This window comes from Diospyros lotus, chromosome 7 (assembly GCF_014633365.1).
Source record: "Diospyros lotus cultivar Yz01 chromosome 7, ASM1463336v1, whole genome shotgun sequence".
Lineage (NCBI taxonomy): Eukaryota > Viridiplantae > Streptophyta > Magnoliopsida > Ericales > Ebenaceae > Diospyros > Diospyros lotus.
Window position 1 is genome coordinate 13,452,117 of NC_068344.1, and position 72,089 is coordinate 13,524,205.

The window sequence follows — 72,089 nt, forward strand, 5'->3', positions numbered from 1 at the left end:
ATGAAATAATGAAACACTTGAAGAATAAACACTTGTAAGCTTGTAATGATCTCTCTTGGTTAATTTGAATCACCCATTTGTCTTGTATTTATAGTGCCTTGAGAGCCCATTCACAAATCTTGCTGTTGCTAGTGGAAAAGCTATTTTGGATGAGTGCAAAAACGAGCCGTTGGGTGTTTCTGCGACACAAACAGTCGACAGATTAGAATATATATATTAGAATTTTTTGAGGAGACAATTCATAGCATGTATACATTACAACATATTTTACCTTCCATTTGAATTCAATAAAAATATCTAAAAAATCAAAATCCATAACAATAAGAAAGTAGAATTTTGGTTTTAGTACAAACTCAGGATTTTTCGATTTTACCACCTCTAAAATACATACTTTCTATTTCTTGAAAAATTCATTAAAAATTATTTTAATACCAATGGATATTAGCTATCAAAATATTGGGAGATAATTTTTCAAAATGCAAACATTTTCAAAAATATGTTCTAGTTGGTCTTTGCCTAGAACAATTTTAGCTTTTTTTTTTACCAATTATTTCAAGGCTAATTTTGAAAAACACTTTAGAAGACTCTTTTAAATCTTAATACTTATTTTTGCAAATCTCCATATGTATAGGAATGAAATTAATTTGGTTTTCATTTGAACAAAATAATACTTGATATTGAAATTGATATATGTTGAAAACCATAAACTTAACTCATGACTTGGGGATCAAAACCAAATGTTATTTTTCATCATCAAAACTAATCACAAGTGTAAAACATCAACATCCCAATCGAGTAAGAGTCATGGATAGATTAAACTCACTAACTCGATAGCTATGCTAAAATCTAATGTGGTGTGATTGAGATAACACATCGAAACTTCTTCCGACATTGGAAACACTTTCCAATCAAGTGTACCTGGGACAGGGGTTTCTACAATTACAACCACCATTGGTCGCATAGAATATTCTGATGAGGAAAGCCATTATTAGGTGTACCAATGCAAGGGTTTAAGTGGATTTTCAAAACTTTTTTGAAAAACCAATAAAAGGGCAGCGAAAACATAAATCAAAACGACCTTGCAAGACTCATTATCAATGTCCATAGTGAAAGTAAAGCAAGATCACTACGGGGCAAGCAGCGTAGTTCAAAAATTTTGAACCATACCCCGATCCCGGCGATTGGATCAACGTCGAAATCAAATCATTCACAAACAAATAAATAAATCTAACCTTTAGATTATCGAGTCGTTCGCGGATTCGAGCCGTCCAAGCGTCCGGCCTCTAACTCGTGATACGCGGCACGCGTCCGTTGGCAAGGAGAGCGGAATAGGAGTGCTAGCTCCTTCTCCTTTGCGCGGCTTATGTATGGACGGTAAAAGAACACCCACGTTTCAAATCGATGCCAAAAGAAACGGGGAAGAGTGAACGGCAATGCGTTTTTCAACTCTTGAAAAACGACACCAAAAATCACCTCTATCGTGGGCAACCTATAAAAGGATATTTATAATGAAATATCCTAGGGTTTCTAAAACCCTAATGGATTGGGCTAGCCCATTAATTCTAATTTAATTAGAATCATAAGTGGGCTTATTCTAGTCCAACTAGAAATATAATTAAATGGCCCAATCCTTTTATAGGTTAAATAAAATATTATGGACCAAATCTAATTCAAGCCCAAATATATTTTATTTAATATTTGGCCCAAATCTAATTTGGTCCAAATATAATATTTAATATTTGGTCCAAATCTAATTTAGTTCAAATATAATATTTATTTTAATATTTGGCCCAAATCCAATTTAGTCCAAATATAATATTTAATTTAATATTTGGCCCAAATCTAATTTAGTCCAAATATTAACTTAAGCCCAAAAATATTTTATTTCCTATTTGCCACTCCAACAAATAGAAAATCATTAAATTAGAAACTCCTTCCTAATTTAATCAAATGCCATTTTTAGGAAACTCTTTCCATTATGACGACTCCTCGTCATATCGACGTCATTACGTCTATTGGTTCTTTTCCTGTGAGAACCTACGACGGCACAACTTCTTGCCGAAGTGTCCCACTTAACCATACGTCCACTCTCCTGGTTTAAGCCAGGGACCGTGCCTATTGCGTATGACTCATTAGGCTTCCGAATATGTTGGCAATGTGTAGGTACGAACACATAAGACAAGATTGGCCTCTAGCAAGGCGTCATGCCTACCCAATTATTCAGAAGGATTCATAATCCCTAAATAACCTTTCACGAGCATGGTTACCGTGTAATACGATCCTCTCGTCAATGCATCTTATGTGATCTCAAGTATGGCGATGTGTTGCTTGATAATGATCACATGAGTTTTCTTCGGTCTTTCGGATATCTTCACTTAATAGAAAGTGAATCAATAACTCCTTATTGATCTCTTTCACCATGGCCATGGATTTAAAGTGAATATCCACCGAAGGCGCCTTAGATACATCATCCTCTATCAAGGGATAGACGAGTCCCATCTTGGCTATGCACCCATCTCCATAAGCCTCATGATATACCCAACGATCGCCCACGTGCAGCCTTTGTCTAGGCCCATCGAAACGATGTCAAAGCATACCAGTCTTCTTATGAGATGACCGTGACAACCTCAGGTCCAAGGATTAGTTACACCCATCTCGTATGAGAATTTCATCAACATATAACCAAAATGGATTCTCATGGCGAGTCATGTCCAGTGACACGTTCTCCAACATTGGTCACCTATGTACTTGTCTAGGCATCCCCATGCCTACGGGTGTGAGACCCCCATTGCTATCACATAGCAAAAACATAGCACATACAAGTCTTACCGCAATTGTCAATGTCCATTATTGACATTGCTACGACTTGGGACGTTTAATGATGTCTATAAACTGTGATGCATCATCTCACATCTTTATAGATTATTCACAGTATACATCATATGGACTTCTATCTAGTTTCATTCGGTTATTACAATAATAACAAGAAACTAATAGAATGACTTCTTGTGAATTTGAATAACTCTTTATTCAAATAATAACATGATTACAATTGTCAGTGTACAACATGTCCAATCTGATTGGGTCTAGAGCACCTACACTAACACATAGGCATACTGAAACTAAACCATGCTATAAGGGGTTTAGATGTTATACCTTTCAACACTTGAAGGCCAATGTAGAGGTTGAACTCCACCCAATGGAAACAACTCTTACTCCAAAATAGCTCCCAAAACTTCTTCAATTAGACCAAACTAACCCCCAAAACTACGAAGGGCCTATCAAGTCAACACTCTGGTGAGATAGTGAATCCCTTTACTCTCTTTTTTGTGCTAGACATAGAGAGTAAGGGAGATTAAGGGTAGAAATGGATTTGGGTTACAAATCAAAATGGGTTTCTCAAAGTTGATAGTCTCACTATCAAAAACAATGAGTTTCAATAGCTATGAAAGAAACAAAAGGGGCAATGGGAGCTAGGGTTTCTCAATTGGGAGAAGAACAACAAGGATGGCCTAGAGAAAATCGCACATCCACACAACCTACCTCGTTCTTTATCCTTATATATCACATATATACATTCCCAAAATGGAAACCCTAACCGATTTACATAAACAGACAAATCGGCCATAAGAGAGAGAGAAATAAAGAAGAGACCAAGGGGAGAAAAGAAGGACATACGCCATCGACTCTTTTGTCCTCCCATCATCCTCCCATGCCACGTGCCCCCAAATTCGTTACAGATACGAGAACCCGATCTGTTAACTCTTAATGACGATTTCAGCCTTAATCACTTAGTCAACCATCACACCCGGATATGCATGTGATCTTCTAAGTTCACTACTAAGTAGCAAACAGGAAACGTCAACCACCTTGACGTTGACCAAACACTTTTGGTCTATAATGAGAATCTCTCCATGTCCTTAAAGTACCGTGAAAGACCCTGAGTGAAAACTAGCATTATGTTAGGGAAATCCTACCAGTAATGAAGTCTTACTTCAAAATAGAACTTATTTGGGCTTTCGATTCCCGTGTATTATAATCCTTCAATCTATTATCATCCCGATCGAGTAAGAGTCATGGATTGTTCAAATTCACTAACTCGATAACTATGCCAAAATCAATGTGGTGAGATTGAGATAACACTTTTGAACTCTTTCCGACAATGGAACACTTTCCAATCAAGTGTACCCTGGCCAGGGATTTTTACAATCAAGACCACCACTGATCGCATAGGATGTTCACCTCACGTCGAAAGCCGATGGATCCCAATAGCAATCACCTGCTTCAATATGCCACTACACAGGGACCACTCAGTGCATCTCCCACCTAGTAACCGAATGGTTTTTATCAAAGGTAAATCCCTGGTGCCTACACACAAGATAACTATATTACCTCCAGTCTAAGGACCAATAACACAATCGAAGCCTGTGATGGACCATAAATCCTCTCAGCCATGTGATTTATCACTTGCGTTACATTCAATAGATGTTCCACTAACACCCACCCACGTATATACTATATCCATCTCATGGATTATAGCATGTGACTCACCATCCTTTATCATTAGCATCTCATACTAATCAAAGGTAGTATCCCATGTGCCAGTCCGTAATTGACTAATCATAGTTTTTTCTAAGAAGTCTAAAGAGTGAGAATTATCATTAAGATATCCTTATTAAAAAGGTCAGTTGTCACATATTTTTAACATTTAAGAATAAGACCTTCAACAGGAAATCTATTCATATATAATGATTGGAGAGCTATGAATGAAGATATGACTTTAAAATATGAAAACACATTTTGTTATATATTGAGAATTACATCATTAGTCCCATAATAATAAATGTCAGATGCCATCTAAATCTAGCATTAGGGCACTAACACTAACATGTTCACCTCACAATGGAGGTTAATGGATCTCATTAGCAATCACTTACCTCCATATGCCACTACATAGAGATCACACAGTGCATCTCACACCCAGTAACTAAATGGTTCTTAGCAATGGAACATCCTTGGCACCAACATACGAGATAACTGTGTTGCCTCCAATCTAAGAACTAGTAACAGAATCAAAGCCAGTAATAGATCAAAGATCCTCTCAGCCATGTGATATATCACTTACGTCACATTCAGTAGATGTTCTACTAGCATCTACCCACATGTCTACTATTACAATATCATGAATTTTGGGATGCAACTCACCATTATTTATGTAATACCCCGAAACTTGATATAAAGCTTGGATGTTGTAATGGAAATTGTAGTAGCAAAATGAATAGTATTTTGATTCAGGGCATTAACGTAATAAGGGAATGATTGTAATGATGAGTCCTTACCCTAAAGTCTTATGAAGGAATGATTGTAATGATGAACTTTACCCCAAAAGTCTTAAGATGGCATGACTTGGAAGAATAAGGTTAGCTTGGAAAAGAAGAAATAATAGTCATAATGAGTTCTTATCCTAGAAGTCACGTGAAGGTGAGATTTGGAGACTTGGGATTGGAAGGAAATGGAAACTTGAATTGAAAGATAAACCAAAGGGATAATTCAAGGGTTGTAATGATGACTTGGGAAGAAAAATGGGGTAACTTAAAAGCTAAGGGATAATGTTGTAATGATGTCTTGAGGAGAAAAATGTGGTAACTTAAGAGGAGAAAAATGTGGTAACTTGAAAGCTAAGGGATAATGTAATGATGGCTTGACAAAAATGTGTAACTTAAGAAGGAAGTAATATCTAGAGATATGGATGCTTTGAAAGCTTATATAAAGGGGGGGAGACCTACGTGGGAGTGAAGTATAACAAGTGTGGTGCTTACACTAAGCAAAACAAGAGGAGAAAGAATCAAAGAAAGCAAGGAAAAGGAAGGGTGGAGACATCTCATCGGAAATTAGATGAAACAGTGAGAAAATCGAAGAGATAAGTTGATTCTAATTTTGTAGGGTCGTAGAACACAAAAAGGGGAGTTTGTAGGTTCAAACAAAGAGTGAATCAGAGCAAAAATGAGCAAGTTATAGCATTTTTAATTTTAGGTTGTAGAATCCGTAACAAGGAAGGAAGCGGCACGTGGCCAACCTTCCAGGGGCACGTGAGGGCGCGTTCGGCCTCCGTTTGACCTGAAATTTTCACCATTGTTCTTCTATTTAAATTATCTACAACCCCATGTAAAAATATTTAAGTTTTGGTTCACTGAAATGTGTGATTTCTGTAGAAACAGCCCCTAGTGTTAGAAATCGAGCTATGAACAGTGCTATCGGAGGGAAAACGATCAAGGTGAGTGATTCTTGCATGTTTTGTGACACTTTGAGTATTTTTTGCTTCACTTGTGTGTGGATGATGGATTGCATATCATGCCTTGGTGGTTTACATGTCATATATTCCCTTGGTTATGCATATTCCTTCTACTTTGTCATATATCATGTTCATGTTGGTGATTGTGGCTAGTTGTTGGGCCATCATGGAAGAACTCGTGCTCTTACGATGAGCCAAGGGGTGACTATGATGACCGCGAGGGTGATTGCAACACCCTGGCATTGCTACCACAGGGGTGGATTTCATAATGGCATTATTGCATTTGCACGCATGTACTTTCCTTTTCTAAGTCACTCACTTAGATGTAATTGTCTAACTTGGGTGTTTCATACCCCTGGGACATTCAACGTCCCAGCTTTATCAGAAATATCAAGTGTTTCAGGTTCCAGGTCAAAGCGTGGGCAAGGAGGTGGAGCTTCACTAGCTTTGGGATCTTGGATTCATTATGTACCCTTGTAACTTAAGTAATATATTGTGAATAGCAGCTAAGGTACTCAAGTTTGTAATAAAAGGGTGCCCTACAATTGTACTACAGTAATAAGTTGTGTCTTTCTAGAGTATTGAAAGTCTTTTACATTTCTTGTACTTGTAAAGAAAATCTAGTGGAAACCCCTTTATTTAGCTTTGATTAAGCTTGCAGGTTCGATCCAATGCTTCCGTTGGTAAGGGTTTCCATACCGCCCATAAGTGATGTCTTAATTATATTTCAAGTTATTGCATATTTGGAAAAGTGGGGTGTTACAATTTATCATTAGTATCTTATACTAATCAAAAGTAGTAAGCCATGTGCCAGTCCGTAATCAATTAATCATAGCCCACTTCTGAAAAATCTAAGAACTGGGAATCATATTAAGAGATCCTTAATCCAAAAGTGTTTGTCACATATTTTTAACACTTTAAGAATAATACTTTTGCTAGGAACTCTAAGGGATCATTCATATGCATTGATTGGAGAGGTATGAATGAAGATATGATCTTAAAATATGAAAAATATATTTTATAATATTTTCAAGAATTACATTATTCGTCCCATAATTACAATTGTTAGATGCCATCAAAATCTAGCATTATGACACTAACACTAATAGAAATATTAGCTTAGGAAGGAAGACTTGCCTACGAAGAATGTGACAACAAAAAGGTTGTCTCTTCAGGAAGGATGTCTCTTTAGGAAGGGTATGCACTGAAATACTGACTTCCGGGAAGAATGTTGACTCTTCTGGGAAGGAGGCACACTCTATGCTTGGCTTCCAAGAAGAATTACTTCTTCCAAGAAGGATACTTCGTGTTCCAGGTAAAAGGTTGGCGTTCTCCTAATAACTGTGATCACGAACAACGATTAAAAGGCTCACGAGATTCCTAGCTCACGATGACCGTCCGATGCTTAAGTCAATACTCAATGAAGATAATTGTAGATCCAAATATAGTAAATGCAGTAAGTGTGTATAGATGTTTCAGAATGTAAAAGTCCCTTTCTATGTCTTATAGTTAAGTATTTATAGAGCATAATTCCTATGGATCTCAGAGGGACACGTGTGCTTCATCCACAAGACCTCGAAAGTCCACGTGTCTTACATCCCTAGGAACTCAGAGGGCTAGGTGTCACCCATCCCTGGAAGAAGTACCATGCCCGAGAAGGAGCCTTTGCCCGGCAAGACTAATCGTTTCAGAGAAAGAGCTTTTTCCTGAGAAGAATAAACGTGCCTAGGAAGAAGCCTTCTACGAGTAGAAATATCGTGCCCATGAAGAAGCTCTCTCTAGAGAGAAGTAGCTTACCCAAGAAAAATCTCTATCTAGGAAGAAATGCCCATCGGCGAGAATCAGCTATTGACTCCTACGCTACCCTACACATTTATTTATCAAACCAACAACCAAATTTATCAAACATTAATCCTCTTGTTAAAGCAGGTATAGGGCGATTATACTTGCCAATGTGCAAGTGTGCGTGTAGTACAATTTTAAATTTATATTTCGGTGAGTTTGAGTCGATTCACAGGGAGATTATTTTGGATGAAAACAAAAATCACTGAATATTTGATTTTAAGAGGTGATTAAGATGATCTAAAAGCAAGAATTAAAACTAAACAAACACTGAATTTAAGAAACTTGGGTCAAGACAATTTTAGTGTCAAAACCAATTAATTCCCAATTTAATAGAAAAGATCAGTAATATTCATCTGAATTAAGTTTTGCAGATCTGTCAGTAATTTTGGTTCAATATAATGATAATTCTTGTTTAAGCAATTTCCATACATGGCATGGAAATTCTAAGTTAAGCAATTACCATAAATTAAATTATATCCCACAGATAGAATTTATAGATACAAATTAATTATTTGGGCTTAGGTATGAAAACATTTCCAAGTCTAGCAATCTCCATACGTGGCATGAAAATTCTAAGTTAAGCTTATGCTCTGATCCAAACTCAAAAATACACTATATGCACACTACTCAAATTAAATCAGATTAATATTATACATTTGAAGCGCAGCTTTCTTTGGGAATCATTGGCATTGGACACTATCCTTGCCTTAACGCAAGATTGGATTTTGCTACTCATCTTCATTTAAAAATAAATTGACAGGAATTTAAATGACGGGAATTAAAAGAAAATATTTAAATGACATTTTTTAACCGACCATATAGGCGGTGTATAATTAAAAGACAATAATTGAAAGATAATTTTTTAACAGACCATATAGGCGGTGTATAATTAAAAGACAATAATTGAAAGATAATTTTTTAATAGACCATATTGGCAATGTATAATTAAAAGACAATAATTGAAAGACAATATTTAACCTACCATATAGGCGATATATAATTAAAAGACAATAAGAAAAACATAACACAACTATATGGAAACTAAAGTTTTAAGAATTTAGAGAGAAATTATAAAAACAAAACTATATAGAAAAAAACTAAAGTTTGAAAATTTGAGAGAGAAATTCTAAAAACACAAATATGCTTTCATTATATGAGAAATTGGATAGTTACAAATGCACCCCAAGTGATCTATTTATAGCCCACAAGATGTAATGGAGACCACACAATATATATAATTTAATAATACAAAATATCTAATTTAATAATAAAAAGAAAAACAAAATACCTAATTTAAAAATACAAAGATAAATAAAATATCAAATTACTCAAAAAGTTCAGGTCAAAATGTAGTTCTTGAAACTTCATGACTTTATGTATGCGATGACATTATTCCAACCCATGATATAAGCGATGATGTAAGTGATGATGTAACCAACTTGTAGGACTTGGACTTTTCCTTATTTTCAGCTTGGGCCTTCCTTGTGTTGGGCTTCTAATCCATATATTATATTATTATATTTTTTTATTTTATATATATTTATATTAATATTTTTAAATCTGCACGCAATCACAAAATGCATAATAATATTCAATTTAAACCATTTTAAGATCAAAATAAGGGTAAAATTATAACAAAATTTTTACAAAATTGACCACTAATCAAACCCCCCAACTTAAATATTGCTAGTCCCATAGTAATTAGACTTTACACTGGCCAGTATTTATTCACAATAAATTGATGAATATAGAAACTTCAAATTGGAAACCAAAATACATAGAACAAAACAAGTTATCTGTCATACAGTCGAATATTCTAAATCAAATTTCGGTCAAAGGTCATACAATCTTAGGAACGACAATTAGGGTGACCATCATTCTACCTTACTCCCTCGAAGTTTCGACTTCAAACCTTACTATGGATTTTTCCTCCAATAAAAAAAAAAATGATTCCTCTAGTGTACACACAAAGGGGTGCACCGTTATAAGAGTAAATGCAAAACAAGTTCAAACTCAGTGTCATCCCAAATACAAAGAACATATTTTCATAAAAGAATAGGGAAATTAACATAGCTTCATGACTAGAATAATGCCCTAAATGAATAACTTCTGAATTTAAAAAGAATTCCCTACTCCAAATTTGAATCCTAAGATCACATGATTTATAGCATCAAGAGGGACCAGACCTGGTTGTAATGGGGCTATGAGGTTAATAAGGGTTGTCAAAGAAAAGGGTAAAGTGTGCAAAGGGTGTGTCATTTTTTTTTTCTTTTTGTTTTTGACACTAATCTCAAATTGGACATATTGTTTTATTCAGCATTTATTTTGAAACACTTGTGTTGAATAACTAAGAGAACTTCCTTTTTTTTTCTTTTTTCCTTTCTTTTTTTTTTTTTTTTTTTTTTGTTTCTTTTTTTTATATGAAACTACCGAGATAGACTGATTCCTAAAAACACACCAAGTTGGACAAACTTCATATGGTTATAAGTTAGATGAGGGTAAGGAAAGGAATTATGCTAAGAACAACTCAAATGGGCTAGCAATGGGGGTTAATGTAAAGAAAGAAAAATGTTAATAGTCCAAATTGAAAGAAATTGATCCCCCTATCATACTTCTATAAAACGATGTTACTCAATCAACTAATTCAGAGCTTGAAACCAACCAAATTCATCCATTATCATACTAGATATTCAAACCAAATTGATATTTTGAAGCTATTAAATAGATGAGATAAACAATAAAGCGCACTTAGAGTAAGTGTTATTTCACTCAGAATTAACGATTATTAGGCTCAAACACTCATTCGAGTAATAATCTCCACTTCTATTGAGGGATCATGCAGTGCGCTAATCAGCTAATTACCATTGCCTTTGACTTTATGACCGATAAACCAATTTCTAATTATTGAACATCTGATGCATGCAAATCAGTTATTCCAATCCCATGCAACTATGTTTTCAAATAAGAAATTAATACATTCATGATTCATATTGCAAACTTAACTGGCTATCAATGTATAACTCCAAAGCTTTAGGGATAGCATTATTTAAAGCACACACAATTTTTTTTTTAATAGGAGTAGATAAAAGTAAACAATTCACACAAAACTACAATTATACAATTGTAAATTCACAGTTAAACATAGACCAGATAATTCATAAATATACCTTACTCCCCCCAACTTGAATTGCAGTAATAAAATAGAGTTATTAGGAATACTTATAACTCCACAAGTCTATAAGTTTACTGTGAACTGCTAAATCTTCAACAAACAAGTGAGAATACCCTACATATATTTTTTATAATTTTTTTCACACCGAAATAAGAAAAATTCATGCAAGTCATATAATAAAGAGATGCGTCTCAAGAGTACAAAAGTACTGCTTACTCAGCCATCTTATCATAGACTTGCCCTACAAGGATAAATCTAAATTAATCAGACCCCCTTGATGCTTGCTTCCAATTGCCTTAGACCGGTCTATCCGAGCCTCATAAGGATCGTGCTGTGGAACATAAACTTGTAATTTCTCTAGCAGCTCCTCAATAGTGGATGCGGAAATGAGAATCTTTCCTACCGAAAGAGAAAGAACTTTTGTTCCACAACCTGATCAAGAAAAGAAAGCAACCCATCAAAAAATGGTTAACATTTAAAAGTCCAATGGGTTTGGTATCGAGATTGCTCTTGGCCCAGGAGATTATATAAAAGATTTCTTCTAGTGCACCAAAACCTCCTGGTAAAGCAATAAATGTGTCTGACTGATAAATCTTACAAGCCATACGCTCAGACATAGAAGTCCTTCTTATAAGTTGACCTCGTGTATACTTGAAAATCTGTGGATCAGCCAAAAGGATTGGTATAACACCTACCACATATGATTTCCCAAGATGTGCAGCTTGTGAAACACATCTATTCAATCCACGACTTCCCCCTCCATAGACCAAATTAATTTTTTTCTCTCCCAATTTTAGGCCAAGTTCGCTTGCTGCAAGTACTAACAAATATCACTCCCAAGTTAAGAGCCACATAGTACACATATGGTATTGATTCAATGAACTAGCTGACCTTCCATTTATGTTAGTTCTTTATGTATGCCTTGAAAGTAAAACTGGTTAAAGAGGTTTGGCGATCAAAAGTAACTACATAGAAATTCAACAATAAATAAACACAAACAAAAATCATGCGTATATACAAGTAGTTGTGATTGAGACTCACATCTTCCTTTGGTTTTACATCTAGAAACTGCTTAAACACCTTCTATGAAATGGGGATAGGCTTTCCATCCAATTTTCTTAGAAATTGGCAAACAGGGTCAATTATAGTCAGATTCCCAAGACTATAGCGTTGGTAGTCACTTCTGAACTGGGTCCATAAAGCAAGAAGACGTTGCACTATTCCACACAGATGCGTCTCAAGAGTCAATCGGATATCATCCAAAGACTCCTTACTCAGTCTATCTTTTATGAAACTAATTTTATCATCTCGATTTATGGAAGTAAACCCCACAGATTTGCATCGTGTGTTACAAGTCCATCGAGCACATTTGTGACAACCATTTAATCTTTTCGCTCTTCATTTTTTTGAAAAACTACTCTTTCCCAAGCCTGGAAAATGCTTAAAACTAGGTGAAGTTTCACCAAGAAATCAAATTTTTGCTTCAATCAACCAACGAATATCTTCAGGGATATTTTTACACATCAAAAGCCTAAGTCTTTCACACCTAGTGGCTTAAATCTTTTTCAAATCATTTTGTGGGAGAGATGGATAGTACTTGCAAATTTTCAAGAGCTGAATATCCTTTTTTTTTTTTAAACACAACTATAGTAAGAGAAAAGTAAACAAAACTATGAATCTTACAAAAGGGACGAGAGTACCTGATCGGAGAACAACACAAAGGAGAGAAGACTGAGCTCAAAGAAGTGTGGCTTACCTCATGCAGATACGTCTCTTATAGGGTTGTGGAAGTCACCATTCCAACAACCACACTTGGCTCGAGGCATGCCACAAGTGCAGGGTCACGTTTGGCGTCTCCTTTTTTCAACGTTCGGCACTTCTTTTTTCAACTCTTAGCGTTTCTTTTTCTTTATAGGGTAGTGTGTCATTTCCTTTATAGGGCAGTGTGATTGCTTTGCCCAAAAAAAAGTGGTTGTCATTAGCGTTAAGTCTGTCTCCCTCTTATATCTTTATATATATATATATATTTTATTTTTTTTAAAAAAAGTAAAATTTTTATTTTATTATATATTTTTTATTTTTTTTATTTTTTAGTTTTTTTTTATGGGGCCCAATAAAATCACATATACCACATAAAACAATTCCTTTAGTACACCTTACCCCCCAACTTGAATTGCGCATTGTTCTCAATCGACAATAATAGAAAAGATAGAGGATAGACATACCTGGCGGTCATCAATGCATGAATATGTGGTGTTTTCTTCACTCTCAATAGCTATAGGGGTTGTTATTAATGTCCTGGACCTAGAAATGTCCATTTAACCTAAATGGAAATGTGGTCTTTTAACGTCAGATTCCCAAACGATACGAAACCTCCTTTACTCATTTGATAGTGGATCCCTTAAATCCACACTTCATTTGTCTTCCTCATAATTATACTGATAAGGTTTCAACCTATGACCATTGACCTTAAGGCATTGCCCTGACTCTTGATTTTCAATTTTGAAAGCCCCATATTCTGAGATGGACTTGATTATGAAGGGACCAACCCATCTTGACTTTAATTTTCCCGAGAATAAATGCAATCGAGAATCATACAAGAGTACCTGTTGCCCGACATTAAAGCTTTTCCTAATGATGCGTCGGTCATGCAACTCTTTCATGCGAAGATTGGCCAGTTGTGTATTTTCAAATGCACCATTTCGCATTTCATCAAGCTCATTTAATTGGAGCTTCCTAGAAAAGCCTACTTTGGTCAAACTTTTATTGATTCTTTGAGTTGCCCAATATGCTCTATGTTCAATTTCCACGAGTAGATGACAAGGTTTACCATACACTAATCTATATGGAGACATTCCCAGGATCATTTTATATGCAGTCTTATACACCCAAAGAGCGTCCACTAATCTCAAAGACCAATCCTTGCGATTGGTGGCAACGATCTTTTCTAGGATATGTTTAATCTCCCTATTAGCTAACTCGGTTTGACCACTGGTTTGGGGATGGTACGGCATGGCAATCTTGTGTAGCACACCGTATTTTTTCATGCGTCCTGCCACGACCTTGTTACAAAAATAGGAACCCTCATCACTAATGATCACTCATGGCATCCCAAACCGACTGAAAATGTTCTCCCTTAAAAATTTCACCACAATCCTATGGTTATTGCTCTTTGTTGGGATTTCTTCAACCCATTTGAACACGTAGTCGATAGTAAGTAAGATATACTCACGCCCAAATGAGCTAACAAATGGACCCATAAAGTCTATACCCTAGTAGTCAAAGACTTCTAACACCTGAATTGGTTGTAACGGCATCATGTTTCTCTTGGATAGACTGCCTAGTTTTTAACATCGATCACAACTTGCACAAAATCTGTACACATCCTTAAATAGTGTTGGCCAATAAAATCCACTTTATAGAATTTTTGTAACTGTTTTCTTGATGGAAAATTGCTTCCACAAGAAAGAGTGTGATAGAAATTGATGACACTTTGTTGTTCATGATTGGGGATGCATCTACAGATGATTTGGTCAGGACAATACTTGAACAGATACGGGTCATCCCAGAAAAATGTTACCACCTTCCTAAAAAAAATTTGTTTATCTAGTTTGGACCAATAATTTGGGATCCGTCTAGTGACTGGATGATTCGCTATGTCAGCGTTCCATGGAAAGGTGGGTGGTTCAGTTTGAGTGTTTGTTTGAAACAATTATTCATCAGGAAAGGAATCTTGGATTGGGTTTTCAAATTGATTAAGATTCTGGCATAGTAGATGAGACAAGTGATCGACCATCGCATTTTCTACCCATTTTTTGTCTCTGATCTCTATATGGAATTCTTGTAACAATAAGATCCATCAAAAGGAGATGGGGTTTTGCATCCTTCTTTGTGAATAAATATTTGAGGGAAGCATGGTCAGTAAAAACAATCACCAGTGACCCCATGAGGTAAGACCGAAATTTATCTAGGGCATAGACAACTGCTAGCAACTCTTCCTCTGTCGTGGTATAGTTCTTTTGATCCTCATTAAGAGTTTTGCTAGCGTAATATCACATGAGGTTTCTTGTCTTTCCTTTGCCCTAACATGACTCTTATCGCGTAATCACCAGCGTCACACATTAGCTCAAATGGTAGGGACCAATCAGGGGACTGAATGATGGGTATGGAAACGAGTGATTTTTTTAATTTCTCAAAAGAAGTTTGACACTTACTGGTCCACTCAAAGGGCATGTCTAGGGCTAAAAGACGACATAAAGGTCTAGTTATGGCACTGGATGAAGCAATAAAGCGCCTATAAAAACCAACATGACCAAGAAAACACCTAACATCCCTCACATTCTTCGGGGCGGGTAATTTTTGAATTAATTCAACCTTAAACTGATCGACCTCAATACCCTTAAAAGAAACAATGTGTCCCAAGACACTTCCTTGAATGACCATGAAGTGACACTTCTCCCAATTTAGCACTAAATGCATTTCCTTGCACTGCTCTAGGACTCTCTCTAAATTTTTCAGACAACTGTTAAAGCTGTCTCCATAAACTGAGAAGTAATCCATGAAGACTCCCACCACAGTCTCTACCAATTCACTGAAAATTCTCATCACGCATCTTTGAAATGTTGCACGGGCATTGCATAGACCGAATGGCATTTGTCTATAAGCAAATGTCCTAAATGGACAAGTGAATGTGGTCTTCTTCTGATCCTCTAACGCGATTTCAATTTGATTATACCCAGAGTACCCATCCAAGAAGCAATAAAAGGCATGTCCCACTATTCTCTCTAAGACCTAATCCAGAAATGGAAGCAAAAAATGATCCTTCCTTGTCACAGAGTTGAGCTTCCTATAATCAATACACATACGCCATCCAGTCTGGATGCACATAGGGATGAGCTCATTGTTCCCATTTGCTATCACAGTGACTCCTGACTTCTTATGTACAACTTGAGTTGGACTGACCCATTTGGAATTCGAGATCGGGTAGATGATACCTGCATCTAACAGTTTAAGAACCTCTCCCCGGACAACTTCTTTCATGGTCGGGTTCAGACGCCTTTGCATTTGCCTTACAGGTTTCACATTTTCCTCTAAGAAGATCCTATAGGTGTAGGTAAGGGGGCTAATGCCATGTAGGTCAGAGATGGACCATCCTATAGCTTTTTTATGCATTCTGAGGAGATCTAGTAATGCTTCCTCTTGATGCAATTCTAAGCTTGATGAAATCACTACTGGAAAAGACTCTCTTTCACCTAAGAATGCATACTTAAGGTAATTCGGCAATGGTTTTCTCTCAAGTTGGGGTGGGCCAACAAAAGATGGTAGGGTTTCATTCCCAGGTAATTTCAATGGCTCTAGGTCAGGCATGAATTGTGTGATCACCCTGGCTGACTCAATGTCAGGCTCTATCTCTTCCAAAGTTTGCTTCTCTAAATTATAAATAACCTACTCATAAAGAGCGTTCTCAAAGTATTCTTCACTTAAGGTCTGGATTAAATCAACCTCCTCTAATTGCATTTCATCATTTGGTTACTTAGCTACCTTGAAAACATTCATCTCCACCGTCATATTCTCAAATGATAGTTTCATGATCCCATTCCTACAATTGATGATAGCATTCGAAGTAACAAGGAATGGTCTCCCTAGGATAACAAAAATAGACAACTAAGGACCTTGGTGGGCTGGGTATCTAAGATAATGAAGTCCACTGGGAAATAGAATTTGTCCACTTGGATTAGGACATCCTCCACAATCCCACAAGGAACTTTTAATGATCAGTCGGCCAATTGAAGAGTGACCCTAGTGGGCTTGAGTTCTCCCAACCTTAGCTATTGATAGACACTAAAAGGCAACAGGTTGACACTAGCCCCTAGGTTAAGAAGTGCTTGGTTGACTTTTTGACTTCCAATTATGCAAGTAATGGTAAGACATCCTGGGTCCTTGTACTTTGGAGGGGTCTTGAACTGAAGGACAGCACTCACTTGTTCAGTCAGGAATGTTTTTTTCTCGCACATTGATTTTTCTTTTGACTATACAGAGATCCTTCGAAAACTTAGCATACGAAGGTGTTTGCTTAATTGCATCCAATAAAGGAATGTTTATCCTTACCTATTTGAACACCTCGTATATGTCTGCATTTGTTTTATCTCTTTTTGATTGAGCTAATTTTTTAGGAAAGGGTGGTCGTGGTTCAAATTTGGATCTCTCTTCAACACTCTTCCTTTTTTCCTTTTGCTTTCTCTCTTGCTCTCTTTCTCTCTTTCTTCCTCCTCGACTTTCTTCTTACCCTCTTTACTTCCTTCATTCACTTTCTCATCATTTACTTCATCATGCCCTTGGTCTTTCTTACTAGTGGTAGGCCACACTATCCTAAGGTCCTCGGGTTTCTCAATTACTTTCCCACTCCTAAGGACAGTGACAGACTAGACTTGCTCATGATTCTCACTAGATGAGCCTTCAACCCTATGGGCTTGACCTACGGGGTTCGAACTTGGTTGTGAGGGAAACTTCCCTGGTTCTCTAACACTCAAGGTCTGAATCAACTTAATCAGCTAACTTCTCATGTCTTCTAGAGCCCTATTTGTTTGTTCTTGAAACTTGGCTACTTGGGTATTGGTTCCTATTTGACCTTGCATGAATTGTTGTAAGTTGTCCTCTAAAGATCTCCTATGAGGAGGGTCATATGCACCAGATGACCCTTGGTTTGGTTGGTAAGACTATGGCTGTGAGGGGAATGGTGCATGGGGTTGGACGGTAGAATCGTTTCTCCATGAAAAATTAGGGTGATTACAAGAGTTGGGGTGGTATGTATTGGAATTACGAATTGTACCCTTAGTAGTTCCCACCCTGATTCTGATTCTGATAAGGCCTACCCTCAGTGTGACGTGGTTATGATCCATACGCTTGGCCATATAGGACCTCTTTAAAAGTAGGAATGGTAGGACAATCTTCTTTCATATGTCCATTCGTCTCACAGACCACACAAAGGACTTCCATCTCATGGACGACCTTGTTTTTTTTTTAACTCTAATTCTTCCATCTTCTTTGTTAATGTTGTTAACCGAGCGTTGATGTTATCACTTTCACTTATTTGAAATTTTCCTCGAGGCTGCAGACTGACATGCTCTCTTGAGTCTTCCAAAGACAATGGACTTACCTCCCAATTCCTAGTATTCTCAGCTAAAGTGTCAAAAAAGTGAAAAGCTTCTTTGGGTGTCTTCTCGTAAAATTCACCATTGTACATGGTCGATACTAACATCTTAAGGTTGGGGGTTAAGGCTTCATGAAAAAAACTAACCACCCACCACTGCTCAAAAGCATGATGTGGGCAAGTAAGAAGTAGATCTTTGAAACGATCCCAGGCTTGAGCAAATGACTCGGTGGGTTTACAAGCAAAGTTCATCATTTGTCTTTGAAGGGATGTTATCCTATTGACCGAAAAGTATTTCTTTAAAAATTTAGTTTGCATTTCTCTCCATGTTCCTATTGATCTCGACTCTAATGTGTTCAACCACATTTTAGCTTTGTCTTTTAATGAAAATGGGAACAATTTTAACCTCATAGTATCCTCCTTGACATTCTGACCGACACAAGTGCAACAGACCTCTTCAAATTCTCTCATGTGTGTGTACGGATTTTCTGAATCCATACCATGAAAAATAGGTAACATCTGAATGGTACCTGGTTTAAAATTGAATCTATGATGGTTGACTGGAAGTACAATGCAAGAGAGAGTAGTTTGCCTCGGAGGGTGCAAATAGTCCTTGAGAGGTCAAAGCATTTCAGCTCCCAAGGGATCTTGATCAGCATGATCACCCCCTTGAGCAGACATGTTATCATTTTGTTGACATATTAGAGATTGTGAATGGACTTCTTGTTCTAGCACTCTACCTGATCTAAGTCTCATACACTGTTTAGTAACTAAAAGTTACCTAATAGTTTTTTTTTTTAAATATATAGATTTTTTCCTATCTTTAAAATATTTATTTTTTTATTTTTTTTATTTTTTTTTAAAAGTAGTAAAACAAAAAAAATAACACACTAAGTTACCAATTAATCTCCCCAGCAACGGCACCAAAAACTGATTGTTATGCTACCCTGCACATTTATTTATCAAAACAATAACCAAATTTATCAAACATTAATCCTCTTGTTAAAGCAGGTATAGGGCAATTATACTCGCCAGTGTGCGAGTGTGCATGTAGTACAATTTTAAATTTATATTTCGGTGAGTTCGAGTCTGTTCACAAGGAGATTATTTTGGATGAAAATAGAAATCACTGAATATTTGATTTTAAGAGGTGATTAAGATGATCTAAAAGCAAGAATTAAAACTAAACTAACACTGAATTTAAGTAGATTGGGTCGAGACAATTTCAGTATCAAAACCAATTAATTCTCAATTTAATAGAAAAGATCAATAATATTCATCTGAATTAAGTTTTGCAGATCTGTCAGTAATTTTGGTTCAATATAATGATAATTCTTGTTTAAGCAATCTCCATACATGGCATGGAAATTCTAAGTTAAGCAATTACCATAAATTGAATTATATCCCACAGGCAGAATTTATAGATACAAATTAATCATTTGGACTTGGGTATGAAAACATTTCCAGGTCTAGCAATCTCCATACGTGGCATGAAAATTCTAAGTTAGGCTTATGCTTCAATCCAAACTCAAAGATACACTATACGCACACTGCTCAAATTAAATCAGATTAATATTACACATTTGAAGCGCAGCTTTCTTTGGGAATCATTGGCGTTGGACACTATCATTACCTTAACCCAAGATTAGATTTAGCTACTCATCTTCATTTGAAAATAAATTGACAGGAATTTAAATGACGGGAATTAAAAGACAGTATTTAAAAGACAATTTTTAACCGACCATGTAATGCCCCACTTTTCCAAATACACAACAACATGGAATATAAGCCGACATCACCTATGGATGTTATGGAAACCCTTACCAACGGAAGCTTTGGATCGAACCTGAAAATTTAACCAAAGCTAAATAAAAGGGGTTTCCACTATATTTCCTTTATAAGTACAATAAATGCTCACGACCTCCAATTCTCCAAATGACAACACATCATTGTAAGTACAATTGGACACTCACACACACACTTCTTACAACCTTGAGTATCCTAGCTGCTATTCACAATACATCATTCGAAGACTTCCAAAATCCAACAAACAACCCTTACCATGTTCATAGTACATAGTAACCCCGACTTGCACCCTTAACAACATAAAAGGTAAATCCAAGCCTTACATAACCCCTGTTTATACAATTGTAGTACACAATGCTCAAACAAAACCAAAGGTTACATAAGATCCATAGCACATGAACAACATGGGGTTACACTAAACATCAGCCTCATCGTAGCCTTTTCTCTTGCTTGTCTTCGGGGTACCTGGCATGCTAATATACCTGGGACGTTGAATGTCCTAGGGGTATGAAACACCCAAGTTAGATAATAACATCTAAGTGAGTGACTCAGAAAATGAGAGTACATGCGTGCAAATGCAATAATGCCATTATGAAATCCACCCCTGTGGTAGCAATGCCAAGGTGTTGCAATCACCCTCGTGATCATCATAGTCACTCCTTGGCTCACCATAAGAGCACGAGTTCTTCCATGATGGCCCAACAACAAGCCACAGTCACCAACACAAACATGATATATGACAAAGTAGAAGGAATATGCATAGCCAAGGGAAAATATGACATGTAAGCCATGAAGGCATGATATGCAATCTATCATCCACATAAAAGTGAAGCAACAAATGCTCAAAGTGTCACAAAACATGTAGGAATCACTCACCTTGATCAGTTACCTTAGGAAGCACAGTTTACAACGAGCGGAATGTGTTTTCTCGCAGTTTTTCCTTACTGCTTGGCACAAACTTCGAGAAAGACCCAAAAATTCTGTCAAGGCTCATTCTCCCTCGACTTTCTCCCTTCTTTTCAATAATATTTCCTTTCTCAAACTCCCTTCCTTTTCCTCCTTACTTGGTGCCCAAAATGAATAACCCCAAAGCCCTTATTTATAGGAAACTTCGACGAACCAAATTGCGCCACGTGTCGCGTCATCATTCCATCCATGAGCATCCAATTAAAATATGCCACGTGTCCCTAGAGATTTGTGCCTTCACATGTTTAATTAGATTTTCAACATTCCCCATCATTACATCCCACGTGGTAAATTACATTTTCTACATTTCCCATCATTACAACTACATCCCACATGGTTAATTGCATTTTTCACATTTCTCATCATTACACTTCAAATCCTATCTCCAAGTGGTCAATGAATGCTTGCCACATGTCCTTAGGGATAAGGTTTGGAGACTTTTTGCAAACTTGGAAGCTAAGTAAGCTTTTCCTTAGCCAATCATGCAATGCCACCTCAAAGGGTCATTATGAGCCATCATGTGACCTTATCTTATCTTCCAAGTAGCCAATGGTTGATTGCCATGTGTCATTGAAGATAAGGCTTCATCATTTCTCCCATGTGTATCCAACCCAAATGCACCACTCATCTCTTAATTGAATTTAATAGAGTTTGGAATCCAAAGCTCCATTTGATTTGAATTTGAAATCTATGATACCTTGAAGAGATATTTTTAAGGTTTCAAGAACTACACCTTAACCCAAACTTTTCGGGTAATTTGCAGTTAGACCCTTGCAACTTGGTCCCCGGGTCATTTTTAATTGCACATGTTGGTCCCTGAAAAATGGATAAATTACACTTAGCACCCCAAGATTTTAGGTAAATTACGCTTTTACCCGAACTTCAGTATTTACGATTTTGCCACTGGTTCAGAAACTGAACCTTTGCCTCAAGGCTTCTATAATCCCTTGAAATGACCTATTTCCTCAAGTATTATAACCTAATAACCTCAAGTATTATATTATATTTGAGTTTGAAAATCTGAGGTATTATAGACCATATAGGCGGTGTATAATTAAAAGACAATAATTGAAAGACAATATTTAACCTACCATATAAGCGGTGTATAATTAAAAGACAATAAGAAAAACATAACACAACTATATGGAAACTAAAGTTTGAATAATTGAGAGAGAAATTATAAGAACAAAACTATATAGAAAAAAACTAGAGTTTGAAAATTTGAGAGAGAAATTCAAAGAACACAACTATGCTTTCATTATATGAGAAATTGGATGGTTACAAATGCACACCAAGTGATCCATTTATAGCCCACAAGATGCAATGGAGACCACACAATATATATAATTTAATAATACAAAATATCTAATTTAATAATAAAAAGAAAAACAAAATACCTAATTTAAAAATACAAAGATAAATAAAATATCTAATTACTCAAAAAGTTTGGGCCAATATGTAGCTCTTGAAACTTCGTGACTTGATGTAAGCGATGACATCATTCCAACCCATGATATAAGCGATGATACAAGTGATGTTGTAAGCAACTTGTGGGACTTGGGTTTTTTCTTGTTTTCGGCTTAGGCCTTCCTTATTTTTGGCTTGGCCCTTCCTTGTGTTGGGCTTCTAATTCATATATTATATATATTATATTTATTTTTTTATTTTATATATATATTTATATTAATATTTTTAAATCTGTACACAATCACAAAATGCATAATAATATTTAATTTAAACCATTTTAAGATCAAAATAAGGATAAAATTATAACAAATTTTTTACAAAATTGACTACTAATCAACTATCTGGAAAAAGTTTCTTGTTCCCCCCTAATCCAAGTGGTACAACAATTGTCCCCCACTCTTCTATTTTACCCTTAGGGTTGATTGGAAGAGTAGTTTTTATTTTCACTTTATTGTATCCCCAGGAAGAAGCCATTGCTTTTCCTTTTACCCGAGAAGAAAGCACTGCCCGAGAAGGATGATTATCCGAGAAGAATGTCTCTCTGGAAAGAAGGAACTATTTTTCACAACTGTCCACTGTCCAAGTAGAGCTTACCTATAAATACTGCATTTTACAACGATCATTTTCATGTTTTCACCCCTTGTTACCGAGCCTTATCTCTGAAATTTTCCCTTCGAACTTTCTTATTCCTAGAAAAAGCTTTTCGTTTTCAAAGCTCATTCGATTCAGGTTTTCACTCTTTACCTTTCAAGGCACAAGCATAATCTTTTATAAGTTTCACAATTCATGTGAAAGGATTTCTTAAGAGAAAAAATATTGGATGATACAATGATACCAAATATTCTCTTGAACAAAAAAATGTTACAAGAATAAATGAATTAAGCACTCGACTCTCTTATCTATAACTAGTATTTGGTTTAAGAATGTCTATATGAAGAACATTACTAGATATTTGCTTGAAGTGAAGAAAGAATGAAGATGGAAGAACATTCACTCAAGCAATGAATATTGGCCATAAAATGAATCTAGCTGAGTCTAGATGCAGATTGGCTCTACTTTGCTTGGACATCAGTAGCTTAGATATTTCTTGAACGACAGCCTCATCTCTTACTGCACTTGGCCTTTTATAGAAGCTCAAGACTTTGGGATTTTAAAATTAAAACATGCACACACACTCACAGCTTCTTTGATTTGACCAATAATGGTCAAATTTGTTAAAAACATATGTCAATTATAAAGATAAGTATTAAGTACACTATGCATAAACATTTTTATCATTTTTTTATAAGAGAACAAGGTTAGACTTCATAGAATAAAGAAATAGAGCTCTAATGGTCAAACTATCCTCTTTTTGCTTTTTGAGTAATGGCTATAAAATTTGAAATCAGATGTCAGTTACTCAACTAACTCCTAAAGATACTTGACTACTATACAAGCATACTAGATTGGATATCTCGCATAATCGATTATATAAATGTTTCACTCGAGAATAACCGAGTCATTACTCAACTGACTCAGAAGTCATAGAGACTTTGCATTAAGCACTCGACTACCAAGCTAAGCTTACTCGACTAACATATACTCAAGTACAGATAACTGATACTCGATTAACTTTAAGCACAAAAACTTAGCCAGATCCAATCCAAACTTTACTCCACTAAAATATATGGATATTCGATTAACAAAAATATATTAATCGATTGAGAGAGATATACTCGACTAAGGAGATGCTTGGAATTTTGATACCAAAAAGATACTCGATTAAAAATAATTCTTACTTGGTTGATTTTAGAAAAACAGAAAGTTTACATAAAATACTCGAATAGGAAACTTTGATAGTCAATTGAAAATAATTTTACTAAAATACATAATCAATCAAATTTGAAGAAGGGACAAGATATTACTCGAATTGAAAATATGCTCAGACTTCAATATTTATAAAGATACTCAATTATACAATGTACCATACTCAATTATAGATTTAAGAAACATAGTTTTATAAGAACATACTCGAGTAGATTTTTATAATACTTGATTGAAAAATACAAATACTCGATTAATAAGAAAATAAACTGGGTAATACTCAATTGACTTAAAAACTATTTTTAGATTGAAAACAAATTTAGAAGCTTTAAAGATTGTTTGAATACTTTGCCTTCGAAGGATTCAAAAATACATATAATTAATTAAACAAAGGGCTTTTATATTTAACCATTTTCTCAAGAGCTTTTCATTATGCTTGATTGAGACAAAATATGCTTTTGCTGTTTTGAAGAATATAAGGCTATATAAGCCTGAAGTTCTCCAATTTAAGAAAACATACTTTCATAAGCTTTATACTCCTTGATCAACAAAAATCATGCTTGGATATTTTAAAGACATAAAAATATGTGCATAAAGTTTTCCAATTTAGAAAGATTTATATAAAATGTTTTGAAAGTTATCAATAAATCAAATTTACTAAAAATATATTTTTAAAATTATTTTTTCCATAAATCAAAATACAAATTTCTCAACACTTTCGTATTTCATTTGATGTATTTATATTTGCATATAACTATTTATACCTAGTTTTGCAAGGGTTATTTTGTATCCTTTCTGTTATGTGTGTATGTTTTTTAAAAAGTTTTGAAAACCTGAGTAACTCCCTTGCATGATACACTAAGCATTGGCACATTCCTTTCAATAGGAGGGTTACCTCTTATTCAAGGTATGCTCACTTTTGCACTCAAACACTCTCTTTACGTTCAAGCATTCAATACTCTCTATAATTTCTACTATAAAGAAAATAAAAAGTGTTGGGTGATGTTGAGTCATAGTGAAAGAAAATAAAAGGTGGTGAAAATTTATAGTTTCTACTATTTATTTTAATTTTATTTTTTATCTAAACGAAATTATGTATTATTGAGATATTGTAATCTCTATGGGGTGTTTTAGTTATTTTTATAAGAGTTGTATTTTATTTAAATTAGAAGTTTTATGTATTATTATTGGTTCAACAACTACTTAGTTCTTCTTTCTTTCCATGGGTGAACTCTCACAAGAAGACTAGATTCAATGTTGGCCACCTAAGTAACCACTCCAATGATAGTACACCATCGTCGATGACACAAGGGCGGATAGCCTTCCAATCAACAATCACTAGTAGCAAGCCGACCATTGGTGATTTTTTTTTTTTTTTTGGTTTAGCTATGATAATATAGAGAGGAGATGAAGAAAGATTGAGAAGAAGAGGGTATGTTTTTAAATTAAATATTTATTTTATTTTAATTTTTAATAATAAAAAATTTACAAAATTATAAAGATGATTAGGGTATTATAGTTTTCATTTACAAATTAATCTACCTTTAAATTTCTTCCTTGGGAAAATCAAATAGTGAAGTGGAAACAATCTAGAACGCATCACGCATGATGGTGCCAATTATTCTAGTATTGCTAATTTTTCTTCTAAAATTGTCTCTAATTGCAATATCTATTTTACTTTCTATTATATTATAAATAATTCACACTCTATTCTTTTTTTCACCTCAAAAACTGTGTTTATTCCAATCACACTCCCTGTTTGATTCTCTATTGCAAAAATTGAAAAGCACCTCGTTGTGACCGATCAAAATAAATCAACTACTGTTGTCTAAAATTGGAATTTTTTTTTTGCAAAAACCAGGCAATACCTCGACGAGGACGTTGTTTCCAACAATTGTGCGTCTTTTTCGACTGTTCGTCTCCATGACGAGGATGTTGCCACCATCGCTAACTGTTCATTTCCTCATTTACCGCAACTGTGCATCTTTTGTGGTCGTGGGCCCTTTCTTCTTTGTCATGTCCGACCGCCTTCAATAGTCATCTCCAAAGCGAACGACAAGTCAACTGCAACATGTTTCGTCCTCTTCATCTGCTCCGATAGAGTTTCATGAATTGACAGTGATTGTTGTAATTGCAGTGATGACGACGACAACGATGTCTCTGAAGTTGTGGAAAGGGGTGGATGACGGGCTTATCAATAAAAGTGAGGGATTCGACCTGCTGTATTTAGATGACAAGCAATTTTGACAATGACAAATTGCGTTAGAGCAGAAACAATCGACCTCCTCACTAAAATTTTGAGTTAGCAAGGAGAATTCGACTGCATTCTCGACAGCCTAACCCAACGTCTGCCTGAACCCTGATCAAATTCAGGTTCAGCCACGGAATGGAATTGCCATAAAGTAAATCAATCACTCAAATCATTCATTCACTTCACCGCCAAGCAAGCAAACAGGAAAAAAGTGGATTCAATATATATGTATATGTATATATATATAGATAGATATATATGATAAATGTTATGCTATTTAAGCGATGTAGTAGTATTTTGTCGGATACAAAAATTATTTTATTTAATGTAGAAAATGTATATTATATTTTTTGTTGACATTACTTTTCACTGTTATGCATCACTTATTTATTATGTGACACCCTTCTTATTATATAATATATATTTTTTATGTTATATAAAATATTTTTTTTATATTACATCAAATATTGATGTGCTTGAATAGTATTATTATATTTTCCATTTACATGTGGGCACTTTACCATTCACCATTTACCAAATTTCCTTCTGTTTCATTCTTCCCTTGCGCTGGCAGGCAAAATAGCCAGCAAAGAGCAAAAAGGGCAAACGTAGATTACTGTGCTGTGCTGCATTTTGACTATAACTGTGTTTTATTGCGAAGTAGTATGAAAAAATAATATTAATAAAGTAATATTTAACAATTGAGTGTTCTGTTATGTTTATTAATTTTAAAAATAAGTAATAAAATTTTAGATAATATTCCATTATTGTGCTGTAAGTTTATAAAATAACTTAAAATTCACAACAATGCGAATAGCAGACATGCACGTATTAAGTATGCGTTTACACAGGTGAGAAGTCTGCTAATGCTACTACGGGTCAGTTGCAATGTTCAAGGTTTGAAAAACCTAGTCCAGCCAAAACAACAAACAGCAAGCAATCGCCAAAATAGATGTAAAATTGTGGAGCAAGCAAGCAATTTTTTGTACAATCAATTATTGTATTTTAGAGAGGCAGAACGAATATCAAAATGAGGGGATGAAAAGCAGCATCCCTAAGCACCTAAAACACTAAATGTGATCATGTATCCAATAAGCCCCATCCCATCCACCTTACCTTAGTACTCGTTAAAATGGATAGCACCAACTTTCCACACAATGTAAGTTGTTGCAAACATCACTGTGCTGATAAAAGTAAACGAAAATATGATGAGAAACACATCAAAACCTCCTGGAAACTCGAACGTCAGGCCCTGCTTCGGCATCCCTCTTTTTCTGTCATCGAACATGTTTGTAGGTGCTTCGGGAAGGCCAGATTTCTTTTTCCCTCTATCACTTTCTCTTAGAGCCTCTAGAACTTTGCTGCCTAGCTCTGATTTAGTTGGCTTTGATTCTGAGTAACGGCTGAGAACACGAGCTGCCCTTAGTTTCTCTCTTGCTGTTAGTGGTGATCTCCTCAGGCCAGATTCTGTGTTCACAGAAGCTGTCTCTGGCTTTGCGAGTGGGGAAACAACAGAACCGTTAAAATGCTCGACTGTCTGAGTTCCTGATTCTGTTTGGGCACTAGTTTGAGTCTGGTTCTTTTCTGCCAGCGAGTCCACAGATGGAAGAGCTACTTCTGAGGGATAATCATCAGATTCTAATCTTTCAGCATTTCCAGAATCCTTATTGCTGGTGCTTGTTGCAACATGATCCTTATCTGCAACAGAAAGGCATAATCCCCCTTTACTGTCCCTTCTAAATCTCCTTAACCCAACTAACCCTGAGCGAGATGTAAAATGACTGGCCTTTAGTAAGGGAATTCCAAGACCAGAGCTTGGCCCATGCTGATACCTGCCCTGCAAGTTTTATTAGAGAAAGACTACATGAAGAGTCAAAATGAATTGGAGTAATATATTTCATAGGTATGTATAAATCGTTGAAAAGAGGGGCATCAAGTGCCAGCAGAAGCAGAAGGGTATGGGGATTCTGCAATTTACAAATTTGTTTATTTGGATGGGAATTAGAAGGCTCTCTAAGCATGGCAACTAAACCGCTAAAGCTCACACTGCTTCGAGTTCACTTCAATTACACATGATTGGCTGAATGAACATGTTACTTTAATTTACAAATAGACTCTGCTAAAGGTTAATAGTGTCCCATTAATAACTAAAATGGCAGACTAAAAGTGTCCCTGCACATATCAGTGAGAAATTAAAAGCATGAAATCTAAACTAGTACAAAGCCATCAGCCTTTCACTCAAATCTGCAAGAATATCAAAAATAACTCCGAAGAAAAACCAACAAAAAGAAACCGTGAATATTTGTAGCCAGGCTCTCATGAAGAAATGGAGAGCACTTTGAAGATGAATGATAAGATTTGGAGATGAATTATATTGTTCCTGACAATCTGAAGCGAGGAAGTAATGATGTCTAGGTACCAGGTTTGTCTCATTCCCAAAAAATAAATTCTGTTGCAATATTCTACTTGAAAAAAAAAAATGTGGAAGGAATGTGGATAAATGACTACACTATATTGGAATTATATCTTTTTGGCTTGTGCAAAGCGGAGATAAGTTTATTCCATTTATCTGAGTCTCAGCTCTAAAACACAGCAACCACCTCTCCACATGTGGTGTGACAATGCTATGCAAAACTGACTTTCCTGAAATCCTGTAATGATGGGAGCCTCATGTACAAGACTTCTCATGAAGTCCCTCTAGAGGGTGATGGCAGGTGTTAGTCTAGTTGGGGCCACCAATGACAGAAAGGGAAGGAGCTAAGACAATAAATATAGAGAGGTAAGTGAAGAAATTATAAGGGGCTGTTTAGTTGTGGAAAATGATCTAATTTTCTGTCCCTAATTTTTAATAAAATATCCAGTTTTCATTTTCTGTAGAAAATTTGGAATGTGTTTGAATGTTGAAAATAACATCAATTTCTAATCTCAAAATTGGAAACTATGTTCAAAACACAGAGATTTTTCTATTGTGTAACTTGTGTTAGAGAAGGAGATGGAGAGGTTTTGTGGACAATCATGTTTTCCAAATCTTCAAATTACTAAAGAAAACTTAAAATAATCACTTAGGAGCTTTCCAAGTTCAGATCAATTTTGGAAAACAGTGTTTTCCGAATCTTCATTTTCTATTTGGGAAATTTTTGTATTTGAACAAAGTTTCTAACTTTCCGTTTTCTGTGGAGTAATTTTTCAAAACACTGGAGCTGTTTCCACAACTAAAAACCCTCTAAGCTTGCTTGAGGATGTCATGACCCTAGGAGCAATGGAACGGCATCATTATAATAGGGTTATAATAGTTTGCTAGGAGATATTTTGAAAGATGTTAGGAGCACATGGGTGCTGTTAGGAAATCAGTTAGCAGCTAGCTATGCCTATAAAAATGCTACTTGTAAGGAAATCAATTACCTTTCCTTCTAATTCTCTCTATCCCTCTCTCGGTTCTCACTAATTATCCCTCCCATTTCTACTATTTTCTCTCCCTCCTTCAATTCTATCATTTTGATTTCTTCCCTAATTCTTATCACAACCCTAGGAATATGACAAATGGTATTAGAGCCAATCATTCCTCAGCTATGATTCCGATGAACTCGTAGCAATTTGGTTCGAATGACAATTATAGCGGTGGTCTAAACTGACAGTTCTCAACTATAGATAGGTGAGTGCAGGTAGCATTTTCGATTAGATTCCAAAGAATCAAAGGACGAGTCATAACCGAGAGAGTAAAACAACTCTCGGTTCGAAATTGAGAAGCAAAGCGTAGGTTCGTTTCAGAAGTTGCGCATCGTTCCGATGAATTCAAGTAGCACACCAGAGGCGAAGCGAACAAAGGAGAGTTCGCGATTGGAGTGGGTCAATAAGTGAGCACACCTGAGGCAACATGAACATACAACGTTTGCGATTAGTGCGGGAGTCCGTCGAAGGTGGTGACGTAAACAGCTAGGAGGGTCACAACTAAAGCGGACAACTAGTGCGGGAGATCCGTCGAAGTTGGTGATGCAAACGAACAAGGGGTTCACGAGTGAGTCAGACAAGGGAGTAGGAATATGACAAATGGTATTAGAGCCAATCATTCCTCAGCTATGATTCCGATGAACTCGTAGCAATTTGGTTCGAATGACAATTATAGCGGTGGTCTAAACTGACAGTTCTCAACTATAGATAGGTGAGTGCAGGTAGCATTTTCGATTAGATTCCAAAGAATCAAAGGACGAGTCATAACCGAGAGAGTAAAACAACTCTCGGTTCGAAATTGAGAAGCAAAGCGTAGGTTCGTTTCAGAAGTTGCGCATCGTTCCGATGAATTCAAGTAGCACACCAGAGGCGAAGCGAACAAAGGAGAGTTCGCGATTGGAGTGGGTCAATAAGTGAGCACACCTGAGGCAACATGAACATACAACGTTTGCGATTAGTGCGGGAGTCCGTCGAAGGTGGTGACGTAAACAGCTAGGAGGGTCACAACTAAAGCGGACAACTAGTGCGGGAGATCCGTCGAAGTTGGTGATGCAAACGAACAAGGGGTTCACAAGTGAGTCAGACAAGGGAGTGGGAGACGCGACTGTTGTCCATTGTGATCGGTGATTAACTGCTCCAAGGAGATCGATTATCCAATAGATCTAGGCAACTTAATTCTTGAGGTGTATTAAGTTTTCGTAAGACCTAAGCAACGGCTGTAAGCCATTCATTCTAAGGTGATTCAGGAAGACGAACTCAATGGAAGTCAGGTGATTGCTGATTTTTGGTGGTTGTTGAACATAAGCGATACCTAGAGGTTGTTCTTGGTTGCTTCTATCCTTTAAGCTTAGGCGGTTTTAACAAGTTGTGAGAAAGGAGATCTCAGCTGCGGAGGAAGATTTTCAAAGGAATTTAAACTATGGAGATGGCCGCAAGACTTAGTGAAAGTGTATAGTCAAGGGAGAAAACACTCAAGAAGGAATGGGTCGCAACAAGAAATGAAATCGATAACTTCAAACGAAAGTTGGACGACTTGATGATTCTATTCTCATAGAAATTTTAGGTTAGTGTTCCTATTGAATGCTTCTCTATGGAGTACTCTGCTCTCCTAAATCAACCAGCAAATTGGAGGTATTCCTAAAATTGCTGAGGCCCTAAGATTTGGACTAGTTGTTACAAGAAGTGAGGAAAGACCTAAAATGGAGCAGGTCATTCAAGATGACAAAAGAGGAAGGGCAACTACGAGAGGAATTATTGAGGCTCCTATGGAGGAGAAAGATGATGAAATGAATCCTGTTACAATTGCCCAGAAATCCGAAGGATAGCCGATAAATCAAGATGATGTAGCATGGGAACAACACATCGATTCATTTGTGATGTCAGCTAAAGATCAGGTCGAAGATGAGTTGACCAGGATCCCGACCCTACCCAAATGGTTGGAGTTTCTTTAGATCGTAATAGCCAAGTTGGTACCTATTTTTACACTGCATTGGAAATTGAGGAGGGGTGGCCAAGGATCGATGAAAAGGTTGAAATGCACAGCTTGAAGGCTGTCTTCTTGGAGCTGTGGCAACCATTTGGAATAGCTATGGAGAGGCATATTGTTCTTTCTAATCTTAAACAGATGGGTGAACTTCCTCAAACATGGGTTGCTGAATTTTCAGATCTAGTATCCTTGTTACAGCCCTTGATGCCCTTAAGTCTTACAAATCTTCCACCACCTGTCACTGAAGGGGGACCTAGGACTGATACATCTTATAGTTACAATCTTGGTTTATTTTTTGCTTACTATTATTATTTTTATTTTGCTGTAATTCTGTTAATTTCTTGCTGTAATTTCCCTAGTAATATTAGCTAGAAGATTCCCACGTGGAGGGAATTAGAATAGGACAAAGAAGCGGTTATAACCGCATGGAGGAGGGATCTGCTGTAGCAGTCCCCCACCACTGAGTGTTATATATTTCCAGCTTATTGGAGAAAGAGGCATTGAATGATAATATCAGAATTGATTCTCCTCCCTTGTTCCCAACTCTCTCTTCTCTCTCATTCTACATTCTTGTTCTATCCCTCCCTTGCTTTGTTCTGTTTTATGTTGGTCGAAACCCACTCCTAATTCAATCCAAGCTAGGAGTAGTTATCCTCACGGGTGTGCCGTGACAATTTGGTATCAAAGCCACATTTCCTTGGCCGATCGAGAAGGAAGTCGGTAATGGAAGAAGGGACTCGAATGAAGAATCTGGAATCACAACTGCAGCAGACCAGCTCGGCCACGACCGATTGTCAAAATCGGATCGACTAGCTGGAGTTATGAGCTACCCGTAACCATGAGGCTATCATGAGGTTGGACAGGCGAGTGGAGAGCTCCATGGATGGAATGGAGCGGAGGCTAGAAGGGTCCATCGCATGAGTGCGAGATGAATTGAGTGCTCAAATGCAACAGTTCATGGTTATGTTCGCTCACCAAAACCAAGTAAGGTTGTCTCCTGATTCTCCACTTCGAGAGCACACAGAACCAATCCTATAGAGGAATGAAACTAATGGGGAAAGCGGAACCTCAGAGATTGGAGCGGACCCAGAAGAGGAGTTGGCTGGGTTGATGAACAAGGTTCGGGATAGGCCTGTTAATCATCACTCAGGATTTCCGATGCCTCGGATGGATATTCCCACCTTCAAGGGAATTAATCCTCGGTGGTGGCTGAGGAAGTGCGAAAGGATGTTTGAGTGGTATGACATCCCTGAAAGGCAGAGAGTACCCCTAGCTACAGTTCATTTCAATGAGATGGTGGATGCTTGGTATCAAGGAATCCTTAGACAGGGAAGGATCTACACTTAGGGGGAATTCTCTGAGAAGGTATGCAAGAGGTTCGGAGAAAGAAGTATGGAGGATGTGGTGGAGGAGTTTAACAAACTAAGGCAAACCGGAAGTGTGGAGAGCTACCAAAAGCGCTTTGAGGAATTGAGATCTTTCATGATCCAACACAATCCTCACCTCTCGGAGGCCTATTTTGTGTCAAGTTATTTAAGTGGCCTTAATGACGAGCTCAGACTAATGGTGAAGGTGTTGAGGCCTCAATCAGTTGAGCAAGCCTCCAAAAATGCTAGGCTGCAAGAGTTAGTGGTGGAAGCCTTAATGAGGAAACAGAGGCAGCAAACGAGGGGCGTTGTGGGAGGCCCATCTAATGCTGCTGGAAGACACTCCAACCGAGATCAGATGAGAGGAAGTAGTGGGGTGCCCAACCCAACTTCTTTTGGAGAACAACTAAGGGAATAGAGAAGGCTGGCGGGATTGTGCTTCCGGTGTGGAGAGAAATACCATGTGGGCCATCAGTATAAGAGACAGATACTGTTGCTGAAAGGTAATGAGGAGCCTGAACAAGCAATACCGAAGGAAGAAGAGGATGAGCAGTAAAATAATGAAGGTAGAAGGATGAGTTAGAGGGAAAGGCCTAATGGTCTTAATTGACAGTGGGAGTACCCACAGCTTTCTAGATGAAGGCACGGCCAAGAAGCTGGGGTGTCAGCTCACGGGAACGCCCCCTTTGAGTGTGACCGTGGCCAATGGCCAACAAGTGATGAGTACATCAGCTAGCAATGGGTTTTGCTAGGAGATGCAAGGCGAACAATTCGAAGCAGACCTCAGATTGTTACAACTGGGGGGATGTGACGTAGTGCTGGGGGTGGATTGGATGAAGGGAGTAAGCCCAATCAGTTTTGATTTTAATCGAATGGAGGTGTCATTTGAAAAGGAGGGAAGGAGAATGATACTAGCAGGAGGCAAGGAAATTGGAGCATGCAAAATGATAACAGGAAGGAGGTTGCAAAAGGTGCTCAAGGGGGAATGGACTCAGCTGGCCAATCTATTTTCCATCATAACTTCGGAGGAATTTCCAGGAGGGCATGGGAAGGCCTACCAGGCGATCAGCTCAACTAGGGAGCTCTCTGACCAGGTAAACCACCTAAATTGCATTAATGAATTGCTGGCAGATTATGAGGACCTGTGCATGGAACCTAATTCCCTACCTCCCGCCAGACCTTATGACCATATCATTCGCCTCAAGCCAAATACCGAACCCATTAATGTAAGATCCTATCAGTACCCACCTCTCCAAAAGACTGAAATAGAGAAAATGGTTAGGAAAATGCTTCAACAGTCCCTTCTTAAGCCCAGCCAAAGCCCATTTGCTTCACCCGTCCTATTAGTCAAAAAGAAGGATGGATCATGGCGATTTTGTGTGGACTATCGCCAACTTAATGCCAAAAACATTAAAGACAAATTCTTTATACCCTTGGTGGAAGACCTCCTAGATGAACTTCACCACGCCTAAATCTTTTCAAAACTTGATTTGCGTTCGAGGTATCATCAAATTAGGATGAGACTGGAAGATGTACCTAAGACAGCCTTTAGGACCCACCACGGACACTTTGAGTTCTTGGTAATGCCATTTGGGCTTACCAACGCCCCAGCCATCTTTCAGTCCCTAATGAACTAGATATTTGAACCTTATCTTCGAAAATTTATCCTTGTGTTCTTTGATGACATATTTGTCTACAGCCCTTCCCTTAGCCAGCACCTAATTCACCTCAAAATCACCTTGGAAGTCCTCAAGTCTAACCAGCTTTTCATTAAAAAATCTAAGTGTGCATTTGGTCAAGGGCAAGTGGAATATTTAGAGCACATTATATCCAAGGGAAGGGTTAGTACGGACCCAAAGAAGGTGGAGGCGATGGTGTCCTGGCCGAGGCCTCAGTCCGTGAAATCCTTGAGGGGATTCCTAGGTCTAACTAGGTATTACCGGCGGTTTGTTAAAAATTATGGGATCCTCAACAAACCACTAATGAAACTGTTAGGGAAATTTTGGCTGGGGACCAGAAGCGGAGAGGGCTTTTGAGGAGCTTAAGAAAGCCATTAGCAAAGTGCCGGTATTAGGGCTACCTGATTTTAGCAAACCCTTTATCTTGGAGACTGACACGTGTGGAACGGGTGTGGGGGCAGTCCTGGTGCAAGAAAGGAGGCCCTTGGCATTTTTGAGCCAAGCATTGGGCCCGAAACATGTGGGGCTGAGTATATATGAGAAGGAGTTCATTGCAGTACTAATGGCTATTGACAAATGGAGGCATTACTTGGAAGCGGGGAGGTTTATGATTAAAACGGACCGCAAGAGTTTGAAGTTTTTACTACAACAAAAACTACAAACACAGTTGCAAAGGAAAGGCATGGCCAAGTTGATGGGATTAGACTACTTGATACAATATCGGAAGGGAAAGGAAAATGTGGTTGCTGATGCATTGTCAAGGTGTCATGAGGAGGGAAGTGTGGCAGCCATAACTACTGTTATCCCGGAATGGTGTCAACAGGTGATCGAGAGCTACGAAGGGGATACAGTAGTTAGTGAAGGAGCTGCTGGAAAAGCTGGCCATAGGATCTGAGGGAGTTGAAGGATATACACTGGTGGATGGAATGTTGAGGCACCAGGGCAGGATTGTCATTGGAAATAAAGAAGACCTCAAGAAGAAAATCTTGCAATCACTACATGAATCTCCCTTGGGAGGGCACTCTGGCATCCAAAATACTTACTTACGGGTGAAACAACTCCTCCATTGGCCCAGGTTAAGAGCTGAGGTAAGAAGGTTTGTGTTGGGTTGTGACATTTGCAGGAGGTGCAAGGCTGAGAATGTGGCCTACCCAGGGCTTCTACAGCCACTGTCGGTGCCCGAGCAAGCTTCGTCTAGCATCTCTATGGATTTCGTCGAAGGGTTGCCCAGGTCTGAGGGAAAAGATAGCATCATGGTGGTGGTTGATCGATTCACGAAATTTGCTCATTTTATAGGGTTGGCCCACCCTTATACAGCCCAAGAGGTGGCTAGAATTTTCATGGATCAGGTGGCAGCCTTGCATGGGGTTCCTACTACTATTATCTCCGACCGAGACAAGGTTTTTACAAGCGCCCTATGGAAGGAACTTAAGAAGGCATTGGGTGTTAAGCTAAACATGTCTTCAGCCTATCATCCTCAGACAGATGGCAACACCGAGCGGGTAAACCAAGGTTTGGAGAATTATTTGAGGTGCATCTGCATCTTACAACCCAAGAGTTGGCACAAATGGCTGTCTTTAGCCCAATGGTGGTACAATTCTAGCCAACACTCTTTCCTAAGAGTGTCTCCCTTCGAGACTCTCTTCAGTTATAAGCCTCCCTTACTACCCGCTTTAGGAGAACATTCCATCGCAGCCTCAGTAGAAGAGTATTTGCAACAGAGAAGGGAGGTATTGCGGCAGCTCAAACAAGAATTGGCTACAACTTAGAATAGGATGAAGCAAGCTGCAGATAAGAAGAGAAGTGACAGGGAATTTGAGGTCGGGGAAAAAGTCTACTTGAGGTTGAGGAAGCACCACCTAAAGGCTACTACTAAAAAACAGGTCTCAAAGCTTACCCCTAGATATTTTGGGCCTTTTACCATATTGGAAATGATAGGAAATGTGGCCTACTGACTACAGCTTCCAAAGGGGACTCGAATCCGCCCAGTTTTCCATGTCTCCCTGTTAAAGGCAATAGTAGGGACTGAGCAAGTGAATCCCGCGATGCCCACTATCTCTGAGGGAGAGGATAGCCTGGATGAACCGGAAGCTATTTTGGATAGGCGGGTAATTCACAATCAAGGGGTTCCACTCATTCAAGTATTGGTGAAATTGCAGGGTGGTGCAGCAGAAAGCGATACTTGGGAGTACCTGCCTAGCTCGCTCACACGGTTCCCCAGAGCTACCAGTCTCCTCAACATTTCTTGAGGACAAGAAAGCTCTAAGGAGAGGGGAATTGTCACGGAAGGAGGACCTAGGACTGATACATCTTATAGTTGCAATCTTGGTTTATTTTTTGCTTAACTATTGTTATTTCCATTTTGCTGTAATTCTGTTAATTTCTTGTTGTAATTTCCCTAGTAATATTAGCTAGAAGATTCCCATGTGGAGGGAATTAGAATAGGACAAAGAAGCGATTATAACCGCATGGAGGAGGGATCTGCTGTAACAGTCCCCCACCGCTGAGTGTTATATATTTCCAGCTTGTTGGAGAAAGAGGCATTGAATGATAATATCATAATTGATTCTCCTCCCTTGTTCCCAACTCTCTCTTCTCTCTCATTCTACATTCTTGTTCTCTCCCTCCCTTGCTCTATTCTGTTTTATGTTGGTCGAAACCCACTCCTAATTCAATCCGAGCTAGGAGTAGTTGTCCTCACGGGTGTGCCGTGACACTACCGTTGAACTACTCAAACATGCTTGCCTCCGCGAATGGAATATGAATTGTTAGACAATATGTTGCAAGCAGTGCATCATTCAGAAGACCCCAGTGATTATGATAAAGTTGTGAATGCTATATTGAATGAAGAGATTCTAAGCACCAAAGACCATCGTGAGAATGTCAGAAGATTAGTTTTGGCTAGAAAGGATAGTGTCCCTATCCAATACATAGATTTTGACACTGAAGTATGGGCCTAGGTTGTTGCAGTAGTAGTGGAAGTAATCAAACAGCATTGCACTAAGCATTTGGAGATAATACCTGTGAGGTTGATGGGAGATTCTCCACAGCTCAATAAGAGTGTTGTCAAACTTTTGATTCATGGGGGAGACAAGATTGAGCTTGGCCACGAGCTACAATTACCCTTTGTATTGGGTTGTTATAGTTGGGAAGATGTTGAAAGAAAAGGTTGCTATTGGACTACTACTAATTGCTACCATGCACTAGCATAGTTCATGTATGAAGACCCAAGACATTGCCAAGACTTACAGATCAGTGGGAAAATAGAACCTTTGCATGGAGATCTGTAAAAACATTTTACAAGTGCAGGAAAAGCAAAAGAGAAGGAACACAAAAGCAAACAGGAATGAGCCTAGAAGAAGAAAGAGATAAAAAGAGATTAAATAGATAGTGAGAATGGGAATTGGATGAAAAAACAACGGCTCAGTGGTTAGTGTTCTAAAAATCGGCCTAGGCGGTCGCCGCACAAAATTAAGATACAATTGGCTCAAACCAAAATGAAAAGGAAAATGACATTTTGCATCTATGCACGAAATATGTTTATTGTTCCCTTACTTAGACGATTCATCATCTAACTTGGGTTTTGCCCCTAGAATATTCAAACGTTTCAAATGGAGATTGTAGCAAAAATGAGGATGAATGAGACATGAAATGGCACTTAGCAAAGTGCATGATGAATTGAATGTATGTTATGTAGTCCATGTATTTAAGTTCTGCTAATATGAATTCTAAACATTTTAAGAAATGATGATGTATAACCTTATTTATGGTTAATGTTAAAGTTAAGATTCGATTCTAGTTTCCGCATTTGATGTTTATGATGATTCTCTTTCGAGATAAATGTACGAAAATTTTGGGATGGATATGAGGAATGATATGGTTTAGCATTAGTTTTGAATGAAAAAATTTATTATCCCAGAATTATCCTAAGTTATAACACGCCCGAAAAAATGGGGTGTTACACTCGTTGTCTCACTTTTCACTCTTTCCCTCTCTTGCTTGGTAATTAGGGTTTCTTTTTCCCCTGTTGATTTTCTCTCCAATGCATGCACAATCAACCTCTAACTAAGTGAATGTGAATGCCATGTCAGCCAATCTCTTGTACACTTGACATTTTTGAGTCAGCATGTTAACAGTTGGGCAAATATTTAAAGTTTAAACAGAAGTTAGATGGCATAACACAATTGCAACAGGTGCAGTTCAGGAGGTCAATTGGTAAATTTAAAGTTTAGAATAAATCTAAAGAAAATGCTAAAGTTTGATATTTTTTTGGTCATTACCCTATTGTTATGAACCAGACCTTAAACATAAATTTCTGTACAGTACACAGAAATGACCATTACCATTGACCACTGCAGAAGTCATTGTAGAATGATAAGGACTGCTTAAAGATCTTTCAACTTTGAATTACCCTTTATTCAGAGGGACGAGATCTCACATGGCCAATTTAACACATTGCCTAAGGAATTTGTTTCCTTCACCAAAGTTAAGGATTTGACCACTAAACATGGATCAATGTCACTGAGTACAGGGCAAGGGTCACTAAACTAGTCTAGAAGATCTGATCAACCACGGTTACAAAGAAGGTGGATTAATTACACTTTGAACAGATATACCTTAAAGAATTCTAGTCCAATAGAGCTGACCAACCAAATATTCTCACGTTTCGTACATGACATTTCATCTACCTTAAAGAATTCTTGGGGTAGTTTCTGCGCTTCCTTCAAGATTTTAAAGAAGCAATGTTTTCTGATTGCAGAAGGTATTCATCAAATATTTTTCTGAAGGTAAGGCAGATTGAATCTCACAAACTGTTGTGTTATTCCACAAACATTGGATCCTTTTTTGATATTCTTTTCTTTCAGCAGGGAAAGGCAAGGATGTTCAACATGCTCTCGGGCTTATGAGTCAAAAATTGTGATTCACATAAATCAAGTTGCACTGGGTTGACGTCCTCAACATCACTTGAAAGAATTTTGGAAATCATTAAAGCTTAACAATACGGATTAGGCCAAAAATTAAACACATAGTGAACAAGAGTTTTGCCACTGAATCAACCGACAATAGTCTAAAACTAATTAAGAAAGGCCTACGCCTTGGTTTCGCAATTGCAAAGCTTCAAAGAAGTTGGGTTCACCCACTAATAAAGTTATTCCTCGCCTTAGAATTGAGTATTTACCCGACACCTAAGACAAAACGGAGATCTAAGCATAAAAATAAAGCATTGAACAAAAAGAAATTGGGCGTCTGGAACAACCCAACAAAAGATAACTCAAGTTCAAGCGGCCGACAATTTAATCCGGATAAAGTGGCGAAAGAGAAAGAAGAAGAGCACACCGTAGAATTGAAGACGAGGATTGAATTGAGAGAAACGGCCATGGTTCCTCTTCGGCTCGGTCTATGGCCCAACCATTTAAGGAAAGATAGGGAGGAGGGAGAGAGAGTTTTGGAGTTTGTTTGCTATGCTTTGAGTTTGTGGCTGCAATTATAAACCCCACGGACTCGTTTCGGGATGAGAGACAGCCACGCTTCCCTCCCGAGTGAGGATTTGTTCACCCCCTTTTAACGGGGGTGAACACAACCCCCGTTAGTGAGCTTTCACTAACGATGGGTTCTATTTCTCTCTCATGAGAGGGAAACAGAATGAGGGGAGAGAGACCCACCCCGTTAAAGGGGGTGAACACATCCTTGAGTGCAATTTTGTTTACTCTCAAAAACAGGGGTGATGGTCACCCTCACAAATTTTGTGAGGGTGAAAAAACAACGGAACGACATGAAAATATTAAATATCGTTCCGTTGCTTTTTTACCCTCACAGAAATTGTGAGGGTGACCATCACCCCCGTTAAAGGGGGTGAACAAAATCGTACTCCACATCCTCACTCTTCCCTCCCTCGTGCAGTGGTTATTGGATTTTATTATTATGTGGTATAAGATAATATATATTTTTAAATTTGTCACTGAATTAAAACGTTAATAAAATTATAAAAAGTATTAATATTAATTAGATAGTATTTTGGTAATTAAGTACAATGTTTTGATTATTAATATTAAAAATAAATAAAAATATTGGATTAGTATTTTTGTTGTCAAAATATAACAATAAATTGAAATAAATGATCGGGAAACATTGAGGTAAATGATCTTGGGACCAAACAATCTCAAGATTAGACTTGTGTGGTGACAATTAGGAGACCAAATGATCATGTGACCTGATGAATAGGTGGCTTGCTGATGAATGGGTAGTTGTTGATGAACAAATGCCTTCCAATGATTGAGTCCTTTCAAATGACCGAGAGGTCTTGAATGACAAAGAGGTCTTGAATGACTGGGAGGCTTGCCAAAATAAACAAAATGAACAAACAGTTAGGGATGCGGGAAATTGTTCCCATGCATACCCTCTGATGCTTAAGTTAGTTTTTGAGTGTTTGAGCTCAAAAATGGAGTCTAAGTATCAGAGTGAGCGTACCAAAGAAAGGAGACAAGCCTCTTATTTATAGAAAATGGAGAGGTGGACACACGATAGCCGTCCTAGGTTTTTCGAGTGGCATATTTTGAGTATATTCTTGGCATATTCAATGAAATTTTGGAATATTCTTGGCATATTAAGTTTGTAAAACGCCTCGAGATGGCCCACTGGCTACAAGGGAGGTTCCAGGGGGTAGAGGGCACTTATCACCCAGTGGTGCCCACTCGATCACCACTCAATGCTTCTTTGATTAGCTTTCCTTTGGCTTGTTGCTATTTCCTCGGTTTGATTTGATTTGTTTTTTGCTACTTGCTTTTCAATAGGGGACTTCATAGCTTGATCTTTCATAACTGGGTGGCCACTCGGTCATTGCCTTATTCTTTTTATCTTGTTCTTCCTTTGTTGGTTTTTCTTTTCAATGATGTATTTTAGCCTACTTAGGTATGTATTTAACCCAAATACCCATTTATAAATCTGACTCGGATTCACCACTTGGGTTTGCTCTATATCTAGATTGTCTGTTGTTTGCATGGCATATCAATTGTTCCTTACTCTTTTGATCAGGAATCACGGGCAAAAGAGTATCTTGCCCTACAAATCTCACACCCACCTTCCCTTTACTTCTCTCTTAAAGTTTTTTTTCATGTGATTTTCAAGCCTCAGAGTTATTTCAACTCTCCATATCACTTCAAGTCTTTGGATCATTTGTAGCTCTGGCATTTTCGTATTTCGAACCCTCATAAGCGCTAACGACTCTAAGATGATAAGGCATGTGTCTCGGCAAACACACACAATGCTGAAGCTTCTACCCTCGCAGTTGTAATGCCCCGCTTTCTCGGGCGAGTTATAACTTGGGACAATTTCGGGACAATAAATTTTTTTTTTTAAACTAATCCTAAATCATATCATTCCTCATATCTATCCTAAAATTTTCATACTTTTTCTCGAAAGAGAATCATTATACACATCAAATGCAGAAGCAAGGATCGAACCTAATATCTCAACATTGATCATAAATCAATTCTTACATCCTTATTAACCATAAATAAGTTCTTACATCATCGTTCCTCAACATAACTTAATACAAAGCATAAGTTCTCAACTAACATTAACCCTAAATAGGGTTATACATCTTCATTTCTCAAAACATTCAGAATTCAAAATAGTAGAACTTAAATACATGGGTTACATAACATACATTCAATTCATCATGCACTCTACTAAGTGCCATTTCATGCCTCATTTATCCTCGTATCTGCTACAATTTCCATCTGGAGTGTTTGAATATTTTAAGAACAAAGCCCAAATTAGATGATGAATCATCTAAGTAATGGAACAATAAACACATTTCGTGCATAAATGCAAGATGCAAAATGTCATTTCCATATCATTTCGGTTTGAGTAAACCGCACCCAATTACTGCTCCCCATTTTTACAGCCTCCTTACCAAGGTGAGGTGTATGGGTGCACCCTTGACAGAGTAGCGGCACCAGTCCATAATTCCAAACCCTTATGCGATGCATGATTAATAATAACATCGTGTACATATGCGCATTTCATCATAGCATGTAAATGTAATCTACATGACATATTCACATCAAGACATGACAACATGATAAAATCATTTACTTAAAATCAGGTTTTTGGGTGTAACCGCTTACAAACCAAGCATTTTCCATAAAACTAAATTTAGTTGGAAAGTACCACTTACCTTCTCAACCTTATCATGCTACCTCGATATCCGTGCCTTACCTAGAAATTCGTGCATTGCCTCAATTTGCGTGCTAATCTCAAAATTCGCATAAGTCACTTCAACTTTAAGCCTCAAAGCATCCTAATTACCATATTTAATTAAATAAACATTAAAACCTATTTTTCATAATTTCTTGCATTTTTTTATTTTTTTCTCTATTTCTTCCTATTTTTCCTCAATAAATCCAAATTAAATATTTCTCAAATATTTCGAAATTTTCTAGAAAATTTTACTTACCTTAACTTAGCCTCTCAAGCTTTCTCGATATGCATGCCATATCCTCGAAACGCATGCCTGAACCATCTCCAGAATAATCATAAATCTCCATTTCTTATTTTCCAGAATTTTTCTAAGATTTTTCTATATTTTCTTTTCTTTTCTTTCTTTTCCTTTTTTCTTTTCTTTTATTTTCTTTTTTTTTTCTATTTTCTTTTTCTTCTTTTACTATTCATCATCTCCCTCTCGCGTCTCCTGCACGCGCACCACCTGCAACCGACTCATCCACCACGCCCAACCGCCGCATGTTGCCACTGTCTTACTCCCGGTCGCCTCCGACTGTCATCATCGCGCCACCTCCACCACGCTGCTCACCGCTCCTTACGCGCCCAACCGCTGTTCGCAGCCATGCCTGTCGCGGCTATGCGGCTCGATTTGGCCACCCTCGGCCTCGCCTTACTAGCCTCCTCCGATGTAACACCTCATCTCCTTAAACTGCCCGAGAAGAGGTGCTACGGGAAATCAAATAAAACTGACTAATAAACTAAAATCTGATACCAATACTGAATATCTCAATCAACTGAAATAAAACTCCGAGTTAACAAAAAACTAAAAAACATAAACTATATCTGAGGAAAAATCCCTAAACTGGAATATAAAATAAATCTAAACTGATCAACACTAACTAATAAACTAACGACTCCCAGACATCTTTGGTCTTGAGCGGATCCACGTACACACACTACTGGACACTGCTGCTAGGCCCCACATCTGGTACTCTTCCACTAGGACCTGGAATGGTGAAGAGTACAAGGTGAGCTACAAAGTTCAGCAAGTAATCAATTGGAAAGAATAACTAAAGCTGAATCAAAGAATATCGATACTGATGAAATACTTACTGAACTTGTACTGAGAGATATAATAATCATTGGATAGCATTTACAAGATGTAATGCACATAAACTGTAACTAAATGCAGGTATGCAACTTTGGCACGTAGGCCCACATAACTGTAATACATACCTGACTGATTTGAATCCTGCAAACATAAAAACTGTAAGCACATACTGTGGGCAATATGCCCCTAGCTCCCTGGTCGACATCAGGTGAGTGACACACAATTTGAAACTGAAACTGGTGGGATCCCCGCAGACTAGCTGCCTGGCGCGCATAATGCAATGCTCACATACATGCTAGCACACCATATGTAGTGCTCCATAGAAAGTCATGCTCAATGCTCATACCAAGATGTATACACATAAACTCACAAAATAATGCTGATCATATCAAATTAAATGTTATACATGTAATCTGATTTAATATATTTGAATATAAGGATTTACTCTTAATTTCCCTTGAATTGCAATATTTTCTGACATTTATTTAATAATTTAATGATTTATTTATTGCAACTTGAAGACTTTCCAGGGGCGTCACCCATCATAAAATTACCCCAACCCGGGCACGCTTAACTTTGGGGTTTTGAAGATAATGGAATCAAATAGGAGAAAAGATGGAATTTCGATGTGAGTGTTATACACCCTAGGCCTATTGGGATATGATTTTCACCCATCCGGATACGAGACACATGAATTGAATGGAATTGTGAGAGACATCCGGATGAGTAAGGACCCATCTGGATACAAGACGCATGAACTTTGGGATATGTTGTGAGAGACATCCGGATGTGCAAAGATCCATCCGGATATGAGACACAAACATATTTGGACACATCCAGATACAACTCAAGGTATCTGGATATCACTCTCAAAAAGCCTTAGACTCATCCGGATACGATACAAAGCACCCGGATATCACTCACAGATAACTTAGACACATCCGGATACGGCTCAAAGCATCCAGATACTACTCACAATCACTGCTTGACTCATCCGGATACAAAAATAAAGTATCTGGATACGACTGGACCATCTGGATATGAACAAAATCTATCTGGATGTCACTCACATAAAACTTTCTGACCCATCCAGATAGCCTCTAACCTATCCGGATGCTACTCACATGCTCTGAAAAATCTATCCGGATATGAGGGAACCTATCCGGATGTCTGCAACTTTTAAACCCAGAAACGACGCTCACAAAGACTCTGTTCTTCATTCAATTTTAAATAAACCTACACCATTCCGAACAAAACTTGGGAAAACAAATCCCAATTGATTTGAAACAACTTTAGGAATGATTTAATGATCATATTTAATGGAATCGCTGTAAGGAAAACATGCATGAACTGATATACACATACTGTGAACGCATATATATATATATATGGCGTATCTGTAACTGGAACGATAGCGACTTGATAAACAATCTGGAATAACTGATATTGAACGCTAATATACTCCCGTAAGGAAAGGATCACAAGGAGAAGAAACTTGCCTTGGCGATCTTTGATCGAATTCGAATGCTACTAATCGAATTGCTATGCTACTCACTGTTACTGCAATTGCTCTTGACTTCTTTTCTTCTTCTATGCGATCTCCAATCTTCACGGTGTGAAGAGACTCAATGCTATGGGAAAATATATATAGGGAGAGAGAAGGAGAGCAACCCTAGGGCATCTCATTCTCCTAACACAACTAGGAGACTCCATAAATCCAAAACCCTCTCTCGGATGGACTTCCCATTCTCATAATAACTATTATTAATTAATTAAATTAATAACAACTTCTTAAATGACCCTCAAGTCCTTGCATTTAATTTCAACACTAAATAAATATAATTAAATGCTATTTACTCAATAAAAATCTAAATTGCCATATTAAATAATTAAATGGCAAACCCTCTTAATTAATTACTTCAATAATTGATTAACTAATTCTAAATAAATACTAGGCCCTCTAACGGGTCGTTACATCCGAGCTTCCTTGCTCGCTTGTGCTTGTTGGACCTCACCCTAGCTACTATCTGTCATGCCCTGCCCTCTCGAGCTTAAACCTCACATTTCATCCTAAATTGATTAGGACAATTCCTTAATTGCAATTACATCCTCAAACATTGAATTAGATTGCATTACAATATCGAAAATGCAAAATTAATAACTTCAAAGTTACTCGATAATGACGATTTTGCCCTAGTATCCTCACCGGGCTATCATTTCATCCCAAAACCATTGAATGGTTGCTCATTACGAAAAATCGGAGCCCCTTCAGTCTTCCATTGACTTCCTGAAAGTCCCCTACGACAATTCGATTTTGCAGCCTAAATAGTAGCTGTATTTTAGCAATATCGAAAATTATTCTTGATTCAATTTTTTTTGATACCATAAATCCTATCTCGGGATGCTTATCTTTTTCGTATCATTTTCCTTAGATAATTTCACTCTGAGGCATTCCCTACAGTCGATTCGGTACTAATAACTGCTATTAAACTAATTTTTCAGTATTCTAAACTTATCGAAATTTCGTGGCAATCTCATACAAACATGGGGTATTACAACAGTAGAGATCCTTGTGTTCAATACTCCCTCCCCTGAGAGCGTAGACATGACTCCTCCATGCACTCCTAACTCCCGAGGAGGTAGGGGCTCTTCTTCTCCTTCACCCTGGTGATGCTTTCTAAAGACTGAATGCTTTATAGGAAATGCAACGCCCCGTTCTTCCAAAGCGTGCGTTAACTCGAGATTTTGGGGATATTTTTTTTTCAACATACACTCAACATAAATTAAATCTTGACAATCCCCATCTACCATCTCAGCATATCAACTTAAAGGAATAAGCTAAGATTAGTAATATCATCACATTACCTAAAGTAGAATTGAAACCTCGATAATACATAACCGTAATATCTTTATTCAAAATATAGAATTCGTACCATCGATGTTCAACATGACATCATCAAAATAATACACCTACAATTGAATATCTCGTACATAATAAAAAAACCTACAAAAGATCTAATATGTAACTATCAGCTACATCTCAGGAACCTCATTTCCTTTGACACCACTACTTTCACCTGGAACGTTTGAATATTCCAATGACATAGTCCAAATTAGATGATGAATCATCTAAGCGAAAGTTTAGAAACATTTTCATGAATATATGAAAAACCATGAATAAAACCAACAATCTCAAGATGTTCCAGCCTAAGAGAATCTCACACAGCACTTAACTCTAATCGGGAAAAATCCAATCTCTTTAAAGACAACATAACCACCACTACACATTTACATAACACAATCCTACTTAAGAGGGGTAACATCAATGCATGAACCTGAGAATCACCCCACTATCATGTCAGGCATTACGTTCCCACACAAAAACATTCTGAATCTCAACACAAACCTGGCCACAAGAGGATTAATACTATCCCCGGAATCAATGTCCACCTAGGTAATAATGCTATTTCTCAAAAGAACTTGGGGTGGTGTCCATTCTCAGCCCCACCATTTTTTGCCAACATCTAGGGTGGTGTCCACTCTCAACCCCACCACTTGAGTACCATAGGATGAAATCCGTCTCAGCCCCGTCCCAAGTAGGTCACATAACATTAATCCTTGGCACACATCCTGAGTGCTATCACTCAAGTGCCACAATACAAGTTGACAACCCACATCCCACATGGACAACACAAAAACATGCCAATGTTGCAACACATAACATGCATCATATAAAATTAACATTTCAGTGCATGAATTTATAACGCCCGAAATTCAAGGCACAGGTAAAACAATTTGAGACGAACCTCCTACATGAAACTAACCTATCACAAGTCAAATTGTTTGTATAAACAAATCAAGTATAGGGTTGAACCATCCAAAATAAAACCAAGTTTTCGGTAGAACGACTCACCTTGAATGTTTCTCAGGCTACCTTGATTCTCGTGCCAACTTTAATTTTCGTGCTAAACCTTAAACAACGATACTATTACTCAATCTCGAGCCTTAACAATCCCTAGATATCATATTCATTCAAAAGAATATCAATATCTATTTTCCCCATAATTTTCTCGTAGTTACTCCTCATTTCTTTGCGAAAATTTCAAAATAAATACCTCCTCAAGTATTTTCCCAAATTTTTCTCCACCAAAATTCATAAAATATTTTTTCTAAAAATATTAAAAAAATTCAGAAAATACCTCACACACACACCCTTATGCGCCTGCATGTAAAGACCCATGCATGCATTACATGCACCGATCATCTTCTCAAGGGAGCCCCTCGCCGTCGGCGATCAGAATTCTTCCCCGACCACACCACTTGGTAGCCCTCTTCAAGTCGATCCTATTGGCACCTTCCTTGGCCTGAAAACACCACTGGAAGGCCTCATATCGATCGTTTACAGCCTCAGCTCCGGCGATGACTATAACTTCTGGCCAAGCTTTGAAACCCCTTAAAACCTACACGAATCCTCACGAAATCTTCTAGAAATGCTCCTTACTCACTTAAGAACAAAAGCCCTTATTCACGACCTCCGATTCACTCTCAAACATGCATGATTTGAAGTTTAATTTTCAATGCATTCGGCCATCTCCAACCCTCTATTTATACCTGATTTTGGAGCCAAAACGAGCCATGATTGGTCAAATCCAAGTCTTAAATGCTTGATACGACCTTAGATAGCCTAAAATCGAGCTAATTTGCCCTGAACACCCTTCCCCAAATTTTTGGTGAGCTTCGGCCATACTCCACCTTATCAATGTCAAATCACGGCCACACTTAGCCATTTCTCGGCCATACCCAATCCTAATCAACTCGCCATGTTGTGGGGCCCATGTTCGTGCCCTTAGACTACCCTAATTATAATACCCCATATTTTTGTGAAGATGCCACGTATTTTAAGTGAGTTTAAAATACCGAAAATATGTTTGAATTGGCAACGAGTGACCGAATCAGTCGTAGGGAGTACCCTAGAGCTTAGATACCTAAGGTTAAAGGTATATTTTTTATGAGCGTCTCGAGGCGAGATTTATGACGCTGAAAGAAATCAAATCAGAAATGGTTTTCGGTTAAGCTAAGTTGTAGCCTAAAAAGATCGAATGATGGTAAGGGGCTTCCGAAAAATTGTATATATTGAGTAATTTTGAGCTATTAATTTTGGGATTTTAAATATCTCTATAAATTTGATGTTTGAGGGTGTAATTGTAATTAAGAAAATTTTCCAAACGAAATAAGGATGAAATTAAGAGCTTATGTGGTAAAAGATTGAAGTTGAGGGCTTGAAATAAGGGCCAAAGTGTTATTTGAAAGAAGTTTGGGGTTTTAGCTTGGATTCCAAAAGTTCAATTCATTCTAGTTTTGGATTTCAAAAGCCACTCAATTATGGCTTTGAGTCTTTGGAGTCCATGGCTAAGATTTTGACAAGTGGCATAATGTGATTGGTTGGAGAAATCTATAAAAAGGCACCATGGGTTCTTCACAAATCATTCCAACCAAGTTTGAGGAGTGAAGCACTCTAAGAGGAGGAGCTTGCTCTAGAGAGAGAGAAGGGAGTTCGGCAAGAAGGCAGGAAGAAAGCGGCGAAGAAGCGGCGAAGAACGAGCCTCGTCGGAGTTGCGGGTCTTCGCCAAAATTCACCAAAATCAGTTAGAAAAAAAGCGAGGTAAGTCTGATTTTTTTTAATCCTATAGAGGGTGAAGAGAGGGTTGCGTAGGTTCAAACAAGGGTCAAATCGGAGTTAAAACGAGGGAGATATGGCCGAAATACCAAACTGAGGCGTTGCTGTCCAAAACTGCTAGGCAGCGCGTGAATTACACGCGCTGGATAATAGCTGCGCATGAGGGCGCGTGGCCAGCGGCTGTCGAACCACTCCAGAATTAGTATCTATATATCTCTTCTCTTCTCTAGTTTGCAGCAAAGTGCACCCTAGGTCGTCTCTCACAAGGAGCCTCACCTTCTTCTACCAACAAGGAGAACCAATATAAATAACAGTTTGTTTAGGGGGGGGGGGTTTGACAGAAAACTAAGTAACAAAATAGAAAACACAAGGATAGATGAAGATCAGTAAATAAAATGCAACCAGCTGTGTATTTGTCCCCTATGTGAAATCTTCCTCGTCCAACCTATAAATCTTGGTTTGTTAGATGTTTTAATCTTCGGACATCAAACTTAAAGCATCCCCAACAACCGTCCAAGGATTAGAATGATTGGAACAACAAAATGAATATAGAAATCTCTTATAAACAAAATGCAACCATTCACTCTCTATTCAACCCATCCGAAACTATGCAAGAACAACCATTCAAGCACATTATATTCATTTCCGAGATGTTATACCAACCGGCTACAACACACTCTGTTCTCTTAAGCATTTAACAGAAAATGAATCCATGCAAATTCACACAAACCTGCCATGAACTCCATGCACTCGAAAGTCTGCTCAAACCAAACCAAATGGAAATGAGTAAGATTAAAACAAACAAACCAGTTTTTGCAGCTCATCCGGGACTCCGATTCCACACGGGTTCAAGATACACCACCAGTTACAATAGCTCTAGCCTTCCATTACAGCAAGGAAGACAAAAATGAAGACAAAATGGAGAAAACAGAAAATACTAACAACCAGAAAATGGCCAGAATCTCCTCTCTTTTCTCCTCTCCCCCTCTGGAAATAAGTGCTAAAAGGCCTTAAATACATGGCTAAGAAAGGAAGAGCTAGGAAGGCTAGGGTTGGGCCTAGCCCAACAGAAAAGAAAAGAAACAAAAGAGAGCCCAAAACAGCAAAATCGAGCAGCCCAAATCTGCTCCTTGAAAGTGAGCCCAAGCTCCTTTAGATGAGTCCCACAATTGCCCAAGGCCGGCCTACCCTCATGAAGTCCGAAATGAGCCACTTCAAGACTTTTCCAACTGCTTCTCTAGCCCATCTAATATTCCCTAAAGCTAAGCAAGCTTGGATCGATAGAAGTAAGATAGAAAATAGTGTAAGGATGATTTGAAGTATAATAAAATAGAAACCATGAAAGATTAACAAAAATTACTTCAAATAGCGTAATAAGACTGAGGTGAAATGCCAAAATATAGCATAAATATGCATGATATCAGTGCGTGGCCAGCCTTCTTGGGGCGCGTAAGAGCGCGTGAGGTGTCCTTTTTCCATGAAATTTTCCAGTTATGCCCCTAATGTAATACCCTTCAACCCAATTTAAAAATATTTGAGTTTAGGTTTACCAAAACGTGTGTTTTCTGCAGAAACCTAGGCCGTTTGCAGTGAAACCATACCGTTTAAGAGATAAACCTACAAGGTGAGACTCCTATACTCCAAATCCTATTTTTTATTCTCTTATGAGAGACTTCTATTGCATGAGACGTGTTTCATGACGTTCTTACACATAAACGCTTGTTATTCTCTTACGTGAAATCATGTTGCATATATGAACTGTACTTTTCTGAAAAATATATGTTGTTGGCTTTTTAACTGTTGCATTTATAAAATTCGTGTGGCCATACTGTTGTACCTATTTGTTGTTGGCCGAGGGCAAAAGTCGGATATCCCCCGAGAGGCGCTATGCGTGCGCCATCGAGAAAGCTCTCGTGGGGAAGACCGTGAGCCCAAGAAACAATGGATGTGGTGCTTGCATGAGTGCTATGAAGTCGGGCCAAAGTGACATGGTTAGGGACCTCCCGAGAGGCGCTATGCGTGCGCCATTGAGAAAGCTCTCGTTGGAGGAGGCTACGTGTTCACGAGGCACTTCAGAGTAGTTCTCGTTGTCTTCTCATACATTTTATACCTGATCATGCATCGATATAAACTGTTTTTTTTTTTTTTTTGGAGTTTTTCACTAGAAGATTCATCTTCTAATTGGACTATGTCCCTAGAATATTCAAACGTTCCAGGTTCGACAAGCAGCTCTAAGGGAAAGGAGGTAGCTGAAGGATAAGTTTAATTTGCTATCTATAGCATGTTTATAATATTTTCATTTATGTGCGAACCTATGTATGTCTTGGATATGTTTAAGACGTTCAGTTATATCATGCGAGAGATGATGTCCATGTAATTCATTTTGTAAACGTCTTGAACAATTTTATGATAAATAAAGTATTATGGTTGTGAACCATATCAGGTTCGATCTAGCTTCCGCATTCAAGATTTTAACGCCTGTCTTAGCTATTCGATTGTTGGGTTTGTTAAGCTGAGAAGGTGTAAATTTGGATTTTTGGGATATTGTGTGATGTATGACAGCTATTGTGATATGAAAACTTTTTATATTCCCAAAATCCTAAGTTATAACACGCTCAAGAAATTTGGGGTGTTACACTAATGACGTTGGCAAGAGGCTGGCCGACGGTGGCAACAACTTGGTCGGTGGTTATGCTTGCTGTAGTAGTTTTGGGATTTTACACTTTGGCCCCCTTATAAATTTCTTTTTCATTTTGGCCTTTTCCTTAAAGCTTCTGAGTTATCCCATAATTCCTTTAAACCCCTTAAGTTCTAAACCCTTCATATCACCCCCGAAGATTTAGAAAAACCATTGTTTCGACCTCCCTTAGCTAAAATTTATAAATTACACTTAGGCTCGAATACACGTAAGATCGTGTTTTGACCGAAAATCCTTTTGTTTCTTCCCCAAACTACTTAAGGGTTGCTCATAACATGAACTTACTCAAGGTTATGTTAACTTTCAAGAGATCCCTTACGATCATTCGATTTCTTAGGCCGAATCACAGTTGTACCAAAAATTGTCCTCGATCCGATTTCTTTCGGCTCCATAAATTTTGTCTTAAGATGCTCGTCACTAAAATACCCTTTCTTTAGATATCAAAGCTTCAGGGCACTCCTTGTAGTAGATTCGATGACTTATTTTTACTATCACGCTAATTTTTGGTATTTTAAACTCACTTAAATTACGTGGCAATCTCATGCCAATATGGGGTATTACAGGAAAGTTCTTCAAATCTGATCAAGAGTGTTAGACATGAACTTGGTGATAGTGCCCAGTGTTAGCTCATATACGCGCCTATATTTCACCAGGAATAATAGTGGCATATTGGGAACTTTCGTCGAACCGTAGATGTTCGTGATGATTAACGTTCCATTTTCTTGTTATCGGGTTACTCATAAGACAATGGATGTGACATTTCTTTGTTGTCGAGACTCTTATTGGACAATAGATATTATCCCATTCAGTCACTAAGCGAAGCAGCGTAAGTCACTCGTGGGCCAACGGATATTATGCCATTCGGTCACCAGGCAAAGCGGTGCAAGTTGCTCGTGGGGTAACATATATTATACCTCATCATTGTCGAGCTACTTGTGTGACAACGATCTTATTTTTCCTCATTTATTGGGCTACATATGGGATAATGGGTTTGTTTTTCTCCTCATTGATGGGCTATAAGCAAGACAACGAGTTTATTTTTTCCTCGTTGTCGAGTTTTTAGGGGGACAACAGGCTTTGTTGTTACCTCATTGAAGGGCTATGCGCAAGACAATAGCCTTTTGTGTTTACCTCATTGTCAGGTTGTTAGAGGGACAACGGGCCTTTAGCATTTACCTCGTTGTCAGGCTATTAGCGAGACAACCAACTTTAGGTTTTTCACCTCGTTGCTGGGCTATAAGTAAGGAAATGAGCCTTTTGTTTTTTACCTTATTGTCGAGCTGTTAACAGGACAACAGGCCTTGGGTTTTTCAGCTTATTGTCGAGTTATAAGTAAGGCAATGGCCCTTTTGCTTTTACCTAGTTGTAGAACTATTAGTGGGACAACGAGCTTTGTTTCATCCTCATTGCCGGGCTATGTGGTCCGGCAATGGGCTTATTGCTCTCCTCATTATTGGGTAATGAGCGGGACAATGGGCCTTAGGTTTTTCACCTTATTGCTAGCTTATAACCTGGGCAATGAGCCTTTTGCTTTTCCTCGTTGTTGGGTTGTGTGCAGGGTAATGGGCCTGTTATTTTTCTCGTTATCAGGCTATTAGCAAGACAACGGGCCTCAGATTTTTCACCTTGTTATCGGGTTATAAGCAGGGCAAACGTGCCTTTTGCTTTACCTTATTGTCAGGTTGTTAGCGGAACAATGGGCCTTGGATTTTCACCTCATTGTCGGGCTATGCACAAGGCAATGAGCCTTTTGTTCGAAAATAAATTTTGATTGATCTTTCCTTTTATCCTAAGAAATGGAACAAACATATAATAATGGACATGTTGAGAAATTTGTATTTTGATTTATTGACAAAATATTTTTTGATGATCAAATATTTTTAGTAAATTTGATTTATTAATGATTTTCAAAACATTTTAATTTTCTCTTAAGTTTCTGTTGAGAAATTTTTATTTTGATTTATGGAGAAAATAATCTTGAAAAATATATTTTCAGTAAATTTGGTTTATTGATGATTTTTAATTTTTTTTTAAATAATTTGATATATATTCATATATTGGATGTAACGACCGATTAACGGGGTTAGGTTTTCATGTCATCTAAGTTTTATAATGGCATTGGTGTTGTGGTGCATGTAAAATGCTCAAGGGTTAGGTGGCAAGGAGGCAGCGACTGATCGGTTCTTTCGAGGCTGTCGACCATCTTGCTTAATTTCCAAATTGTCGACGGGTTTCCTCAAATTGTTAACTGTTCAGCTGTGAAGTGGGAAGTTGTCGACATGTCCCTTCAAGTTTGTCGCATGTTTCTAACCGGGTGCAACTTCCTAGGTCACCTAGTTAAGGCGATGTGAAGTGGGTAAGGTGATGGGAGTTCTTCTAGAAGGCTTTGACATTTGTGGAGGCTTCCACAAACTCCTTAAAAGAGCTGAGGATGCATTAGATTGAAGGTAAAGCAAGTTTTCTCGGGCGATGGAAAGAAGGAAGAAAAGAAAGAATAAGGAAAATAATGAAGAAAAGAAGACTAAGAATGAGGCTGCAACCGAGCACTTTTAACCCTTCTCTTTCACTCTCAGATTGTCTAAGGCAAGCTCCTCTTCCTTTTTACCTTTTCCACGGTTTGATTTTCCTACTTCCTAGTTATCTTTGGGCCTTTGAGTTGTAACTTCCTTTTAAGGGGCAAGTTTGTGGTGTTTCTTCCAAAAGCTGGAATAGGGTTTGGTTGTCCCTATGATTCTTCATGGAATGATGCCTAACCATGTTGGGATAGGTTCCTAGAGGGTGTTGGAAAGTTGTGTGTGCAATTCGGGTATGTGTGCATGCAAATTTCTAGGTATTGGTTGTAGTGGCTATTGATCGATTAGGCTAAGTTATCGACCATTTGGGCACTTGCGAGAGGGAACTGTCTACCAACTTGAGGAATCCGTTTACCATTTCCCCTATTGAAATAAGATGTCGAATGATGGCTGGAGACTGTCAACTGCCTCTATCAATATTTGTTGTTAAGCATTGCATTGCGACATTGGGCTTCAGGTTTGTACTATAGGTGGATCATATGATATGTGTGCTTGAGCATGAACATCGTAGGGTCACTAGGAGCACTGGTATTGTATCGGATGTGTATGTCTATGTGGGCGAAGCATGGCCTAATGCATAGCTTATGGGGGCTATCGTATAATGTTTATGCTTTTTCCACCATTACATTCTCTGTGTGTTGCGTTGCATGGTTATCGATGCATGTGGCACATTTATCTGCAGGGTATACCCACGAGCTTCGGCTCGAGAGGATGATATACGAGCTTCGGTTCTAGAAGACGATATACGAGCTTTGGCTTGAAAGGATGGGTTTTGGGAGCTCCAGTTCTTGGACATATGTTAGCCAATCCATGTCTATGACAGGTTTGTATGTAGAACCCTGTGTGCCAGTATATGGGCCCCACAGTTCGTTATATGTTCATTGGCACGTTGCTTGTGAGTGTGTGTTGTGGTGCTTCATGGCGTGGGTTATATGCGATGTGTGGGTGATGTCTACCCCTAACTTTGTATCCTTTTTATTCCATTTTGCTTGCTGGGTCTTGTAGCTCACTCTTACTTTATATCATTCCAGGTAAGGGAAAGGTGAAGGCTGAGGGCGAGTGTAATTGTGTTTGACCTAGCGAGTAAATAGGCATGTACAAGGCCATCCTAGGCGACAAGTCCTGTGGGAGTTTTGTTGATCTTGGGTGCTAGAGGGCATCTGCTCCACCCCTTGAGATGCGTCTATGTATGCTTTTGTGTTGATAGGGGTTATGCCTTACTTTTGTCACCTCTCCGCCTTTTTAGCCAATTTTTATGTGTATGTGCACCATGCTTCCTCTATACCAGATAGTTATCGTGTGGCCATGTTTTTGTGATCTTTTATTTTTTTTCTCTTTCTGAGACTCCAACTCGGCTTACCTGGCTTTCAGGGTACCTAGGGTGGGGCTCTCACAATTTTGGTATCAGAGCAAGGTTGGGATGAGTCAGTCCTTGTACAATTAAAAATGTCGAGTAATGTTGGTGTAACACCCCATTTTTCTCTTATCGAGCGTGTCACTATGCTGGGGCCCAAAAATATACATAAATTATTTTTTTCTTTCTTTCTTGGTACATAACTTAAACCTTAAGTACTGAATTCCAAACAAAACCCCCAGCAAATCATTCATAATGCGGAAGCGATAATCGAAACCTAATATGTTACATACTTGAATTTACCTCATACTATATCATAAAGAATCCGTACCATATATTACATCATATTCTCAAATATAAAATACATAGAGATTCCATAAACATTCTAACAAGACTAATCATCAATAAAGCATAAGCTAAAACATATCCGAATCAACTCGTTGAATCCATCAGTCACGCCATCACGTGCCATCTCATCTCAACCTGCTCCTTGCCTAAGCTGCAAGTCTAAACTGGAACGTTGAATGTTCCAGGGGCATAACCCATTAGAAGATGGAACTTCTAGTGAGGGTCCAAAAATATATATATACGAATGCATGATGCATAACATGATCAACATGTGTCCTTAATGTAACTTCCCAAGCCCACCAACCCAGCACGAAATCCTAGGCAAATCCTGAACCTCTAGAGGACAAGTCTAACGTTATTCCATCATTGCCCTAAGGGAATTACGGCTACACTCTAGGGGCGACATCCCATTTCCATGCACAAATATCAATATGACAATAATATCATGTCATGCAATTATCACGACTTTCCATGCAATATGACAAAATGAATATTGCATTCATAACAACATGCATATATAACAAACATATCATGAATATAAGTTCTCTTGAGAAAATCACTCACCTTTGTCCAAAGATCAAGACATCTCGAAAAGCGTGCATCGCCTCGATATGCGTGCCCGACCTCAAATCTAGTGCCAACTCTCAAAAGTTGTACCAATCAATTTTCCTCGATCACCTCAGTCATAAAAAGAATATTTAATCACTAAATATCTCAATATTCCATTTTCTTCCTATTTCCTTCATTTTTCTTCATTTTTCCTTCTAAAAATCTGAATAAATACCGTCGAGACTATTTTCTCAAATCTAATTCCACAACAATTCATAATAGACTATGAAATTCAAATAAAAAATACTGAACTTACCCGGATGTTGTGTTTTCATGAAAAATGAGGCTCTTTGGTGCAAAAACTGAGACACCGGGAATCCTAAATCCAAATATTTTTACACAGGCCTTTATAACCTGATTTTAGAGGAATTTATCAATTTTTTTCATAATTTTTGGAGCCTGGACGCGCCCTCACGCGCCCCTAGAAGTTGACTCACGTGCGCCCACTCGTAGGTGTTGGAAATGTATGCCCTAAAGACACGTTTTGTTTAATTTATGGTAATGATGTTTCTTTTATTCAGTTTATGGCACATATATTATTTGCATTTAATTGTTGGAAAAGTGTCCATGCTATTAAGTAAGTGATTCATGTGATGGGTCGTTCTTCACAGTTAGGCATGAATCATGGGTACTTAATAAGCAATAAAATATTACTCTTGATCTTTTGATAGAACTGGGCATTCTATCATGATAAGATCATTGTGCAATAGATCCTAATGGAGGATGGCTTGCCTTAGCCAGTAAACAGTCCGTTTACTCTAATTGTACAAGCGCATTCGGAATGCGTAGAGTGGACCTGTGATAGAAGCTAATGACAAAGTACTAATTATCATGGAGCTAGTCTATCACTGCTACTACGTGGACGATTACTCTAATACTTGAGTATTAGTTGGTGGTCTAGTGAACCTAGAGCTATATTCTTAGATTCACTATAGGTGAGGTCTATCAAAGATCAATAACCTTTTGAGTTGGGAGTATGGTTTCTAATTAGCTAAGACAGACTAATACAAGATAGTTTCTGTGATTCACCCCCTTGTGATTGTCCAAGAATAATCAAATAATCCAGGGCCCTGGGAACGTGACTTAAGAGTGTGTGCTTCTGGGTAGCTCCCAGTGATAAGCAAGTACATTCGAGTAGTCACAAATTATTGGACTAGTGATCTAAGGATGGTAGAAATCATTTAGAGAGGTGTTAGTACATTATTCCTTTCTAAATGATGGGTGTTACGCAGAGGGGTATTTTCATCATTACACTAGTAGGTCAAAGACATTGCATATGCAAAATTATTCGTGGGGTCAGTGTTACCATATGGTGATAGTTGGAACACTTAGAATGACAAAATATAGCTACTAGGTAGCAGGGATACTTTGGTCATTTTAGTAGCCGTGAATAATTTGTCTTTTGGTCCCCGGGATAGCTCGATATAACTCATGTATTATTTAATACATTTGGCTTGTTGGGTGAATTACATTAAGAGAGAATTATTTTATTCAGAATGGTCCATAATTAATTGGGCTAGAATAAAATAATAGTTCATTAGCTTTTTAATTAATTAATTGGGCTAACCCAATTAGAAAATTAATTAAATGGACTTGGCCCACTAGGGTTTGGCCCACTAGGGTTTTAACCCTAGTGTTCTCCCTATATATATTCTCTCTTTGCTTGTTTTTCACTTAGGGTTTTATTTTACTCTTCTTCACCGAAAGAGAGGCCACGAGTTCTTGAGTCATACCTTGGAAGATCGAAAGAGAGCCTTCAAGTTCTGATGCGAAGGAGCCGAAGGATTGCAGGACAGCCGTCGTCTCCACTACGAGAAGAAGTTCCCGCCCATCCTCCGCCTGTCGCATCATTCCGTCCGGTAATCCGTAGGAGAAGTAAGTTTCCTAGATTCTAATCAATACGAGGAAAGTTTTTTTTTAAAAAACCGCTTCCGTTGCATGCTATGTATCCTCGTAGTAACGATCCTTCAGTAGGGCCCAGCTGGCGCGTGCACTGCACGCACCGGTTGTCTTCTTCAACAAGATTCCGATCAGCTCCAGTTTTTGGCCATATCTCCTTTGTTTGAGCTCCGTTTTGCCTCTTATTTGAACCTATGGCTTCCTATTTTCTCCCTCTACCGGATAATAGCTTAAAATCGGTTGATTAGAGTCATTTTTTGACTGCTCAATTCGATTTTCCGGCGAAGCTCATTTTTTTATCGAAGATCTCCTTCATCTCTCAACGAAAATTGCTCAAATTTCATAGAAATGATCCTCTGGACATAGGGGAAAAAAGCCCTTTATCCGCTGCTCTCAATTTTTGCCCAAACTCTTGGATCTGAGAGTTTAATTTTTCTCCTCATTCGGCCATTCGAAAAATCTCTATTTATAGGCAACCCCGAGCCTCCAAATGCCCATGGTTGGTCGATCCAACCTCCTTGAGGACTTTACCTACCCCATATCGATCCAAAATCCTCGAAGATAGCCCTAAAAATCCAATTTTTGTGGCTTAATTTTCTGGCCACTTTCGGCTAAAAATTTGGCCATTTCTGCTAACAATCGGCAGAATAAGGCCGATTGTTGGCCTAGGCTCAACCTAAGAGCATCCTAGGGTACTTTCTTTGAGTGTTTCACCACCGAATTCGATGATGGGAGGTGGTGGAGGAAGCTTGGTCGGCCATGGCAGAATTGCTCTTTGTGCAATTTTGAAAAATTACACTTTGACCCCAACTTCTTCTCATTTTGAACTTTTGGTCCTTTCCTTGAAGCCCCTGAGCTTCCCAATAGTGCTATTGCGACCTAAAAGTTCTATACTTTCCATTGCATCCCTGAAGATTTTGAAACAAATGTCATTTCGACCTCCTTCCGGTAATTTTGAAAAACTATACTTAGGCCTGAATCTTCATTTTGTCCCTAAACCTCTTCGTTTCTTCCTGAAACCATTGAAGGGTTGTTCCATATGAAAAACTAAAGCCGCCTCAAGCTTTCGTTGACTTCCCGAAAGTCGTCTATAACAATTCGGTATTGCAGCCTAATTAGCAGCTGGATTTTAGCTGTAATGAAAAATGTTCCCGATATCATTTCTTTCGATGTCATAAATCATGCCTCAAAATACTCATCATGGCCATATCATTTTTATTAGGCATCTCGGCTCCAGGGCACTCCCTGTAGTCGATTTGGTCAATTTTTCGGGCTATTTAGATACCAATCTTCCCCAAAATTTCATTTTTCTAATAAAATGCTTACTTTCAAATAATCCTAATTTCTTGGGTATTACAGTTGGGGTGTCCCGGAGTTGGATCTAGGTATAAAAAGGAATTTGTGTTCTAAGTATTTTAATTGTGCAAGGCACATGAGTACACGACGGGGACGTGGATGACTGCTTATTAATGTATACCCTACACCTTAAGAGTTAATTTGTACTTAATACATTAAGATATGGTATATTTAATGAGTATTTATCTAGTTGTTTCATGTTCATGTTATTTATTGGCAAGGTCTATCTTTTGTATTTATTTATTCATGAATTACTTAAATACAAGATGCTTAAAGACAAAGTCCCTAGGTTTACTCTGATGACATGGTTATGTGTATTTGATGAAATACAAATCGGAATCCTTTGAAAAGTTCAAAGAATTCAAGAATGAAGTATAGAACCAACCTGGCAAGAAGATTAAAACACTTTGATCTAATCGTGGTGGAAAATATCTGAGTCCAGAATTTACTAACTATCTTAAAGAATGTGGAATTGTTTCACAGGTCACACCTCCTGAAACTCCCTAGCATGATAGAGTTTCTGAAATGAGAAATCGAACCCTATTGGATATGGTTTGATCCATGACGAGTCTTGCAGATCTTCCTCCTTCCTTTTGGGGTTATCCCTTAGTAACAATAGCCTAGCTCTTGAACAAAGTTTATACTAAGTCTATAGATATGACACCATATGAAATATGGTGTGGAAAAAAGCCAATTCTTTCCTATCTTAAAGTTTGGGGATTTGAAGCTTATGTCAAGAGGTTGACTTAAGATAAGCTATCATAAAAGGCTAACAAGTGTTTATTTGTAGGATACCCTAAAGAGATTAGAGGGTATTACTTCTACAATCCTCAAGAGAAAAAAGTGTTTTTTACTCGACATACTGTGTTTCTAGAGAAAGAGTTTCTTTCTAGAAAAGAGAGTGGGAGAAAGGTTGAGCTTGAAGAGGTTCAAGTACAACCTATAAACAATGTTTAGTCTAAGGAAATTCAAGATGCACCACAAGTTATTGTGGAGCATGTTGGAAATGTATGCCCTAAAGACATGTTTTGTTTAATTTATGGTAATGATGTTTCTTTTATTCAGTTTATGGCACATATATTATTTGCATTTAATTGTTGGAAAGGTGTCCATGCTATTAAGTAAGTGATTCATGTGATGGGTCGTTCTTCACAGTTAGGCATGAATCATGGGTACTTAATAAGCAAGAAAATATTACTCTTGATCTTTTGATAGAACTGGACATTCTATCATGATAAGATCATTGTGCAATAGATCCTAATGGAGGATGGCTTGCCTTAGCTAGTAAACAGTCCGTTTACTCTAATTGTACAAGTGCATTTGGAATGCGTAGAGTGGACCTGTGATAGAAGCTAATGACAAAGTACTAATTATCATGGAGCTAGTCTATCACTGCTACTACGTGGATGAGTACTCTAATACTTGAGTATTAGTTGGTGGTCTAGTGAACCTAGAGCTATATTCTTAGATTCATTGTAGGTGAGGTCTATCAAAGATCAATATCCTTTTGAGTTGGGAGTATGGTTTCTAATTAGCTAAGACAGACTAATACAAGATAGTTTCTGTGATTCACCCCCTTGTGATTGTCCAAGAATAATCGAATAATCCAGGGCCCTGGGAATGTGACTTAAGAGTGTGTGCTTCTGGGTAGCTCCCAGTGATAAGCAAGTACATTCGAGTAGTCACGGATTATTGGACTAGTGATCTAAGGATGGTAGAAATCATTTAGAAAGGTGTTAGTACATTATTCCTTTCTAAATGATGGGTGTTACGTAGAGGGGTATTTTCGTCATTACACTAGTAGGTCAAAGACATGGCATATGCAAAATTATTCGTGGGGTCAGTGTTACCATATGGTGATAGTTGGAACACTTAGAATGACAAAATATAGCTACTAGGTAGCAGGGATATTTTGGTCATTTTAGTAGCCGTGAATAATTTGTCTTTTGGTCCCCGGGGTAGCTCGATGTAACTCATGTATTTTTTAATACATTTGGCTTGTTGGATGAATTATATTGAGAGAGAATTATTTTATTCAGAATGGTCCATAATTAATTGGGCTAGAATAAAATAATAGTTCATTAGGGTTTTTAATTAATTAATTGGGCTAACCCAATTAGAAAATTAATTAAATGATCTTAGCCCATTAGGGTTTGGCCCACTAGGGTTTTAACCCTAGGGTTCTCCCTATATATTCTCTCATTATTTGTTTTTTCATCCAAGTCGTTTTTCATTCTTCTTCACAGAAGAGAGGCCACGAGTTCGAGTCATACTCCGGAAGATCGAAAGGGTGCGTTTGAGTTCTGATGCGACGGAGCCGAAGGCTAGCAGGACAGCCGTCGTCTCCACAATGCGAAGAAGCTCCCATCGCTCCATTCCGTCCGGTAATCCGCCGCAAAAGTAAGTCTCCTAGATTCTTATCAATACGAGGAACGTTTTTGATTTTAAAACGCTTCCGCTGCATGCTTTGTTTCCTCGTTCATGATCCTTCAAAGCATACTACTCCTTCGATTACACAGGAGCTTCGTAGATTCTTAAGTTCATCGGGAGCCAAAGAGATGTGGATATCTCATGACTTCTGAAGGAGAAGTGATGCTCATAGAAAATGATGAGCCCACTACCTATGAGGAAGCCATTGCAGATAGAGATTCTACTAAATGGAAAAAGGCTATGCATGTAATACCCGAGAAATTTGGGTTAATTAAAAATAAGCAATTTATTAGAGAAATGGGATTTTAGAGAAAATTGATATCTGAATAGCCCAAAAAATTGACCAAATCGACTGCCGGGAGTACCCTGGAGCCGAGATACCAAAGGAAAATGATGTGGCATTAACGATCACCCCGAGATAGGATTTATGGTGCCGAAAGAAATCAGACCGGGAACAATTTTTGGTACAGTAAAATAACAATTGCCAATTAGGCTGCAATATCGAATTGTTATAGACGACTTCTTGAAAGTCAACGGAAGCTAGATGAGGCTTTGGTTTTTCATAAGGAACAACCCTTTAGAGGTTTCAAGAAGAAACTAATGGGTTTAGGGCCAAAATAAAGATTCGGGCCTAATTGCAGTTTTTGGAAATTACTGGAGGGAGGCCTAAACAAGGTTGTTTTGAAATCTTCGGAGGTCAAAATGATGTTTTAGGACTTAAGGGTTCTAATTGCAATTAAGGAAAGTTGAGGGGTTTAGTGAAATGGGCCAAAAAGAGATAGCCCAAACTTTAAGGGCTAAAGTGCAAAAATGAGAAAAAGCTAGCATGGGCAAATCTGACCGGTCGGCCATGGCCGATTTTGGCCATGGGGTTGCACGAGGCTTGGTCAGGGGAGCATCTTTTGTAAAGAGCTTGCCCAACAAAAGCCATCGTGGTGGCCGAATTTTGAAGAAAAAGTGGCCGAATTCTTCGTGCGCCTGCAAATCGCTTTCTTGGTCGGATAAGGCTCGGTTAGGGTCGATTCAGGGGAGGTCTATACTCCTAAGGTGATGGGTAAGGCAGCCAAGAGCATTTCATCGCTCGAATTGGCCTATAAATAGAGCTAGGGTTTGTCCGAAAATAGGGGAGAAAGGAGCTTCAAATTGAGGGCCTTTTCGAACAAATTGGGGCTCCAAATTAAGGGGCTTTTGTTGCCCATGAGGAGAGGAAGATATCTGGAGAATTTCAGGTATTTTGATAGAGGTTTGATGGCTATTCGAGGCCTCGTCGGAAAAGAAGGCAGACGGCCAAGCCGAGACTTTGGCAGCCAGGTTGAGGCACCTTCGGTGTTCCTTTCGGCCTAAAAACCATCCCATCCTGATCGATTGGTCGAGGCGAGCAAGGAGGTGGAGTCATCTCAGATCGCTGGTGTAGTCGTGGCCGGGGAAGATGATCGGCGCGTGGCTGGCAAGCGCTGTTCCTCACGCGCCACCACTCACCCTAGCTCATACGGGCGCGTGGAGCTTCCTAAAATTCTGTAAAAATCTTGGAAAAATCCAAAAAATTATTTTACGGAGGTCCGTGCAAAAAGATTTGAATTTGGGATTCTCGATGTCTCGATTTTCAAGCCAAAGAGCCTCATTTTTTGTAAAAACGCAACATCCAGGTAAGTTCAGTATTTTTTCCTTGAAGTTCATATCCTATAATGAATTGTTGTGAAATTAGAATTGAGAAAATAGTCCCGAAGTATTTATTGGAATTTTTGGAGAGGAAAAATGAGAGAAAATGAACAAAAATGAAATAAATGGAATATTGAGGATATTTAGTGATGAAATATCATTTTGATGAATGAGGTGATTGAGATGATGTGATTTGTGCAACCTTTGAGAGTTGGCACGAGAATTGAGGTCGGGCACACATATCGAGGCAATGCGTGCTCTTCGAGGTATCTTGGTCTTTAGGGCAAAGGTGAGTAATTTTATCCTAAACATGGTTTTGTGAGTTTTCCTATCTTATATGATATGATTGTTTATTATGCATGATATTTATGAAAGATATGATTGCTTATATATGCATAATATTTACGAAAGATATGATTCATGTTGTCATATTACATGGAAAGTCGTGATAATTGCATGGCATGATATTATTGTCACTTTGATATTTGTGCATGGGAATGGGATGTCGCCCCCAGAGTGTAGCCATAATTCCCCAAGGGTATTGAGGGAACAACGTTAGGCTTATCCTGCAGAGGTTCGGGATTTGCCTAGGATTCTTAGCCGGGTTTGCGAGCCAGGGAAGTTACACTAAGGGAAAATGTTGTTCATGTTATTACATCATCCATTCGTATATATGTTTTGGACCCTCACTAGAAGTTTCATCTTCTAATGGGTTATGCCCCTGGAACATTCCACGTTCCAGTTTAGACTTGCAGCTCAGGCAAGGAACAAGTTGAGATATGACGGCACGTGATGGCATGGCCGATGGATTCAGCGAGTTGACTCGGATATGTTTTAGCTTATGCTTTATTGATGTTTAGCCTTGTTAGAATATTATGGAATTTCCATGTATTTATGTATTTCAATATTGAGGATATGATGTTAATTATGGTACGAATTCTTATGTTATAAATAAAGTAATTTGATTATGTATCATATCAGGTTTCGATTATCGCGTCCACATTTTTAATGATTTGCTGGGGGTTTTGTTTGGAATCTGGTACTTAAGGTTAAGTTATGTATCGAGAAAGAAAGAAAAAATAATTTATGTATGATTTGGGCCCCAGCATAGTGACACACTCGGTAAGAGAAAAGCGGGGTGTTACAATGCAGGCAGAGATGGATTCCATGTACACTAACTAGGTGTGGACCTTGGTTGATCTACCTAATGGGGTAAATACCATAGGGTGTAAGTTGGTCTTTAAGAGAAAGACTAACATGGATGGAAACATAAGTATCCACAAAGCTCGCTTGGTAGCAAAAGGTTTCAAACAATGATATGGTATCGATTATGATGAAACCTTTTCACCTATAGTGATGCTGAAATCCATTATGATTTTTCTTGCCATTGCTGCATACCATGATTATAAAATTTGGAAAATGGATGTCAAGATTGCTTTCTTGAATGAAAACTTAACGGAAGATGTGTATATAATACAACCAAATGGTTTTGTTTCCAAGGGAAACAGTCATAAGGTATGCAAACTGAAAAGGCCCATCTATGGGCTTAAATAGGCCTTTAGAACCTGGAACATCAGGTTTGATGAGGCAATCAAGGAGTTTGATTTCTCACAAAGTGAGGATGATCCATGTGTATACAAGAGGATTAGTGGGAGCACTGCTGTTTTCCTAGTATTGTATGTGGATGACATACTCTTGATAGGAAATGACATTCCTACCTCTTAAAAGGTGAAGGAATAGCTCTTCAAGAATTTCTTAATGAAAGAATTAGGTGAAGCAACCTACATACTTGGCATAAAAGTCTATAGGGATAGATCTTAAATGTTGCTTAGACTAAGTCAAACTACGTGCATAGATTGTTGTTTTACTTTTGTATACTTAGTTTTGATGATGAAAAATAATATTTTATTTAATCCCTAAGTCATGAATCAAGGTTGTGGTTTTCAACATAAATCAATTTCAATATCAAGTATTACTTTGTGAGAATGAAAACCAAATGAATTTCAAGCATCGAGATTTCAAAGTCATATTTTTCTAAGTCTGGAAGGTCAGGACCTTATAAGGAGACATATATGAAAATGTTTTCTTTTTAGAAAACTATTTCTCAGTATTTTGATAGTTAGTATTCATTAGTGTTAAAATGATTTTTAATGAATTTTTCAAGAAATAGAAAGTATGTATTTTGGAGGTGGTAAATTTGCAAAATCTCGAGTTTATACTAAAACCCAAATTCTATTTTTATGGATTTTAATTTTTTTGGTTATTTTTATTGAATCCAAATATGGGATACTTTTTTAGTTACATTTATGTATTAAAGTAAATGGAAGGTAAAATATAAATTAAACCGTTGTTACACGATTACAACAATAAATTTATAAAATGCGAAACCACCGATGGATGACCCTCATATGGCGTATCTGAGCGATGAGTGAGTCTCTCGAGGTAATGTGGCAGCGATGGGTGAGTCTCGTGAGGCATTTCCGAGCGATGGATGAGTCTCGTGAGGCGTTTCCGAGCAATGGATGACCTACTAGAGAAAGAATCGGTTAGGAGCGCGGGTAAAAGTCCCCGCGCGGACCCTCCGATGCTTAAGTTAGATCACCGTAGAAATTGAGTATTCGAAAGTAAGAGAGTAAATGCGAGAGCCAGAGATTACATACCGAATGAGAGAAAGTGACCTCCTATTTATAACAACAAGAGGGGCATCCATGTGTCGCGTGTTCCGAGTTTTGTGGCAAGAATCTCGGAGAGGCTTTGACTGAGTCTCGCGGGAATAGCCTTAGGCCGACTTTCTTGGAGGCGATGGCGCAAGAGTAGGAGGCCCGCGGAGGCGAGTGTGGATCCCTGGGTGACCCTCACTCGGGGGTATCTGTGAGCATGGGAAAAAGAGCATGAGGGGCCGTGCGCGTGGGGGCACGGGGCTGGGTGCGAAGTGATTGCGTGTGCAGGGGGTCGCGCATAAGGGTGTGCACGGGCGGCCGCATGTTGGCAGCCGGGCTCGCGGTCGCAGCCTTACGCGGGCAGCCATGTGCTGCCAGCCGCGCGCGTGGCCGGCCATGAGCTGCCAGCAGCGCGCGAGGCCTTGCCCGCACGGCCGTGGGCGAGCAGCTACGCCCGCGGCTGCCTTCCCCCGAGTGGGGTCACTCGGGGGTACTATTCCCCCGAGTGACGCCCACTCGGGGGAGGGGGCGCTCCCCCCAGCACAGGGGCGCGGCCCCCACCAGGCAGCCGCGTGCTGCCTGGCAGCGCACGCGGCTGCCCATGGGGGCCGCGCCTGCCACCCCCGAGTGACCTCACTCGGGGGTGGTACCCCCTGGGTGGCCTTCTTTGGCCACCCAGGGGCTGTCACGTGGCACTCCCTTGGGGTGCCATGTGGCGCTCTCTTGACCCGATTTCTTCAGCGTTTACTCTGCTTTTATTATTTTTTACATAACAATTGCTCCCTACTCTTTCTGTCGGGAGTACCGGGAGGAAGAGTATTTTGTTTATGCTGTAACTCCATTTTCTTGAGGCCGTTTTCATTCTGAAAGGATTTTTTCTGTATCTATCTCCTTCATCTTCAGGTCTCCCATGCTTTATCCTTTCCACAATGTCTCCCATGACCACTATAAAAAGGGAGACTTGGCCTTTCATTTCTTCATTACTCAACCACTCTTCCGTGAGAATTCTCTCAGCATTCCAGACTTCGACACGGTATACCCCCTCACCCATGGTTTTGTATCTCCCCTAAGAGAGCCTCACCCATGGGGACCTTTAGGCATGTTCTCCCTCGAGTGACCCTCATCCATGGGTCCAATTATTATCGGTGGCTGCCTCCTTTGACCCTCACCCATGGGACTGGTCATTAGCCTCATCCTTGCGTGAGACCATTGGTGGGTCTCATTCCGTTCTTGTCGTAACCCTCATCCATGGGTCTCATCTTGGCGTTTGAGTGACCCTCATCCATCAGTCTCGTTTTGGCATTTGTGTGACCCTCATCCATGGGTCTCGTCTTGGCGTTTGTGTGACCCTCATCCATGGGTCTCGTCTTGGCATTTTCGTGACCCTCATCCATAGGAATCCTAGTCTGCCTGAAGGGTACGCGCTTGGTCTTTTTTTTAGGGTTTTAGTGCTCAGCATGGGCCGCTTTAAGAATGCTTTACCACCTCCTTCTCCGGCTCCCAATGTATATATATCTTTGGGACGACGATCTTCAGTGAAGGGGAGAGAATTAGCCGAGATCCAATCTCGTTTCCAAATTCCCATCGACCACCATATTAGGCTTCCTACACCCGAGGAGACAAGTACTGCCATGGTAGGACGTGGCTTTGGAGTATACTTGGCCTATTTAAGATTAGGTCTTTGTTTTCCCTTGTCCAACTTTGGGATGGAGTGGCTTGATTACCATTGTATTGTCCCAGGCCAGCTTCATCCTAACGGTTGGGCTCAGTTAGTTGGTTTCACTATTCTCTGTCATATGATCCAAGTGCCTCCTTCTGTAGAGTTGTTTGGTTGCTTCTATAGGTTGAGAAGGGTCGAACGGAGGGGCGTCTTTTTCACGCTTCAAAGAATTGTAGGTTTGTCCCCCCTTTTTCAAAAGCTCCAAAATAAGGTGGACTTCGAGTCCCGATGGATTGTGATCGAGCCTCCTTCTAGCTGGAAAGCGCCGGTTCGTTGGTGTTGGGATAACGAGTGGGACTTTTGGTTGGAAAAGCTCGATGATATCCGGATTTCCCGGGTTGTCTGTCGCCGAGTAATTGAGAGATTATGTGCCCTTGGCACTTGTAATCTGCCCGACCTGCTTACCTCAGAAAATATTGCCGCTGCGGGGTGGGGCATTCGGCTAGAAGACATGCCCGGGCCCTCCACCCTTGCTTTTGTGCCTTCATCGGCCATGCCCAAGGACACCTTGCAAGTTGAGGAGGAAGAGGGCAGCGAGGAAGAGGACGAGGGCCCCGAGGAAGAAGAAGAAGAAGGGGGGAATTCCCTAGGGAGTATGGTCTTTCCTGGTTGTTCTTCCCCTGAGGGTAGACTCCCAGAATCGTAGAGATTGTCTTTTAAATATTAATTTATGCGGTTGACTCTTGCTTTTCATCCCTTGTTTTGCAGACGATATGAATATATTCAAGCAACAGACGCTCAGACGTCGTGGTAGGAATTCACGACAGTCCAGCGAGCAAGACCCACAGCCTCCTCCTCAAGCGCCTCCAGGCTTGCTACAGGGGCTTTCATCTGACGTACCTGATCCCAGCCATCTTCCTCCTCCAGTTCCTAACTCGTCTCGACGGCGCTTGAAAATGAAAAGATCTGAAGCAGGTACCTCATCTAGTCTTCCTTGCCCTGAGACCTTGGCCCCCACGTTGGATGTATCTATGTTAGACCCATCGTCCCTCGAAGGCGCTCTTGTGGAACCAAATCCCACTGACGTGTCTGGCTCGCGAAGAAAGGGGTTTGGCAGCTCTCGTTCTTCTTTTAGCGGTGAGCTTGACCGAATCAGGGAGGAGAGTCGTCAACCTTTTGTTCCCTTTCACAGGGACCGGCGAAAGTTGAAAGCCGAGCTCCCAGATTTTCGACCAATTCTTCCTCCCATTGCTGAGCCTAGGCGAAATCCCGTGCCAATTCTCAACAGCACCCGGGTGAGGGGCGACCACTTCACTGTGCAGCCTGGGCTAATCGATACAGACTCTATAAGAGACCCAGGGGTCGGTGCCAGGATGATATACGCTACTATGCTCCCTCAGGATGAGCAAAATTTTTTCGGCATTTAGCCTAGTGTTGCCAACTCTCCTGAGCAGAAGATTATTGAGGTAAGTTATCTTTGTTTTGCTTGCATGTCGTGCTTGTTGTGTGACTTGGTTGTTAGTCTTCTAATGCATTGTTTGCGCCTAGGGGGTCCAAGGGTTGGTGTTATCCAACGCCATCGGGAGAGCCTATCATCACCAGGCAGAACAAGAGAAGGCGGAGGCGAGAGAGAATATGGTAAAGTGGCGGGATCATGAACGCTCACTACACGCTGATATCAGAAAGTTGACTCGAGAGGGAGAAGACATGCGGTCCAAGCTAGCAGAGGCTCGCGGTGAGTCTTCAAGCATGAAGGGGGAGTTAGAGGAGCTCCGGAAGAATAAAGAATCGCTGACGAAGGAACTCGTAGAAGCCCAGAATGCTCATGAGAATTTGCTGCAAGAGCATTCCTTGAGGGTAGATGACCTTGCTCGTCAAAGGAAACAAAATAGGTCGCTCAAGGATCGAAGAAATGAAGAGATTTCAGCGGCACGGAAGGAGGTTGTGAAAGAATATCGTCTATCGTCGGATTGCCAAGAAAGGAAGATCCGTTATGGGGGTTGCTTTACCAAGTATGGATTCTATCTTGCACGCTCACACCTGGAATCCAAACGCCTAGGAGAACAGTTTCCTGAGCTGGTTTATACGGATGAGGTAGAGGAGTCTGACGTCCCCGACTGGCGAAGATATAATGATCCTGACCCCACGAGCCCTAAGACTTATTTGAATGCCAACTTAGTTGATGATCTGGAGAACTTGTCGGGCCCATGGGAGCCGTACGCCTTTGCCTCAGCGGAAGTGGAGATGACTGACGCCCTCCCTTCGACTGATGATACAGTTGTCCCGGCTGATACCGTTATCCCAGCTTTGGGCTTGGAGGAAGGTGAGCCCCCATCCGCCCCGAGTAGCAGTGCTCCGAGCTCTGGCAGTAGGAAGCGGACTTGAAGGAGATTTTTCCCCCTTTTAGTGCAGTAGATTTTTTTTTTTTTAGTGTAGTTGCTTTTATTTGCTTAAATAAGATTTGTCTTTTTTCTTAAACAGTAGCTACAGCTTGCTGATTTTTTACTATTATCTCCCATCGAAAGTCTGGTTCCAACCTTAGGATTTTAGACTCTTCATGCCACAAGGTGGACTATGGGCGTTTCAGCCCGTAGTGGTCC

General features: G+C 38.8%; 1 protein-coding gene across 1 annotated transcript; it reads right to left on the bottom strand.

The window, feature by feature from the left end:
- Positions 1-27,692: 27,692 nt before the first annotated feature.
- On the bottom strand, positions 27,693-40,734 carry LOC127806261 (uncharacterized). The gene is made up of 2 exons (XM_052343443.1): positions 40,570-40,734; positions 27,693-28,589 (listed from the first exon to the last, which is right to left on the bottom strand). The coding sequence occupies exons 1-2, from the start codon at positions 40,609-40,611 to the stop codon at positions 27,870-27,872; spliced, it is 762 nt and encodes a 253-aa protein (XP_052199403.1). The 5' UTR covers positions 40,612-40,734; the 3' UTR covers positions 27,693-27,869.
- Between the last annotated feature and the right edge of the window lie 31,355 nt (positions 40,735-72,089).

Bases quoted from the DNA above. Each gene is read 5' to 3' on its own strand.
- LOC127806261 (XM_052343443.1), bottom strand. From the start codon at position 40,611: ATGGCCGTTTCTCTCAATTCAATCCTCGTCTTCAATTCTACG. The intron at 28,590-40,569 runs GTGTGCTCTTCT...TAAAACTTGCAG, and splicing joins TCCTCGTCTTCAATTCTACG to GGCAGGTATCAGCATGGGCC.